This window comes from Ostrea edulis, chromosome 6 (assembly GCF_947568905.1).
Source record: "Ostrea edulis chromosome 6, xbOstEdul1.1, whole genome shotgun sequence".
Classification (NCBI taxonomy): Eukaryota; Metazoa; Mollusca; class Bivalvia; order Ostreida; family Ostreidae; genus Ostrea; species Ostrea edulis.
The window spans coordinates 77,325,223-77,397,311 of NC_079169.1; the positions used below are offsets into that span (position 1 = coordinate 77,325,223).

Genomic DNA, 72,089 nt, shown 5'->3' on the forward strand with positions numbered 1-72,089 from the left:
ATATTTATATTCAACTACCGGTAGATTTAAGTCTAAAATATCATATCGTTGACTCATCTGTTACTTTAAATGGAACAGCCAATGTACTCTTTGACCTTGGTTGGTTGTATATTCTCTCACGTCCCGCTCGAGAATCTTTCACTCATGTGGAGACATCACCATTACCGGTGAAGGGCTGCAAAATTTAGGCCTATGCTCGGCGCTTATGGCCTTCTAGCAGGGAGGGAGCTTTATCGTGCCACACCTGCTGTGACACGGGACCTTGGTTTTTGCGGTCTCATCCGAAGGACCGCGCCATGTAGTCGCCTCTTACGACAAGCAAGAGGTACTGAGGACCTATTCTAACCCGTATTCCCACGGGACCCTTTGACCTTTACGACGCTCCATATTTGGTAATGATTACGCGGAAAACCGGACTAAACTAGTTTGGAACAAACATGCATTCATTGTCGCAGATGAAATGAAAGCAATGCCGGTGAAGGGCTGCAAAATTTAGGCCTATGCTCGGCGCTTACGACCTTTGAGCAGGGAGGGATATTTATCGTGCCACACCATCTGTGACACGGGGTCTCGGTTTTTGCGATCTCATCGAAGGACCCCCCCCCCCCCCCCCCCCCCCCATTTAGTCGCTTCTCACGACAAGCAAGGGATACCGAGGACCTATTCTAACCCGTATCCTCACGGGATTTGTGTGATGATTAACTTCTTGCTTACTTTACAATTCTGAAATAGTCAACACAGGAACCAAAGAGTTGGTTTAATCTATTATGGTGGCATGGTCAGTGTAGAATATGCTGGTTATTTTCAAATGAAATCTAATTCTTTAGGCTTTTTCCCTCTGGATCGCCTATATGAGACTCAATACCTACATTCCCATAATGTTCAGTTCGACTACTGTTTTTCATTGTAAACCCCTGTTCAAATATTGATTCACAATGTTTTTTGGGGCAAATAGCATTATTTGTTTCTCTGACGGTTTTTATCAGATTCATTTTATTAGAAGATATACTTTCTTTTCTTTATGTCGGGTGTAAATTTTGGCGAATTAAAGAGTAAAGGTATGTCATTATTAAGACGGATTTCTTATTTCCTTCATAAATTTATCTTACAAATTTCTTTCTGCTTTTATAGCCAATGATTTCAATTATAATTCATGAGTCTTGAATATTAAAAAAAGGTTTCTGACAGGGAGACTTATTGGTGAAAATACACGCCTCATTTATAATGCCCTTTCTATTACTTCAGAGAAGAAAATCCCAGGTATTATTTTATTGATTTTTAAAAAGCCTTTGATTCAATATGAAGGAAATTTATGCATCAAACCTTAAAATGTTTGGTCAAGACGTCATAAAATGGATTTCTGTTCTTTACAAAAATGCAAAATTGTGTGTTTTACAAAAATGGTATTGACTTTAAATGTGGGTGAGGTTGTATACAAGGAGATCCTGTCTCACCTAACATTTTCAAAATGATGGGTAATATAATTAGAATAAAAGGGCATCAAAATGGTGCGTTTCCTACAGTATGCTGATTACACAACTGTGTTCTCTGATGGAACAATCTCGAGAGAGTGCATTAGATGTTCTTTTTCAATTTTCCAAATTTTCAGGGTTGAAACCAAATATTTATAAAACTAAGGCGGCAAGGATTGGTTAAAAAACTTAAAGTATTAACAAGATTTGTTGTGATATTGGACTGCAGTGAATCTCTGAACCATTGTCAGGTATTCATTATACAGTTTGGTGTGGTATTGGACTGCATTGAATCTCTGAACCATTGTTAGGTATTCATTATACAGTTTGTTGTGATATTGGACTGCATTGAATCTCTGAACCATTGTCAGGTATTCATTATACAGTTTGTTGTGGCATTGGACTGCAATGAATCTCTGAATCATTGTCAGGTATTCATTATACAGTTTGTTGTGGTATTGGACAGCATTGGACCTCTGAACCATTGTCAGGCATTCATTATACAGTTTGTTGTGGTATTGGACTGCATTGAATCTCTGAACCATTGCTAGGTATTCATTATACAGTTTGTTGTGGTTTTGGACAGCATTGGACCTCTGAACCATTGTCAGGTATTCATTATACAGTTTGTTGTGGTATTGGACAGCATTGGACCTCTGAACCATTGTCAGGTATTCATTATACAGTTTGTTGTGGTATTGGACAGCATTGAATCTGTGAACTATTGTCAGCTATTCATTATACAGTTTGTTGTGGTATTGGACAGCAATGAATCTCTGAACGATTGTTAGGTATTCATTATGCAGTTTGCTGTGGTATTGGACTGCAATGAATCTCTGAATCATTGTCAGGTATTCATTATACAGTTTGTTGTGGTATTGGACAGCATTGGACCTCTGAACCATTGTCAGGTATTCATTATACAGTTTGTTGTGGTATTGGACAGCATTGAATCTGTGAACTATTGTCAGCTATTCATTATACAGTTTGTTGTGGTATTGGACAGCAATGAATCTCTGAACGATTGTTAGGTATTCATTATGCAGTTTGCTGTGGTATTGGACTGCAATGAATCTCTGAATCATTGTCAGGTATTCATTATACAGTTTGTTGTGGTATTGGACTGCTATGAATCTCTGAACCATTGTCAGGTATTCATTATACAGTTTGTTGTGGTTCTGGACTGCAATGAATCTCTGAACCATTGATAGGTATTCATTATACAGTTTGTTGTGGTATTGGACAGCATTGGACCTCTGAAGCATTGTCAGGTATTCATTATACAGTTTGGTGTGGTATTGGACTGCATTGAATCTCTGAACCATTGTTAGGTATTCATTATACAGTTTGTTGTGGTATTGGACTGCATTGAATCTCTGAACCATTGTCAGGTATTCATTATGCAGTTTGTTGTGGCATTGGACTGCAATGAATCTCTGAATCATTGTCAGGTATTCATTATACAGTTTGTTGTGGTATTGGACAGCATTGGACCTCTGAACCATTGTCAGGCATTCATTATACAGTTTGTTGTGGTATTGGACTGCATTGAATCTCTGAACCATTGTCAGGTATTCATTATACAGTTTGTTGTGGTATTGGACAGCATTGGACCTCTGAACCATTGTCAGGTATTCATTATACAGTTTGTTGTGGTATTGGACAGCATTGAATCTGTGAACTATTGTCAGCTATTCATTATACAGTTTGTTGTGGTATTGGACAGCAATGAATCTCTGAACGATTGTTAGGTATTCATTATGCAGTTTGCTGTGGTATTGGACTGCAATGAATCTCTGAATCATTGTCAGGTATTCATTATACAGTTTGTTGTGGTATTGGACTGCTATGAATCTCTGAACCATTGTCAGGTATTCATTATACAGTTTGTTGTGGTTCTGGACTGCAATGAATCTCTGAACCATTGATAGGTATTCATTATACAGTTTGTTGTGGTATTGGACAGCATTGGACCTCTGAACCATTGTCAGGTATTCATTACACAGTTTGGTGTGGTATTGGACAGCATTGAATCTGTGAACTATTGTCAGCTATTCATTATACAGTTTGTTGTGGTATTGGACAGCAATGAATCTCTGAACGATTGTTAGGTATTCATTATGCAGTTTGCTGTGGTATTGGACTGCAATGAATCTCTGAATCATTGTCAGGTATTCATTATACAGTTTGTTGTGGTATTGGACTGCTATGAATCTCTGAACCATTGTTAGGTATTCATTATACAGTTTGTTGTGGTTTTGGACTGCAATGAATCTCTGAACCATTGATAGGTATTCATTATACAGTTTGTTGTGGTATTGGACAGCATTGGACCTCTGAACCATTGTCAGGCATTCATTATACAGTTTGTTGTGGTATTGGACAGCATTGAATCTCTGAACCATTGCTAGGTATTCATTATACAGTTTGTTGTGGTATTGGACAGCAATGAATCTCTGAACCATTGTCAGGATTCATTATACAGTTTGTTGTGGTATTGGACTGCAATGAATCTTTGAACCATTGTCATGTATTCATTATACAGTTTGTTGTGGTATTGGACAGCAATGAATCTCTGAACCATTGTCAGGTATTCATTATACAGTTTGTTGTGGTATTGGACAGCAATGAATCTCTGAACCATTGTCAGGTATTCATTATACAGTTTGGTGTGGTATTGGACAGCATTGGACCTCTGAACCATTGTCAGGTATTCATTATACAGTTTGGTGTGGTATTGGACAGCATTGGACCTCTGAACCATTGTCAGGCATTCATTATACAGTTTGTTGTGGTATTGGACTGCTATGAATCTCTGAACCATTGTCAGGATTCATTATAAAGTTTGTTGTGGTATTGGACTGCATTGAATCTCTGAACCATTGTCAAGTATTCATTATACAGTTTGTTGTGGTATTGGACAGCATTGAATCTCTGAACCATTGCTAGGTATTCATTATACAGTTTGTTGTGGTATTGGACAGCAATGAATCTCTGAACCATTGTCAGGATTCATTATACAGTTTGTTGTGGTATTGGACTGCAATGAATCTTTGAACCATTGTCATGTATTCATTATACAGTTTGTTGTGGTATTGGACAGCAATGAATCTCTGAACCATTGTCAGGTATTCATTATACAGTTTGTTGTGGTATTGGACAGCAATGAATCTCTGAACCATTGTCAGGTATTCATTATACAGTTTGGTGTGGTATTGGACAGCATTGGACCTCTGAACCATTGTCAGGTATTCATTATACAGTTTGGTGTGGTATTGGACAGCATTGGACCTCTGAACCATTGTCAGGCATTCATTATACAGTTTGTTGTGGTATTGGACTGCTATGAATCTCTGAACCATTGTCAGGATTCATTATAAAGTTTGTTGTGGTATTGGACTGCATTGAATCTCTGAACCATTGTCAAGTATTCATTATACAGCAAACTAACATGACACGGAATCTCTTTTATAACAAGCTTCTTGACATAGAAAAGGAAAGAGCACATTCGACCAAAAGAAATATTACACAACTTGGAAAAACAAGTTATTGAATGTTTATTGTTGTCTGAAATTTCATACACATTTACAGCTTTACCAAAACCAAATGAAAAATGGTTAAAACAGCTGGGAAAAAACTTTAAATCTAATTGTTTTTTTGAATAATGATACTAACAGAATATCAGAAAACACTATTTATATTATAAAAATGGTGGACGAAGATACCACACGTGGATACTATCATTGAATCACTAAAGTTAGCATGGATAGATTATTTCAAACAAATTCTATTTGATCATTAGTCCGAAAAAACCGAGATCCCGTGTCACAGCAGGTGTGCCACGATAAAGATCCCTCCCTGCTCAATGGCCATAAGCGCCGAGCATATAAGCCTAAATTTTGCAGCCCTTCACCGGCATTTGTGACGTCTCCATATGAATGAAATATTCTCGAGAGGGACGTTTAACAACATTCAATCAATCAATCTATCTAATTTAGGAAGATTTGGTTGTTACTATTTTACGCAGTTTAGTGGAAAAACTAACACGTTTTGGAAAGAGGTTTTATCTGTTTATTGTAATTTTATAAATAAATTAGAATGTAATAGGACATAGCGCAAGAACCAATACAACCTATCATTGGGTCAAATGCTGTCTGACATGTTTCATGCCGATTGTTAGGCCGTTCTTGTCACACTGATTTTGACTACGGATAACTCCGTTTACCTGATCAAGATATAGGGCTCACGGCAGGTGTGACCGGTCGACAGGGGATGCTTCCTCCTCCTAGACACCTGATCCCACCTCTGGTGTATCCTGGGGTCCGTGTTGCCCAACTCTCTATTTTTATTGCTTATAGGAGTTATAACATTGATCACTGTTCGTTATCTTCACATTTCATGTGTATCAATTTTCTCATAATCAATTATTACATATAAAAGTATATCGCAGAATATTGACCGGCGACATTCCTTTGATATTTGCAATAACCGTGGTAGAACAACAATTAAATTTCAGAACAAGTATATTGTATACAAGGCAAGGTGTTATAAAAGTCTTCATACAGTGTCAGATTTGTTTTTTGTGATACAAGTCAATTTTATGAACATTTACAAGAATTGTACACGATAATTATTCCTTTTACTTCACATAAAGGCTTGAAACTCATATAAGAGGAGTCTCAAATGCGGAAGTATAGAGACCAAATGTCATTATACTTTTATTTCAAAATTGTTCTGGTTCTAAGATAATGTAGGACTCGTTTGTTTGAAATATAAAGCCTAAATTCTATGTGAAGCGAAGTGGGCTGTAGCATTGGAGCTGGACTGGAAAAAGATACACAAGAATTTAAAATGTATAACAAAGGGAAAAAAAACCTTTTATGCTTGTTACAGGATATTGCACAGAATCATATTTACCAACAAATTGTTATTTGTTATTGGAGCAAGTCTATTTTCTTTATTATGCAATTCAGCAGAAACTATTTTTTAGCTTTCTTAAATGTTTTTGGTCGGTGGTCAAACATATTTTGCTATGAGTTGAAGATTGGATCTAACAATTTTTAATATCTATTCAGAAAGAGATAGGATAAATGGGAAATACTTTTTGACTAATCTTAATTTTACTTGGAAACTTGATAAACTTTTTGATAGCTTGCTATATTCTGTAACTGAGTCTTGATAAAATTTTAATTACCTCCCTATATCGCATTGCTGGATGTATACAATTGATGTGCATATAAATGTATGTTTTTCTTGTTTCCTCATGGTGATGATGTAAAAGTGGTGTGAATGTATTAATAAAACCCTGCTTTCTGTTCACTTCAATTTTGACTTTTCATGTATTGCGAAAAAGAAAAAAAATGGCGGTTGTAAATTTACTGATTTATCAATATCTACTACATAAATACACAGGCACCTGGAGTATGGATACTACTTTTAAGTAGTATCCATACTTCAGGCACTGTGCATAAATATACACGAATTCAAATTAGGTGATTATTACTTAGGTAATTTGAAATCTGTCGCCAAATAAGAAAAACTTAGCACTCCGACAAACTCCCAATACGGAATTAGCAGTGTTTCTCTCTCCCCCCCCCCCCCCCCCTCTTTTTTTTGGACTCATTAGTTTGAGTATTTCATTCCATTTCCGGAATTAGCAGCCTCTTTCACTCATTAGTTTAAGCATTTCAGGAAAATCAAAACAACCCAATCCTGATTTTTAAAACCTTCATTTTTGATTTTAGATATCACAGTGCTATGAAATCACAGTAATCTCGTAAACAGATACATTCCTGAGCGCTAAAATGTAGCGAGAAGCATATCTCAACAGAAGTCGTTTCTTTTCTTAAGAGTTTGAAACCTCTTTCTAGTTGTTTAGACACCACTAGTACACTACATGTATACATTTAGACATCACTAGTGTACGTTTAGACATCACTTCATCACAAGCATCTGTCATTGAGAGGTATATTCATTAACATTTTGGAGTAAATAATAACTTAGATGGAAAAAAAAATATAGATAAATGATTTTTTTGTTATACTGAAGAATACGTAGACTTCATCTTCAGTGATAGTATATGATAAACAATATAACATTTTGCGAAATCAATATTACCTGGCAACTGGTACATGTGTACACCTAAAGTTTGCATGGAGTACAACCTTTAATGATTGGGAAAATATGCATATTTTGAAGAAATTTAAAATAATTTTTTTTTTACCAGAAATAAGAAGAATTATTCAAATATACATTGATAAAATAATTCCTTTCTCTAATGCATGTTCAAAGACAAAATGTAGGGATATAAGAGTATTTGACAATTGAGCATGTATATCGATAGAATGAGAGATGAAATTAACGATTATTTAAAACTGGCCTCAGGACGCACATTGTAGGCGACTGGGTAACCTTGTGTGTGGTTTATGAGTGATGCATGCTGATAATGGTCCAGGAGATGAAATTTCATGTAATCGATTTCTTTATCAGGAAGAGCAACGCTGAAATTGCTTGGGATTTCATCTTTCAATCGGCTTTTAACACACTGTTGAAAAGAGCAGTTTCTAATCCAGTTCCTAGAATTATACCTGCAAAAAAATTACAATACGGGTATAAGAATATACATCAGTGACAATAACGTCATGTTTTGCATACATTTTGTAGGCTGTAGGATCTCATATTCATATTGCATTTTCAAACAGATTAGTAACATTGATCCAAGTCACCTGGTAAAAAAAAATTATATATATATATATCAACAAATAAAGACAGCCCAAAAAGGTGACTACTGGAATCACCAGTCTTCTTTTCTTTTGGAGGGTCATAGAAATGTTACAGTATCTTATGATAAGTTATTGAAATATTTGATGGATATATTTAAAATGCATAGCTGTGCTGCCTCCAATGCAGGACAGCTAACCATAAATATTGTCACTCCATAAATCAACATGTATGTGTAAATGGACGTTTATTTTGGCAATATGATTCCAAGATGACATTACACTATGATGATGAAGTGAGTGATGTGAATTGGTAAAAAGCTGAAAATAAAGTAGACAAGTTCTTGATTACAATGAATAATCTCAAAAATACTCAAATATATACACAGATAATGATTAAGGTGAATAAATCTTCAAAATAGAATTTGGTATCTCTAATTTGTACACAAGATTTACCAATAAACCACATCAACATAAAAAAGTGATAATATTGTGATGACACTAATTGCTTTCCATACAAAAATTTTTCCCGCATGATGTCAGGAATCAAATGCATCCATAAACAGTTAAATATGCACCGACTGTGAAATCATTCATAAAATGAATCATGAAATAGATAAAACACTTACACTGTGGGCGGACAGAGTAAACACAAAAAATACAACAGCTAAATTGTAGCGTGTTTACTCGTGGAAGTAATAAAAGGTAAGTAACCCAGGAACCTATCTAAACAAATTCGGATAAAGCTGAGGTATTTGAACATTAGCAATAGAGTAAAACAGCTTCGACTGAATCAAGTCTTTAATATTTTTCATGAAAAATGTCCAGATTATTTGAAAAATAATTTTAGAAGAAATTGTTCATCGAGATCAACTAGATCAATTAAGCTTAATTTCTTTTTACCAAGGGTTGAGAAGTGGAATCAGAAACTTTTTATTTTAACGGCATCAAGGACTGAAATTCTCTCCCTGATCAAATAAAGTGTATAAACAATAAATTTTCATTCAAATCTGCAGTTAAAAAAACATTTACTCAATGAAATGAAGAAAATGGCAGATAGTGACTTCTTGTATTATTGATCCACATTGTGTTGTTCATACATAGTTATTACAGTTGTTATTTATTCCAACAATTTTCAATACTCAGCACTGTTGAAATGCAAGATATTTAATAGTATTCTTATATGTTTCAAATTAAAGTCTTTCAATATCTTTCTTGTTCGCATTATTTTGTTATTTTAATAATAATATATTGTGTATGTCATATTATAAGACCAGAAGGACCCCATTGGAATTAAGCCATATGGCTTTCATGGGTTATCCTTGGCATAGACATATACATTAATTTATTCACTGTGCTCTTAAAGTCAAATAGCTGTTAAAGTTTACCCTTTTATCTTATGTATTTAACAACGACTTTTGTTTTAACTATGTGCTCCTCTGTGATGTTGTCTTGTATTTATATTATGTGCCTATTCCTAAATAAATATATAAATAACACAATTCCGGAAAGACTGATAACAGATGACAAGACGGCACAATAACTAAAGCTTTGGATGGTTGTGTGTGTGTGTGTGTATATATATATATATATATATATATATGCAAGGTGAAGATAACGAACAGTGATCAATCTCATAACTCCCACAAGCAATACAAAATAGATAGTTGGGCAAACACGGACCCCCGGACACACCAGAGGTGGGATCAGGTGCCTAGGAGGAGTAAGCATCCCCTGTTGACCGGTCACACCCGCCGTGAGCCCTATATCCTGATCAGGTAAACGGAGTTATCCGCAGTCAAAATCAGTGTGCCAAGAACGGCTTAACAATCGGTATGAAACACGTCAGACAGCATTTGACCCAATGCGAGGTTGTATTGACGAACTAGATCGTTATAACGACCATAGAATTTGCGAAATGCTGACTTCAATCGAGACTGTTGAAATCCCTGTACCATCAACTTGTTTGTCAGTAGCTTACCTCGATTTAAAAACTGACTATACCCAGAACAAGCTATATATATGTATGTGTGTGTGTGTATGTATTGTATGTGTTTCAGATACTAGAAAACAATAAGTGTATTTACATTTCGTTTCACATGTGGTTATTTTCTGGATAACGCCATGCATTTTGTAATGACACACGGTATAGGGACCACATGTGACATTAATCTAAAGCTGAGTAAAATACCGGTTGAAAAAAATATGCAAATATATAATGAAGAAATAGATCACAGAAACACTTCATGACTTCTATTGTACTTCTAATGAACTCCATCACGATTCCATCACGTGACAGCTACAGAATATAATTTATTTTCTATTCATAAAGATAGGTAACTCTAATAAACAGGGGATTTCGCTTTAGCACGACTCTTTCTGTTTATATGTATAAAGATTTAGATCACTTTTTGTATGCCTTGCATGTACTCTTCAATTCAAGTCATCAAATGTTAATGTAAACTGCATTTTAAAATGACTGGAATTCCGCATACATTAATATAAACTTGTACAATTAACCATGTCTCAAGTCTTATTTCCATTATCCATAGAACTACTTATTGATGAAAACAAGAGTTACATATCTTTGTAAAGATCAGATAACGATTTGATAAAAATGATATTTTTTTTTTTTACCTCCAGTGATGAAGAGTGAGGTGATGTTTATACAGAATTCCCTGTCCTCCTCTGGGTACTTCTCTTCATGTAGGAGTAGATAAAAGATGTTGACGTAAGATGCCCCGCCCAACAAGCCCACATATATCATCAACGCGGGTAAAAGATACACGGGTATGAATTTATACTGGAAAAGAGAATACATCCGATATTCTTATTTTGAAGAATTTAGTGTAGTTTCAAATAGATATATCTTCTGTATTTAGAAAAAGCTTTATACATGTACTTACATGGACATCAAATACCCATAAAATCATATTCAGAAGTTGTAGAAATGAAAGTACTTCCACTCTTTTAATTTGGAATAATTGCACTGATGATCTCGACACAAATACCCCAGCCTGAAAACAAGAGGCATCAAAACAATGTAACACCTGATAACATAGGAACGAACCCCAGCCTGAAAACACAGGAACGAATCCCAGCCTGAAAACAAGAGGCATCAGAACAATTAACAGCTGATAACAGAGGAACGAACCCCAGCCTGAAAACAAGAGGCATCAGAACAATTAACAGCTGATAACAGAGGAACGAACCCCAGCCTGAAAACAAGAGGCATCAAAACAATTAACAGCTGATAACAGAGGAACGAACCCCAGCGTGAAAACAAGAGGCATCAAAACAATTAACAGCTGATAACACAGGAACGAACGTTCCTTAAATAGATATTTGCCAATATATACTACTCAAAATTTGATAAGGATCACTAGGTTATATGTGTGTAATTTACCACTAACATAACAAAAGACATAAATTTGACTCAGAAACGTGTTTACTCAGGTTATGAATGAAAATTCATGAACGGCATGAACTTTTATCAATACGGAATGCTTGAAATATGATAACAACACCAAAAGGCATTTCATTACAAAAAGTTAACAGCAAACCAGAGAAAAAATTACACAGTTTTTGGGGATAGTCCATTATTACACTTAGTCGATGAAGTGTCAATACCGGGTATGACCTCCCCTTGCATCAATGACGGATTGACAACGTCGAGCCATGCTGTCAATAAGCACCCGGATGTTTCCAATGGGAAGGTTGTTCCACTCTTCCACGAGGGCGTTTCCGAGCTCTGCCAAAGTCGTGGGTTGTGCTGTACGGCGTGAAAGGGCAACCTGCAGCATGTTCCATACATGCTCAATCGGGTTCAAGTCCGGTGAGCGCGCTGGCCAGTCCATACGGACAATTGTCTCCTGCTGAAGGTACTACTCCACCACCCTGGCGCGATGAGGAAGGGCGTTATCATCCATCAGGATGAACTCAGGGCCAAAAGCACCAGCGTAGGGTCTGACGTAAACATCGAGGATCTCATCCCGGTACCACACCCCCGTCATTGTTCCTCTCTTCAGGACATGAAGATCTGTTCTTCCATCCCTGCTGATTCCACCCCAGACCATGATGGAACCACCACCATAACGGTCATGTTCAATGATGTTGGCATCATGGAAACGTTCACGTTGTCGTCGTCACACTCGGTGCCTCCTGTCTGTAAAGTCCAAACAATACCTGGACTCATCGGTGAACAGAACTTGAACCCAATCGTTCTGTGTCCAAGTGACATGATCTTCAGCCCAGTCCAATCGCTCCCGCCGGTGTCAAACAGTCAGAGGGACTCGAACACATGCCCTTCTCGAGTTGAGACCTGCACTGTGAAGCCGATTCCGTATCGTCTGAGTGGACACATTCACCCCCGAGGCGTTCAGGAGGTCGTTACGTAGGCTGGTTGCTGTCCAGAAGGGATGGCGTCGTGCCTGAAGAGCCACAACATGGTCTTGGCGTTGGGTTGTCGACCTCTGAACACCACCCCCATGTCGGTGTGCTGCTGTACCAAAAGTTTGCTGTCGGTTCCAGGCCCTGTATACAACGCTCTGGCTGACGTTTAGTGCATTTGCAACGTCACGTTGTGAATAGCCAGCGTCAAGCATTCCAATACATCTGCCCAGTTGTTCTGTCGTCAGGCGACGCCTTACACGTTGAGGGGACATTGTGTTGATAAACGTAGAGTAAACACTCAAGTGAGTTTGAAATTTTAGAAAGAATCAGACACCGATGCCTGAGTGAAAATCGCGCAATGGTAGCAAAAGCATAAACTGTGATGAGAAACGCATTTCCCATGGCATGAAATGCACGTGCAAGTTTGTTGAAGACGTTTTTGATTTCACTTAGACACAATATTGCCAGTTATGTAGTTATCAATTTTTTAAACAGAAAAATATCTATGATCCTTATCAAATTTTGAGTAGTATATATTGTATAGAGCTAAAAATAAGGCATATGATAGACTGATTAAAAATAAATATCTATAGCATACAAGTCTCACTTACTTGATAGCAAAATGACAGGGATGCATACAATTCGGGGCAGCCTTTATTGTATTCAGATTTTGGTCGCACTTTTGCAGCACAGCCTTGTGCAACATACTCAAACATGTAGACCACGCACAGCTGATATAGAAAATATACCACATTAATTGTTATGTCATCGCGTATGCAATTCATTGAAAAGTACCCTGTTGAAATCGATTTACTACAACTGACGCAAAAATACAAACAAGTTTTTGTTAAATAACAAGAGGACCATGGGCCACATCGATCACTTAATTTGATTACAACTACGTTTGTTATTGTTATTGTTTTCATTTCCTTGAAAACAACTTCCTAAAATTATTTTCCTTTTTCCAAGTACAACTTGTTAAAGTCTTTAGTTCCTAGAACACTGCTACACATGCAATCAAAGTCTTCATTTTCTGAATAATACTAGTTAAAGTATTGTAGCAACCAAGTATTCCTATGCAACATACGACGCCTGTGTATTAGTATAAAATTATCCAAAATATACGATGATTCAACTTCATTACAATAAGATTATGACGTTAAAAAATCATGTTCTACATATCTAAGCAAAATTCTAATCACTATAAAAGAAGGTGTGTTTTTAAAATCTATATGACCCTGAAAGCGCCTCTCCTGATGAAAGACTTTATATGATATGACACATGTAACATTAACACGATATGACGAAGTTGGACCTGTTCTAGAGTCAAAACCCCGGGATTGCGAAATTCACATATCAATACACCCCCTTTTTTTTCTTTCTAAATCTGCATTTAGGTTTTATACCGTATCAGCAAACTTAAAGAAGTTTTATTTTCCCAAATCATAAAACAATCACTATAATTATTTTTGCTCCACTTTGAAATCAAACCCTTACCCAGTGGGATCACAAAATTTACAATTTGGTAAAGGACTACCTACTCCTTCTAAATATCTTTTTATTTTCAATTTAGTATCAATAGCATTAAGGAAGATATTATATGAATGTTTTACACATATACACTATATATACCAAGTTTGGTCCCGCCCTGGAGTCAGAAACGTGTGACAGACAAATGGTTACATAGCAAGATGAACAAACAGAAGTGGTCATAATTGTAGGGCACTAACATCTTCAATGCAGGACTCTAACTTGATTGATTGATTGAATATTGTTTAACGTCACTCTTGAGAATATTTCACTCATATGGAGACGTCACCACTGACGGTGAAGGGCTGCAAAATTTCAGCCTATGCTCGGCGCTTATGGCCTTTGAGCAGGGAGGGATCTTTATCGTGCCACACCTGCTGTGACACGGGGCCTCGGTTTTTGCGGTCTCATCCGAAGGACCGCCCCATTTAGTTGCCTTCTATGACAAGCACGGGGTACTGAGGACCTATTCTAACCCGGATCCCCACGGGACTCTAATTTGACAAGATATTGAATTTTCTTATAAAATATTAGGTACCCAGTAAATCAAAACTCACATTAAAAGACATCCACCAAACGAGCCTCCAGCACCTACGTAGCCGTCTTAAGAGGGATTCCTGTGGTACAATCTCGATACTTTCTGCAACACATGTATACAATACAGAACTCACCTATTGTAAAAGACTATCGAGTTTCAAATTAATTTCTTAAAATACGACATATATTACACATTTCAACATATGAACAAAAGGAGTGCTCACAAGGTTCTTATGCCTTCCTGTATCAACCACGAAAAATTCTACAACGGCTCAGAAATATCAGCCCATTGTTTAGATACAGCTACGAATTAGATCACTTCGTGACGCCATGGTAGTTTATGAAACGGACTAGGCCTACACGTTTTGTTTTGTTTTTGACGAAAAATGTGAGACTGAGAGGTATACTAGATCTATTTTGAAAAATAGTTCCAAGCATATAGATTGATGTTGACGGATTATATCAACTGCTTTGAATACAGAATCCCAGAAAACTATACATTCAGATACGTGGAAGAGGATTAACTTGTCTATGCATCGCCATGTTTGGTTATATGTGCAGGGGCGGATCCAGGAATTGCGGTTACGGGGGGCGCCATTTTATGAGGCGGGCCACCTTTAGCACCCCCTCCCCCCCCCCCCCCCCCGCCCCCGGAAGCTCCTGGATTTTACAGACTTTATAGGGCTTGAAACAAGTCTCCTATTTAGTCATTGGTACTATTTTCTATAATTTTTTATAAGGTGAAATTAATAAAATGACGCAAATTTAAGGATTTTTGGAAAAAATAAGTTCTCCCAATAAGGTAATTCAAGAAATCAAAAGATTTTGTCATTTATTTCTCCGGGAGTGGAAGAAATTATTGCTTCTTACATCGTTTAGTACATTTTTCTAAACAAGATACCACGATTTACCTTAAATTTGAAAATTTTAGGAGCGGCTGCTGTCCCCCCCTTAAATCCGCCACTGATGTGTACCGATCTCGGAATACAGACAATTGATCAATATTCTTCAGTCATTTATGAATTAGTTTTGAAACATATATTGATTAATTTTTATGATTAAAAACTTGAATCATAAGTTATCGACTTTATTGTTGTATTAGGAAAATAAGAAGTGCAAGTGAAATGTGTATCAATTTTCCTCATAATCAGTTATTATGTATGAAGTTAAATCGCAGAATAATGACCGCGGCATTCTTTTGATCTTTGCAATTTCTAACAGAAAACATCTTGTTCAGTAAAACTAATTCAGAATGGAGGTACATGTGTGGAGAATGTGTAACAAGAGGCCCATGGGCCACATCGCTCACCTGAGTCACATTGGTCCATATCAGAAGACTTTCCATATATATTTGCATGTAAAACCGTAGTCCCTATTATGGCCCCAACCTACCCCTGGAGGCCATGGTTTTTGCAAACTTGAATCTACACTATGTCAGAAAGCTCTCATGTAAATGTGAACTTCTTTGGCCCAATGGTTCTTGAGAAGAAGATATTTAAAGATTTTCCCTATATATTTGTATGTAAAACTTTGACCCCCCCCTTGTGGCCCCATCATACCCCCAGGGGCCATGATTTGAACAAAATTGAATCTGCACTATGTCAGAAAGCTTTCATGTAAATATCAGCTTTTCTGGCTCAGTGGTTCTTGAGAAGATTTTTAAAGATTTTCCCTATATATTTGTATGTAAAACTTTGATCCCCTATTGTGGCTCCATCCGACCCCCGGGGGCCATGATTTGAACAAACTTAACTCTGCACTATGTTAGGAAGCTTTCATGTAAATATCAGCTTTTCTGGCTCAGTGGTTCTTGAGAAGAAGATTTTTAAAGATTGTCCCTATATATTTGTATGTAAAACTTTGATCCCCTATTGTGGCCCCATCCAACCCCCGGAGGCCAGGATTTTAACAAACTTGAATTTGCATTATGTCAGAAAGCTTTCATGTAAATATCAGCTTTTCTGGCTTAGTGGTTCTTGAGAAGAAGATTTTTAAAGATTTTCCCTATATATTTGTATGTAAAACTTTGATCCCCCTTGTGGCCCCATCCGACCCCCGGGGACCATGATTTTAACAAACCTGAATCTGCACTATATCAAAAGCTTTCATATAAATCTCAGCTTTTCTGGCTCAGTGGTTCTTGAGAAGAAGATTTTTAAAGATTTTCCCTATATATTTGTATGTAAAACTTTGATCCCCCTTGTGGCCCCATCCGACCCCCGGGGACCATGATTTTAACAAACCTGAATCTGCACTATATCAAAAAGCTTTCATATAAATCTCAGCTTTTCTGGCTCAGTGGTTCTTGAGAAGATGATTTTTAAAGATGTTTCCTATATATTTGTATGTAAAACTTTGATCCCCTATTGTGGCCACATCCGACCCCCGGGGGCCATGGTTTTTAGAATTTAGAATCTGCACTATATCAGGAAGCTTTCATATAAATCTCAGCTTTTCTGGCTCTGTGGTTCTTGAGAAAAAGATTTTTTAATGACCCTACTCTATTTTTACCTTTTTTTGATTATCTCCCCTTGGAAGGTGGCCTGGCCCTTAATTTTAATAATTTAGAATTCCCTTTACCTAAGAATGCTTTGTGCCAACTTTGGTTGAAATTGGCCCAGTGGTTTTTGAGAAGAAGTCAAAAATGTTAAAATTTTACAGACGGATGGACGCCGGACTACGGGTGATCAGAAAAGCTCACTTGAGCTTTTAGCTCAGGTGAGCTAAAAATATCTACAGACACGTACCAATTAAACTATTTGCCCTACCTTCATCAGCGTCACACAGGAGTGGCTTTTCCGCCTCAGACCGGGATTTCTGAACTGATGTATCTTTTTGACGGGAAGTATCGTCTTGTTGGGGAACTTTGATGACAACGAAATACGCAATAAGGTACACTGCTACTGCCGGTAACGTCAGGAGAAATGCGTATCTATCAGTAATATTGGTAAATATAATTATGATACGCGATAAGGTACTGCTGCCGGTATCGTCAGCATAAATGCGTATCTATCAGTAATATTGGTAAATATAATTATGATACGCGATAAGGTACTGCTGCCGGTATCGTCAGCAGAAATGCGTATCTATCAGTAATATTGGTAAATATAATTATGATACGCGATAAGGTAGTGCTGCCGGTATTGTCAGCAGAAATGCGTATCTATCAGTAATATTGATAGTAAGTATAATATGCGATAAGGCACACTGCCGGTATCGTCAGCAGAAATGCGTATCTATCAATAATATTGATAGTAAGTATAATACGTGATAAGGTACAATGCTGTTGTTGGTACAGTGCGTGTCTAGTCAGTAATATTGATAGTAAGTCTAATACGTGATAAGGTACAATGCTGTTGTCGGTACAGTGCGTGTCTAGTCAGTAATATTGATAGTAAGTATAATACGTGATAAGGTACGATGCTGTTGTTGGTACAGTGCGTATCTATCAGTAATATTGATAGTAAGTATAATACGTGATAAGGTACAATGCTGTTGTTGGTACAGTGCGTATCTATCAGTAATATTGATAGTAAGTATAATACGTGATAAGGTACAATGCTGTTGTTGGTACAGTGCGTATCTATCAGTAATATTGATAGTAAGTATAATACGTGATAAGGTACAATGCTGTTGTCGGTACAGTGCGTGTCTAGTCAGTAATATTGATAGTAAGTATAATACGTGATAAGGTACGATGCTGTTGTTGGTACAGTGCGTGTCTATCAGTAATACTTGTGGATGTAATCATTTGTGGACTAACATTATTTTGAGAGAAACAACCATGTGACATGATGAATCCGTAGCAACCATTATTTCGCGTAGTCGTAAAAATTAGCACCTGCAGTAGGAATAATTTGTTTTGAATTGGTTCAAAGTGTTGGCGTCTCGATACATATATCACACGAGATTGAAAAGCTACCCCCAAAACCACCATGTTCAATTAGACGATAAAAGTCACTAAAATTAAAATGCCGTAATAACATAAATCGTGGCAACGATTCGATTTGTCCCACAATTATGAATTCATAGTACTCACTTGGTCAATGTTTTCAGTTGTGAGGTATTATTGCTCTCTCCTATAGAACAACCTTAAACAAAAAAAATTCAAAGCTACAGAAACGATTGACCAATTCTATCGTTTACCACTGAGTTATAATTGTTCAACGCCATCTATCCCAAGAACAGATTTTTTTACTTTGACTATTAATCTGCTGTTTTCTAATTATATTTCTTACCAAAAATTATGTATATCGCAGATCCTAAGATCCCTGCCATTCCCGTTCCGCTTGACCAAGCATTGACACTCTTGCTGGGAAATAGACGAAGGTAGCCCAGAGCAACGCTGAAATAGAAAATAGAAGTATCTGACTATTGAAATCGTTGATGAATTCAAGTATCTTGGTATACGGCTCATCTACCAGTAATATAAAATATCAATATGACAAAGAAACTAGAGCAATGTTTGATGTGCTAAAAAATGTAAGCAAAATAACTCATCAATCAAATGTTAACTTGACCTCTTTGACAGAATTATTGTATAGTTGTGAAATTTGGGGTTTTTCGAACACTTCCCTAATCGAAAAGTTACACACTCGATACTGTAAATATATACTTAAATTAAATCAAAATACTCCTCATTATTTTATTTAAGGAGAACTTGGAAGTTATCCTTTGTCTATTAATATCAAAACATACAAATAAAATCAATCGAACTTTGCATGTAGAAATATGAGATTTGTATGTAAAAATAACGGGAAAAGTAAATTGTAAAAAGGGGAGAGATCAGGGCACCTGCCCACCCCAACCTCTAATTCAACATGCCTGGTATAACATTTACAAACAAGAGGCCCAGGGGCCTTATAGGTCACCTGAGTATCATGTAACAACCTTCCAATGTTTGAATTAGGTTTGTGTTTAAATATAAGAATTTTACTTTTGGATGGAAGAAACATTGAATAGCTATGTGGTCATGAAGTACATGTGTCATTTTTATGTTCAATCAATAATCCTTTTTAAAAAACCTAGGTCTGAGACATCATAAAGAAAACGGTTATTTACTCCTTAGATAAAACCAATATACATAATAATTTCATGTCTGTCAAGCAAAGGGTTCTTAAAGTATTGAGTAGTTGTATATATTCCTATTATTCAGTTTACCCTTGTCTTTGTGATTTTATTAGCTACAATGGTCATCTTCTCCGAAAGGAACCAGTTTTTTTAAAATTACACTCATTTTGATGGTTTTTGCCCCACCCCTCAGGCCCCAGGGGGGCAGGGACCACGAATTTCACAATTTTTGTTCCCCTCCACCCACAGATGCTATATGCCAAAATTGGTTGAAATTGGTTCAGGGGTTTCAGAGAAGAAGCTGAAAATGTTCAAATGTTAACGCACGACGAACGATGACAGACAAAAACAGAAGATTTTCAAAGAAATATTGCATTTTCACTATATAATCAATCAGCCCCGCCTTTGCACCAGAACCCCTGACCCAGGGGCCATGAATTTCAGTTTTGAAAGAAGCATCCTTGATCATCATTATCATACTATTAGTTTGTCTACTTAATACCCAGCAGCAGAGGAGAAGATTTTCAAAGAAATAAAATGCATTTTCACTATATGATCAATAGGGCCCCACCCTAATACCAGAACCCCTGACCCAGGGGCCATGAATTTCACAATCTTGAAAGAGGCATCCTTGCTCATCATAACCATGCTATTGGTTTGTCTACTTAATACCCAAGGACAGAGAAGAAGATTTTCAAAGAAATAATGCATTTTCACTATATGACTTATAGAGCCCCACCCTAGCACCAGAACCCCTGATCCAGGGGCCATGAATTTCACAATTTTGAAAGAGGCATCCTTGCTCATCATTACCATGCTATTAGTTTGTCTACTTAATACCCAGAGACAGAGAAGAAGATTTTCAAAGAATTTCTACATTTTCACTATATGACCAATAGAGCCCCACCCTAACACACCAGAACCCCTGATCCAGGGGCCATGAATTTCACAATTTTTAAAGAGGCATCCTTGCTCATCATTACCATGCTATTAGTTTGTCTACTTAATACCTAGAGACAGAGAAGAAGATTTTCAAAGAATTTCTACATTTTCACTATATGACCAATAGAGCCCCACCCTAACACAAGAACCCCTGCCCCAGGGGCCATGAATTTCACAATTTTGGTAGAGGGCTCAACACTCATTATAATTATACCCACAGTTTGGCTTCTTGATGTCCAGGAGTAAAGAAGAAGATTTTTTAAAATTACACCCATTTTGATGGTTTTTGCCCCACCCCTCAGGCCCCAGGGGGGCAGGGACCACGAATTTCACAATTTTTGTTCCCCTCCACCCACAGATGCTATATGCCAAAATTGGTTGAAATTGGTTCAGGGGTTTCAGAGAAGAAGCTGAAAATGTTCAAATGTTGACGCACGACGAACGACAACGGACAAAAACAGATAGCAATAGGTCACCTGAATGATTCAGGTGACCTAAAAAAGAAGAAGATTTCTTCAGTAGAATACAAGTACATAAGAACTAGAATTTAATTTTAGTTGTTTCCTTTTTGTAAATGTAATTAATAAATATCGAAAACACAGCAAATTTCATATTGAATTCCTAGAAAATCAGATAGCAAAATAACGGGAAAATCTGTATTTTGCCTTCTTTTCAACTTTTCGTTATTACGAGGCGAAAATAGTGTCCACGAATGTGAAATTAACATGGGTGCAAATAAAACAATAACGAGAGGCCCATGGGCCACATCGCTGACCTGAGTCATCTTGACCCTTATTTAAAGATTTTCCCTACATATTTGCAATGTAAAACTTTGATTCCTATTGGGGCCCCAACCTACCCCCAGGGGGCATGATTTTTACAAACTTGAATCTGCACTATGTCAGGAAAATTTCATGTAAATGTAAACTCTTCTGATCCAGTGGTTCTTGAGAAGAAGATTCTTAAAGATTTCCCCTATATGTTTGTATGTAAAACTTTGATCCACAATTGTGGCCCCATCCTACCCCTGGGGGCCGTGATGTTAACAAACTTAAATCTGCACTATGTCAGGAAGTTTTCATTTAAATGTAAAGTTTTCTGGCCCAATGGTTCTTAAGAAGATTTTTAAAGATTTTCCCTATATATTTGTATGTAAAACTTTGATCTCCTATTGTGGCCCCAACCTAACCCTGGGGGCAATGATTTTCTGCACTATGTCAGGAAGTTTTTATGTAAATATTAACTTTCTGACTCAGTGGTTCTTCAGAGGAAGATTTTTAAAGATTTTCCCTATATATTCTCATGTAAATTTGATCCCCTATTGTGGCCCCATCCTACCCCCGGGGGTCATGATGTTTACAAACTTGAATCTGCACTATGTCAGGAAGATGTCATGTAAATTTGTACTTTCCTGGCCCAGTGCTTCTTGAGAGAATTTTCAAAGATTTTTCCTATATATTCGCATGCAAGTCTTTTATCCCCTATTGTGGCCCCACCATACCCCTGTGGGTCATGGTTTTTAACAAACTTGAATCTGCAATATATCAGGAAGCTTTCATATGAATTTCAGCTCTTCTGGTCTTGTGGTTCTTGAGAAGATTTTTAAATGACCCCATCCTATTTTGCATTTTTGTGATTATCTCCCCTTTGAAGAGGGCATGGCACTTCATTTGAATAATCTTAAAAGCCCTTCAACTAAGAATGCTTTTTGCCAAGTTTGTTCGAAATTGGACTTGTGGTTCTGGAGAAGAAGTCAAAAATGTGAAAAGTTTACAGACAGACAGATGGACAACAGGTGATCTGAACAGAAAAGCTCACTTGAGCTTTCAGCTCAGGTGAGCTAAAAAAGAATACCAAAATGGTGGTTTTCTTTTTTTTTGAATCAGTCACGAAGAGAATTACGTTTTTAAGGGTATGATAGTGTAAGGTGGTCCTTAGAATGAATTAAGATGCTAATTACTAAAATACATGTACTAATATACACTAACGATGAAGATGCTAATTACTAAAATATATGTACTAATATACACTAACGATGAAGATGCTAATTACTAAAATACATGTACTAATATACACTAACGATGTTCTAGAATGAATTAAGATGCTAATTACTAAAATACATGTACTAATATACACTAACGATGAAGATGCTAATTACTAAAATACATGTACTAATATACACTAACGATGAAGATGCTAATTACTAAAATACATGTACTAATATACACTAACGATGAAGATGCTAATTACTAAAATACATGTACTAATATACACTAACGATGTTCTAGAATGAATTAAGATGCTAATTACTAAAATACATGTACTAATATACACTAACAATGAAGATGCTAATTACTAAAATACATGTACTAATATACACTAACGATGTTCTTGAGATGCAAAAAAAATTACACATTGACTAATTAGAGATATTGTATAGAACACTGCATTCATTGAAGATTACAATGACCAAGGTGACAATAAAATGACATTAAATATTGATGATTTATAGAACATGTAAATCTGTATAGAAGCATGAAGAAAAAGGGTTCAGAAAACAGTTAATGATCGAAAATTGTCAAAGTCTAAGGACAATAATTTTAGTGAAAGTAGGTCAATCAGCATGAAATTCGAACTTGATCTGCAAGTCATCAATATAAAGAGACATCAAAATTCAGCTCATTGTCTATAAGCATGTAGCAAAATAATTCCGAAAAACAGTGAATAGTACTGAAAAACCAGCTCATTATCTACGTTCTGGAGTATCTACGTCAATATTCTTTTCCGTCCCATTTGAAGTTTTCACTTGTGTAAAGATGTCACCAGCTTTATGTGAAGTGCCACAAATTTTGACCTAATGGCCTTAGCAATGAGGATTTTTAATGTGCCAAAGTCTACCAAGACACATACCTCCGTTTTTAAGATGATATCTGAAAAACCCATGACTTTCACTTCTGTTGCAGAGGAACAGCTGCTAACTGTGTTACATGTAGAATTTGACGTGGTGCGGGGATAGAGGAGAATTGAACCGAAACCAAGTTACCAAGAAATTGCTCTAACCACTAGACTACTGCAACCTGTGTTTAGTTTATTGTAATTCACGTTCTCTCTCTCTCTGTATATGTGTGTGTTGAGAAAATATTTAATGTATGTAAATGTTTTTGTTGTGCATGTCCTTAAAAAGGAAGTAAAAGTCTGGACTTTCATTTTTATCTTATCAAACTTTATCTGTTTAACTAAAATAATATTTACTATTGCACAAAACTTGGTTATCAAGAAATAATATCACCAATTAGATAAAGATAAAAAACAAATATTTAATTATGCAACAATCATTGCTGTCTCACTTACTTTTCGCCAAATGCTGCTGAAGAACCCACAATCACCTGAATAGAAAAATGTTTTTCATTTTTAATATTACTTAATATCAAAATATTCTGAGAGTTCTTTGAAGAATTTTCCTTTCAAAAATATTAAAGGGGAAAGAAAACAACAGAGAGGAAGGAACAGGAAGGGAGGAGGAAAAGGGTAGGGCAGAGGGAGGGAAGAGGAAGGGAGGAGGGAGGGAAGAGGAATGGAGGAGGAAAAGGGTAAGGCAGAGGGAGGGAAGAGGAAGGGAGGAGGAAGGGAAGAGGAATGGAGGAGGAAGGGGCAAAAAGGAAGGAAAGATGAAGGGAAGGAAGAGGGAGGGGAGAAGGGGTGGGGCGTAGACTACATGTGAATTGATACTGTAAAAGAAAAATTTTAAATTCTTTTTATTCAAAACATTTTTTCCAACACCTAGTTATATTCAGATACTTACAATGCAGACAATTGCAAACCAGAAGTCGAATGCAAAGGCAACACCTATCAAGCCTGAAAATTAAAATGATACAATGAAACCCAAATCTCTTACATCATTAGGAAGTTTTATTAATACTCAGATTGAGATGTCATTGAAGGACATTTATATATGAAAAGCTGCCATTTTTTCATAATAAATACTGTTTTGTAGACATTAAAGTACGTGTAATAAATGATTATTCAGCTTTGATTTCTAGTTTTAAAATTGTTTCCCTCCACTTTATCAACATGTACATATACTGTTGCCCAACACTGGTATTATATCATAGAAACAGGACACAATTGCTTTTACAAAACAAATTCTTTGGTTGTATACTAATAAAACAATCAAATAATTTGAATTTTATCACAATTGAAGGAAATGCAAAACTGACAAGGAAAAATTGTAAAGTAACATTTCATACTCATAATCAATCAGAAACAGAACATGCCCTACATCGCTGATATCTAATCTGACATCACAGTAACATGTACAGTGCACTGATATCTAATCTGACATCACAGTAACATGTACAGTGTACTGATATCTAATTTTACATCACATTGCTATGTACAGTGCTCTGATATCTAATCTGACATCACAGTAACATGTACAGTGTACTGATATCTAATCTGACATCACAGTAACATGTACAGTGTACTGATATCTAATCTGACATCACAGTAACATGTACAGTGTACTGATATCTAATTTGACATCACAGTAACATGTACCATGCACTGATATCTAATTTGACATCACAGTAACATGTACAATAAACTGATATCTAACCTGACATCACAGTAACATGTACAATGTACTGATATCTAATCTGACATCACAGTAACATGTACAGTGTACTGATATCTAATTTTACATCACATTGCTATGTACAGTGCTCTGATATCTAATCTGACATCACAGTAACATGTACAGTGTACTGATATCTAATCTGACATCACAGTAACATGTACAGTGTACTGATATCTAATCTGACATCACAGTAACATGTACAGTGTACTGATATCTAATCTGACATCACAGTAACATGTACAGTGTACTGATATCTAATTTGACATCACAGTAACATGTACCATGCACTGATATCTAATTTGACATCACAGTAACATGTACAATAAACTGATATCTAACCTGACATCACAGTAACATGTACAGTGTACTGATATCTAATCTGACATCACAGTAACATGTACAGTGCACTGATATCTAATCTGACATCACAGTAACATGTACAGTACACTGATATCTAATTTGACATCACAGTAACATGAACAGTACACTGATATCTAATCTGACATCACAGTAACATGTACCATGCACTGATATCTAATTTGACATCACAGTAACATGTACAATAAACTGATATCTAATCTGACATCACAGTAACATGTACAGTGTACTGATATCTAATTTTACATCACATTGATATATACAGTACACTGATATCTAATCTGACATCACAGTAACATGTACAGTGCACTGATATCTAATCTGACATCACAGTAACATGAACAGTACACTGATATCTAATTTTACATCACATTGATATGTACAGTGTACTGATATCTAATCTGACATCACAGTAACATGTACAGTACACTGACATCTAATTTGACATCACAGTAACATGTACAATAAACTGATATCTAATCTGACATCACAGTAACATGTACAGTGCACTGATATCTAATCTGACATCACAGTAACATGTACAGTGTACTGATATCTAATCTGACATCACAGTAACATGTACAGTGCACTGATATCTAATTTGACATCACAGTAACATGTACAGTGTACTGATATCTAATTTTACATCACAGTAACATGTACAGTGCACTGATATCTAATTTGACATCACAGTAACATGTACAGTGTACTGATATCTAATTTGACATCACAGTAACATGTACAGTACACTGATATCTACTCTGACATCACAGTAACATGTACAGTGTACTGATAACTAATCTGACATCACAGTAACATGTACAGTGCACTGATATCTAATCTGACATCACAGTAACATGTACAGTGTACTGATATCTAATTTTACATCACAGTAACATGTACAGTGTACTGATATCTAATTTTACATCACAGTAACATGTACAGTGCACTGATATCTAATTTGACATCACAGTAACATGTACAGTGTACTGATATCTAATCTGACATCACAGTAACATGTATACAGTGGACTGATATCTAATCTGATATCACAGTAACATGTACAGTGTACTGATATATAATCTGACATCACAGTAACATGTACAGTGTACTGATATCTAATTTGACATCACATTGATATATACAGTGTACTGATATCTAATCTGACATCACAGTAACATGTACAGTGTACTGATATCTAATTTTACATCACAGTAACATATACAGTACACTGATATCTACTCTGACATCACAGTAACATGTACAGTGTACTGATAACTAATCTGACATCACAGTAACATGTACAGTGCACTGATATCTAATCTGACATCACAGTAACATGTACAGTGTACTGATATCTAATTTGACATCACAGTAACATGTACAGTGTACTGATATCTAATTTTACATCACAGTAACATGTACAGTGCACTGATATCTAATTTGACATCACAGTAACATGTACAGTGTACTGATATCTAATCTGACATCACAGTAACATGTATACAGTGGACTGATATCTAATCTGATATCACAGTAACATGTACAGTGGACTGATATATAATCTGACATCACAGTAACATGTACAGTGTACTGATATCTAATTTGACATCACATTGATATATACAGTGTACTGATATCTAATCTGACATCACAGTAACATGTACAGTGCACTGATATCTAATCTGACATCACAGTAACATGTACAGTGTACTGATATCTAATCTGACATCACAGTAACATGTACAGTGTACTGATATCTAATCTGACATCACAGTAACATGTACAGTGTACTGATATCTAATCTGACATCACAGTAACATGTACAGTACACTGATATCTAATCTGATATCACAGTAACATGTACAGTGTACTGATATCTAATCTGACATCACAGTAACATGTATACAGTGGACTGATATCTAATCTGATATCACAGTAACATGTACAGTGCACTGATATCTAATCTAACATCACAGTAACATGTACAGTACACTGATATCTAATTTGACATCACATTGATATATACAGTCTACTGATATCTAATCTGACATCACAGTAACATGTACAGTACACTGATATCTAATTTTACATCACATTGATATGTACAGTGCTCTGATATCTAATCTGACATCACAGTAACATGTACATATGTACACTAGACAACATTCTATCACTCACCTATGATCATCAGCACAGCATTCACCACATATCTGATCCGGTATGACACTTTCAGTAAAAACAAGCCATTGATTGCTAGATTGAAGAATGTAGATTGTTTGAAATTACATGAAGAATTCAAAACAAGAGTGTCCTACAAACAGTACAGTCTATCATAGACGACAGGGGTATCATTAGTTATACAAGGGCATACTGGAATCAGGTCTGTTTCCTATAACCTTAATTCACACTCAGTAACATGCTCTCTCTCTCTCTCTCTCTCTCTCTCTCTCTCTCTCTCTCTCTCTCTCTCTCTCCATCTCTCTCTCTCTCTCGCTCTGTGTGTGTGTGTGAATGCATGTGTGGTAAAATGAAATGTCCAAAATAACATACTGATAATGAAAATTATGAGTTAAATTCTGTTTTCAAGTACGCTATTTGATTTTATAGTGCTTAACACTTTTCAAAGGGGGCAGCATCCCCCACCCCTTGGTTAGAGGTATCCCAGTCCTGTTAGAACAGCTTTAGTTGCATAACTTACAAATATATATGCAATATATAATATGCATTTCATATACTTTAAATGTTAGCTTATTTTCATTTTGTTAAGTGCTAAGCTAAGCTTTAGTGCCATTACACTTAATGGCATCAGATGTTTTAGAAACTATTCACAAGTGTGTCTCGTCAAACTCTGTCTGGCGTAAATTGTGTCTCTAAAGTAAATCATTTTCAGAAAAATTGTAGGTGACCTTCTAATTATGGGGTTTTAGGCCGGGGCACATTTTAGCAGTGTATGAAAAACACACAATTTCTTGTATTCATTTCTTCTTTTTATCAAATATTGTGATGGAATGCACATTTAGCACTGCTGGTTGTATAACACCCTGCCAATGTAGAGCCATATTTCACATTAGTGTACAAATTTACACCAGACAGTTCCTCTACACAAAATATATCAATTCTAAATATTCCTAAAATATTCATATCACTTTTACCTTTGACTATCACAGACAGAGCTACATTGGCCCCAAAAACTACCCCTACATCATTCCGTTTGTTAAAACTACAACAGATAATAGTAAAAATAAATCATGGTACAAGAGCAATACTAATCTCAACTACAAAGTCACCGAAATATTAATATATGATACATGTATGATAATGTGCATTCCTTTATCTGTTAACCACGTTGTTTTGCATCATTTTCATCAGAATGGAGTGAGGTTATAACGTATACATTACAGACCTGTCTGCAATTGTTTTAGCTGCAGAGGTGACAATGACATAAGGTAGATTGTTGATCGAACCGAGAAGGAAAAGTCCAATCTGAAAATTAGAAAATCATCATAGCATTATTATAATGATCAGTATCTCATATTTATTCTGAGGCAGAGAGCAAGTTCACAAAGTCAGATTAATGAATTAAGATATTGAAAAGACTGTTTAAAGTTCTATGTCCATTTAACAGTTTACCCTGGAGTTAATGTGATGGTTAAACAATATATAGATGTAATTGTTTAAAGGGACTGGTTCACGATTTTTGATGAAAATATTTTTCATTTTTGATGGTAAACATAAAAAGATATAACTCATTTAATGTTGACAGCCAAAATTTTGAGTTTCTGAATGCAAGAATAAAAGCAAAATTTTAGCCTTAAATCTGTGTTATGTAAACAAAGACTGTCTTTTTATGTATACAAACAAACAAGAGAAATATTGATTTTGTAATACAAAGCATCTTAATTTTGCATTGTCGCAAATTTTACCCCAAAAATGCTTGAAATGCGAAAGATATAATAAACTTAGATTGATATCCATTTCTTTAAAAAATTTCGCAAACAATAACATAATGCAATCTTTGTTTACAAAACAAATAATAAACTCTCTAAAATGAGCTTCTGTGATAATGTATAACCTTAATTTTTATGTGAACTCTTTTAAACACATTAAACAATAGATTCTGATCATTAAAAGTGAAAAAGAAAATTTTGGGGAAAATTGTCAATCAGTCCCTTTAATATCAAAACCATTTCTTTTATAGTTCAAAAGACATAGACAAGGATATTTTTTATAAAGGAAGGATAATTTTTATATAGGCCCTGATACATTCTTATGTCAATTTCAAAGTCACATTTGAAACAAGTATTTGATATTGTAACATATGTGAAATATGAACACCTTCCCCTCATTAAAAAAAGTTCTCCAAATTAGAATTTGAATTATAAATTCAATTACTTCAACCCTGCTGTCTATGAATGCCAATGACATGTACTTGAAAAACAAGTATATATATCAGTAATTGAATGTTGCTCTCTGAACATTTGTCCCAGCAAGCTAAAGATTCAAAATGACTGAACATATGGACAAGTAGAGGGAATGATATACAGGGAGATAGTCTGACTGAGCAATTACTTTGACACCAAAAAGAGTCATTAACATGCAAGAAGACTGCCTTTTCACAATTTGTAGTAACTAACCCAGTTTCTCAGAGAAAATTCCATGGCTGTGGGAGTTTTCTTAACCAGTCTCTGTTCTCTTCACAAACATTCTTTTAATTTAAAAACAAGGAGATCATTAGATAAGGTAAGATTTTTCAAAATTCTATACAGAAAGCATATTTCCTTCTGACAGATTATCAATGAATCAATGACACTTTCCTATATATAACAGTATATATTAATATCTGCCAACAGTACCGTCAATTATACAAAACATGAATTTATCATATATTAAAAATGTAACCTGTCAATCTCTAAAATAAAGTAATATAATTCCAATGTTATTTATTATATACAATTGTTCTGATTGGACAAAAATAAAGCTGTACAAGAGTTTATACATCAATAAATCCGAAAACGCGATGTATTCATACACGCCTGAAAACAAATAACATAGTGCGGGGAAACTATTCAATTTTTTGCAATTGTTAATAAAGTGAATGAATTGGAATTATAAGAATCAAACATTCTTTTTGAAGAATTTATCGATGTGTAAACTCCGGACATTTTACTCACAAACTTAAGATAAAAGTATGGAATCCGGATAGGGCCATTTAGTTCACTATCGCACCATCGCACCATCGAGGTTTGGGTCGATGGTGCGATGGCGCGATAATGTGATGACGATGGCGCGATGATGCGATGACGATGACTCGATGGTGCGATAGCGCGATAACGATGGTAAGATGGCGCGATAATGTGATAACGATAGTGCGATGGAGCGATACTACGATGACGCTATGGTACGATGGCGATGATGTGATAACGCGATACCGATGGCATAATGGTATCGCGTTATCGCATCATCGCCATCGTACCATCGCGTCATCGTAGTATTGCTCCATCGCACTATCGCACCATCGTTATCGCATTATCGCGCCATCTTACCATCGTTATCGCGCTATCGCACCATCACGTCATCGTCATCGCATCATCGCGCCATCGTCATCGCATTATCGCGCCATCGCACCATCGACCCAAACCTCGATGGTGCGATAGTGAACTATGTGGCCCTATCCGGATTCCATACTTTTATCTTAAGTTTGTGAGTAAAATGTCCGGAGTTTACACATCGATAAATTCTTCAAAAAGAATGTTTAATCCTATAATAAATAAAATAGAATCATTATATATATATATATATATATATATATATATATATATTAAAAGAAATAGAATAAACAGTTCACAAAGTTAAAATTTTAACTTTGTGTACTGTTTATTCTATTTCTTTTAATATCTTATACCTGACACTGTGATTTAAAAAAACAATTTGGATATATATATATGTATATATATATATATATATAGATAGATAGATAGATATATATAATAGGTCCCTTCATTCATTTTACAGTGAAACATGAAAAATATCCCAAATAATATATACATTACATGTACACGCACATACATGAACGATGATGTAGACATTGAATATTCATGAACAATATTAATTCTTTTGAAAAACAATTCAAAGTTTGATAAATTAAATTAAATAAACCTTAAATTAAACTACAATTAAAAAAAAAAATCATGTACATAAATTCAAAGAACTGTTGAATTAAAGTTGGAACATATCATTATACAATGATTAATATTATATATTAATTAATATTATTATATATCATTATAATGTAATAGGCTGTGTAATGCGGTTACACTGACCTGCCTGATAACATTATGCAAAACTAGTTGAAAAAATTAATATATATCATTGATGTTTCCTGTATGAAATAAAAAATAACATGATACACATGCAAATTGACACAATGCAGCTGACAACTTACCTCTTTATTCCGCAAGGCAGATTGTTTACCTTTGTATTCAATCAGTCACATGATCAAACTATCTCAAATCGAAAGTTGAACTTCGGATACCAAACCCGATGAGAATGTGACACAAACAATTATTTGAGTTATTATATTTCTTTTGAATTTCTCAACCCCCCTCTCTCTCTCCCTCCCCCCCCCCCTCTCTCTCTCTCTCTCTCTCTCTCTCTCTCTCTCTCTCTCTCTCTCTCTGACTATCCCTTTTCAGTTTTGATAATTAGATATAATTTCAAGAATGAAAAAAAAATATAGATAACAAATGAAGATAACGAACTGTAAATATCACTTTTGCTTGATTGCTTTTTAATCTGATTGAGTTAAATTGCATAATTTGCAGAAAGTGTATAACTTATATAGCTTGGTATGAAATACATGCTTTTTGAATACGGCAAATATAGCTTCAAGTAAAGGAACTTTGCATATAAAACATGTAATTTGCAATGGGAATGAAGAGGGATCACATATTCAATGGTACATAGAAAACTGGAATAAATGCAAACATGAAACAAAAGATACTGTGAGCAATGCTCACTAAGAATACCCCCCCCCCCCCCCCCTCCCTTACACCAATCACTCAAAGGGTGTTGTTAATAGGTATAAATTACCTCTTTCCTAAGTGTAAAAAAAGAAAGGGCATGACAAAACCTTGAGTAGTCTCTTCTCTAGGAGTGTTCTTAACCTTTGACCTTTTGACCCCAAAATCGATAGGGAACATCTTCGTCCCATGGGTAGTTCATATATGTATGATATGGTGACTCTAGGTGGAAAGGATAACGCTTTACAGCCCGGAAATCATTATTGTTATTTCGATGTCCAGTGCGCTTGATCTTTGACATTTTGACCCCAAATTCGATAGGGAACATCTTCGTCCATGGGTAGTCTATATGTGTGATCAAGCTCCGGTCAGCTCAGTATGTTCCGTTACGCTACAATTCCATTATTCGTAGGGGAAAGTAGTCCCGAAGAATTTGACGCTGTACGGAGTTTGGTGTGTGATATGATGCCTACAGGTGGAATGGATACCGCTTTAGAGCCCGGAGACCATTGCCTCTACAGACGGACGGACAAGCCGATTCCAGAATATCCCACATATTTTTGCGGGGGTGTAAAAACAACATTAAATCATAGCAAAAGCAATACCTAGCATAACTATACATAACTCTATATGTCAACTCTTCTGGTCCATGAAAATATTATCAAGTAATCTAAAGAATCACAAAGACTGGGGTATATACCAAGCACTTGGAATCAATGTGAGTGATTTCAACTTTATAACATTTTGTGCTTTAGTATTCAATGACGAGAGAGTTACCTATATAACATTTTGAGCTGGTTCACCGGTAATTTGCACAAAAAACACTGGTCCCTTGTTCGTATTTTGATGGGCCAGTATTTGCTTCATTTTATGAAGTTCATCTGAGTCTGAAGAAACCGAGAAATTGGTGTCTGTTAAAGGATCAACATGATTACTGTCACCAAGACAAAGTGGTTTCTAACGATTTCTGGTTGGACTCTGTAATGATGGATGAATATCACCATTGGTTTTTTTTCCAAAATCACTGTGTCCGATGAGCTGACAGATTCACTGCCATCAGATGACATCAGAGGGGAAGGTGCAAATGATCCGTCTGTGTTGCTGTACTTTCCACTCCCTGAGATTGATCAGAAGTGACAACTCGGAAGAAAGAAGGTGGTGTTGGTTTACGAACATACGAGATCTTAGTGCGATCCACATGAATGGGGGAAAAGAGTACTTTCCCAGTGGCTTCATCTCTCAGGGTAACCATGTGTGGGAAATCCACACTATCCACAACATACACTCCAACGTACATATTTTGTAGTTTTTTATGCAGAAACACATAATCACCCACTGTTATATTCAAAGGTCATAATGTGTTCGTTTGCATGTCACAATATTTGTGTTTCGTACCGTTCGGTATTAGTCCGCACATACTCTCTAATCACATTCAGACGGGTATGCAAATTACTATCATAAGTATGCATATATTTTGGAAGGAAATAGGCATATGTATAGAAAGCGGGATTGCAGGCCTGTCAGCAAACACAATTTCAAATGCTGAATATCCTGTAGACTTCACAGAAATGTTTATAGAAAGGTGAAGATAACGAAAAGTGATCAATCTCATAACATCTATAAGCAAAATAGAGAGTTGCAATTGGGCAAACACGAACCCTGGATATACCAGAGGTGGGATCGGGTGCCTAGGAGGAGTAAATAGCAAATGTAATTGAGGACACAACTTTATTCCAGTTCCGCTTGGAAATCAAAAAGGGGTGAGTTTAGCAGCGATGGTAGCATGCACCTAGACAGTGGTGCACAAAACTGGGTGTGAATTCCTGTTTGGTTTGAAACAAATTACAAAATGTCTGTATCATGTTTGCTGTAAATTCTGTTCCTCTGTCTGAGATAAGTGTATCACAAGTTCAAAATGTAGTAAACAATAAGAAAAGGCCATCCCCGAAACGATGCAGGTATCATTCGCAGCCATGGGCATTGTGGAAAGAAATTTGCTGAACATATCAACCGCAGTCAGAATGTATGTGTGTCCAAAAACAGCGAGAGGTAGTGGTCCATGGAATGAGAGTATCAAAGCCCCGGACGCAGTTCACCAATCTCTACCCAGAGTTGTCGTTCCTTGCTCTCACTTCCACCTCTGTCGACGTCTCAGGGGTTTTACAACATTTTTGTAAAATGGCACGTATGCTCAAATAACGTATGGTTTTGACTACAGTTACAAACATATACGTAAATAAATAAATATTGAGGAGATGTCAAGTCTTTTTGTGACATACATGTAAGAAGCATTGATTTGGGTTGAAACGTGGATATTGGGTAGTTCTATTGCACCAGGCCTATACATAGGTACATGAAGAATATATAGTAATGGGAAAAAAAATCTACAAATAGTTGCTTGTCCTACATTTTCCCGCTATTTTATGAAATAGTTCTTAGTTTTATTAGCCGTAAAAAAAGTGGATTTACATGTGGAATAACATTGCTTATTTTACCCCAAGATTGAGCGAAGATATAAATGTCTAGGTGTAGCGTGATTGGCAAATAATAAAAGTCAAAATTATTTAGAATTGAAAGAATTATTAAAGAAGTTTATTGATTGTCGGGATGAAAAATTATCCCGCAAAATCGAGAAAAGACTTGAGGAAATTACCATGGTAGGGATGTGTCTGTGACAGCAGTGATCGAAATTACCATGGTAGGGATGTGTCTGTGACAGCAGTGAGCACTCAGGACTAACAGTTCTAACTTTGTTGAGCATGTCAAGAGCACAACGCAGCTCCTTTGTATTTGTTGGAATGGAAAGGTTGTTAATACTGTCAACACGATCTGAGTGAGGGCCGTCCTTGGATATTTCATGTCCAAGAAATATTGCTTTGTCGGTTGCAAAGGCACACTTCTTAGGATTAAGTTTCAGACCCGATGATTCAAATCTCCTCACGACTTCTTTTAAATGTTGTTCAAAACTATTGGACATAATATCAACATAATCCATTCTATATACCAGGTAACACAATAAAGATCTAAAAGTCAAATCTTTCAAAACTTTGTTCATTAGTAATAGGAAGGTATTCAGAACTGTCTTGAGACTCATAGGCATTCAATTAAATCTATAAGAACAAAAACAGGTGTTAAATGCTGTTAAATTTGCAGATTCTTTTGAGATAACCATTTGATAAAAAAAATCTGATCTCATGGTTGAAATGAAATTGAGCGTGGTTTGACGAAAAGACTTTATGAGCTCCCGTACATCAGATATATTGTAAGCAAAATCTAGTGTTTGAGAGTTCAGATATCTAAAGTCACAACAAAACCTGTATGAAGTAAGGTGAGCATCTTTACCCTGAGAAACAAGAAATCCATTGGTTTTACGCTTAGCACCTAAAAGAATGGGGCTAGTAATGGGCAAAATGTCAATTTCACAAACAGGGGCAATAATCCCTTGGGAAAGGAGTTCATCTAACTGTGTGCGCAAAACCTCTTTCATATCAGGGGTAGACGGAAAGGGATCTGATACTTAGGAACAAAATTCTGCTTTAAATGTATTTCATGGTGTACATTGTTTGTAAAACCAAACAGTGGATTTTCATTACTCACAAAAACATCATTGTGTGCATATAAACACCAAGTTTCTCAATCTGTTTGTCTGCAAGTACACGTGTATCATAAAAATTTGCACAAAAAGCAGCAAAACATGTGATTGCTGACAATCTGTTTCACGTGGACTGACATTTGTAACATTATTACACGCTGGAAATGACAAAATCTTTTAAAAGGAATCCAACACAGCAAAATCAGGCAACACCATATATTTACGTCTAAACACAGGGTCATTTCCAGCATTCATGATTTTGAAAATATAGTTTTATTTGTAGGAATGATATCAACTCATGATCTAGCCAGTACCAGACCTTTTCTCAGAACATTTACATGAGCACATAGTAAACTCTGTATACCATATAGTGACTTTTTTTTTTTAATACAACAAGTTCTTTGTTAGGTTCTCTAGCAACATGCTTAATAGATCTAACTTTCACTTTGGGTTGCATATATCCATTCAACAAATTATTGCATGCACTGAGATCTATAACAGTACCTTTTTCTATCATGTAATCTGTTCCAATGATAAAAGGGTGTGAGGTACATACAAAGAATATACACATGTACACTGTAAACCAATGTGTACCATAAGGTCTTTGACCTTTATAACACTCCAAAACTTAACACTCTTATTGTCAGCAACTAATACTGCAATATCACATGCATGAAGAGGTTTCTTAACAGAAACAGGTAGCATATCACACAATGACATAACAGATATACATGAACCAGAATCTAATAATGAGCGATTATAAATTTCACTGGCATGTACATGAATCTAGTAGTTATACAATTACAAATGTCTGGAAAATCAGACGAACTCATAGCGTCACTGAGAGTAGGCACATCTGTCGCTATATTTCTATAGTCACGCACATGAAAACTGTCACTACTCACAGACGCAGTTGTGGCTACACGCGAGTCAAACGACAGAATATTGTCACTAGAATCCGCGTTATTCTGTGTTGCACATCTCTGTTTGTTTCTCTCGAGTACGGGAAGGGCTGTGTCTTCCCGACGGAACATCCTGTTTATCTCTCCTCGGGGCTTTAGAGTTTCCCTGTTCCGTGAACATGCATGACATAGCGGTGTGAACAAACTGGGAACAAACTGGACACTGTGAGGTAGGGTCCGCTACACCACCATCCTTCATAGCACAGGCACGCTGCACGTGACCACCATCCTTCATAGCACAGGCACGCTGCACGTGACCACCATCCTTCATAGCACAGGCACGCTGCACGTGACCACCATCCTTCATAGCACAGGCACGCTGCACGTGACCACCATCCTTCATAAGCACAGGCACGCTGCACGTGACCACCATCCTTCATAAGCACAGGCACGCTGCACGTGACCAGCACGTTTGCATCAGAAACAACACTTGGAATGCAGTGACTGTTGGGGTGCAGTCTGAATGCTGTACAGCCAGAGTCGCCAACTGCCGAATCGCTGATGATAGACGAGATGACTCTTTTAATGAAGTCCATGTCAACATTACCAGATGTAGGCTGTGTGCAATACATCCGGTAATGTGGACATGAACTTTATTAAAAGAGTATACTGCAGATACAATATAAATTAGTACGAACAAATCATGAAATATTGTTGCATTGTGTGGGTCCCCCATGATTCCGATCATCAATGGATATTGGAAATGGTTTAAAGATTTGTTGCTCGTTATGAATACCGTAATTACAGACAGCAGATGTAACACAGATGTGGGTACACATGTAATACAAGGTGCCGTCTTAAATATTTCATAAAGTCATTCATATTTTAATAGCAATATATCTCAATTTCCTTATCCCCACTTATACCAGAACTAGAGACCACTCTCCAACACAGATTTTAAACCTGTAAAGAAAGTTTTCAATTTATCTTTAAACTATATATCATTCATTTGAATCTCCTATTACAAAATATACTTCCATTACATACAGTCGAACATTTCAGGAAACATCTTACTCAAGATGTTCTATACCCACTCGTGTAAGATGCAGTCATTTCACTTTTAATCACAGTTTCCACCTTATCTATAGTTAAACACATTTCATATTGTTTCTAATTTTATCCACACACGCACACCAGTAAATAATCTTCATTGAAACATTACAGATTTGTTGTATATGATATGAATGAGGACATACTTATCAAGTTTACCCAGCTTGCAGTAGTGGTGTAGATATCTAATATCAAAATGTACCAAATATCACATGTTCACATGGATTTCAAGGAATGGATTTTATTTCAGCCGATTCAAATTGCTGGATAATTTGAAGCAATGTACAGGCAAAGATTTGCCATGTTGTGCTATAGTCGCAGGGTAGTTAAAAGACTTTTAAATATGTCTCAACACAACGTGACTGTGGCGGTAATTCATGCTTGTTTTACTGTGTTCCTCAACATCGATCAATGACGTAATACACCAAGCCTCAAGACCACAAACTGAGAATATTCTTAAGTCTTAAATTTCAAATTCAGCTAACTTTTGAAATAATTTTCAGAAACAAATTAAATTTGCAGTATATGTTTGCATCTGAATTTTTGATAAACCTGCACTTTTTTAAAACATCTGTGCTAAATAAATCTTCAGATATAACTCATCCAAATTTTGACTTAAGTCTATTCTCAGTTTATGGTCTTGGGGCCAGATATGAAGTACTTAAGGGGTCGCTATAAAACGTACAAATGATGCACATGTGACATATTTCGGTATGTTTTGGACTGCCAATATGACCCTTTCTAGTATGTATGCCATTCGCATGATTCGTGCATATTTGGAAAAGAAGACCGCAATACAGCAAAGAGGCTGTAGTGCTTTAGATACGAGAAAATATGAGTTGGAAATAGAGTTATCCCATCAACATTAAGCGGTTTTCTACATTTTGTTTAAATAAAACGGGACTTGTTTAATGCATACCAAAACGTAAGACATATCAGAGTATATGGCATTTAATATATCAAACATCGAAACATCAAATCATGCATGGGAATGTAAACACACATCACCTCGCAATTCCAAATGTAGATATATTTTACATTTGTACTTTCAGTGTATTATGTACAGTTTATGCGTTAACATGAAGAAAAAATCCTAGAGAAAGTTTCTTGTTTTTCATAATCTATTACCTTGCTAGAAATGAAGAATCTTTTTTCGCCAGTTTAGTACCAAGCACCCAGTCCCATAGCGTCCAATGAATTAGGTCATTAGATGCTAAACAATCAATATTTTGAATTACTAGATAGAGTAAATTAAAGATTGAGGTGAATGAGGCGCCTCACTAAAGTCAGTTTTCGAAAATATTTCCACACTTGGGGACAGATAATACGGTTCGTAACCAAATAAAACGCTCCTATTTAAGTGAAGAAATATTTCAATAAAACACGGGAAAACTCACTATACAGGGATACCCATTATCCAGGGATACCCAGTGGCGGATTTAGGGGGGGGGGGGCGCAGCCGGCGCGCGCCCCCACCTAAAATTTTCAAACTTAAGGTAAATCGTGGCATCTTGTTTGGAAAAATGTACTAAACAATGTAAGAAGCAATAATTTCTTCCACTCCCGAAGAAATAAATGACAAAATCTATTGATTTCTTGAATTACTTTATTGGGAGAACTTAATTTTTTCCAAAAACCCTTAAAATTTGCGTCATTTTATTAATTTCACCTCATAAAAAATGATAGAAAATAGTACAAAAGACTAAATAGGAGATATATTTCAAGCCCTATAAAATCTGTAAAATTCAGGAGCTTCCGGGAGCTTCGCTCCCACGGCCCCCACAAGGGCTTCGCCTCCAGACCCCCTGTCTCATAAAGTGGTGCCCCCCGTAACCGCAATTCCTGGATCCGCCCCTGATACCCACTATATAGGGATACCCACGTCAACTATATATGATGAGAACTTGGGGAAGGGACTCTGATCTGGTTTCCTCCATCAAATCGGAAAGAGGATCTACTGTCCGAGAAAGAGGATCTACTGTCCGAGAAAGTTGGTATGGTGGAAAAGTTGCATTTAATGCGCAAAGTTCCGGATTGATTGATTGTTCAAAGATGCAATATATTTCGAAAAGAAATGTTGAATTAACGAAATGAAAGCAACAAACAGCGTAGCGAAAGACAACACGGAAATATACCCACCCAACTCCTTTGAAGATTGAACATACCGATAATCGGTGGTTTTCACACTGTTCAGTCGGGGTGGAAGAACCCCCGTGAGTATCGTTTTCTTTGGTTAATTGCTTGTTGATTTTTCGTAGAAAATGTTTCCAAACATGAAAAGTATCAAATATCATTTGAACTTGTGGAAATGCCTGTCGCAATTTTTTTTTCCGGAGATGCGCATCTATCATAAGAAGAGGGGAGATCGAAGATGGCATGATATTGTAAGTTTTCTTTGCAAGGAGTTTAAGAAGTGTAAGTATTTATTGTATATACGTACATGTACCTATGCATAAAAATTCATCATAGTAATTAGTATATTAATATTTGTATTTAAGGTGAGATCCCCGTAAGTAGGGAGAACTTGTGTTCAAATCTTTTGTATAATACACTCTTATACAATCGTATGTTCAAATCAATCAATCATATGTATAAAATGGTGTATTCTATATTGTATATATGTACCTATGTATAGAATAGTATTTTATGACTTGAGGTTATTACTTATTACTTTACAAAAGTTATCGTTATAATAGTAGATGAGTTAAACTGATTACTGCCCAGTGAAATTTGAATATATTCGCCTATATCCAATGGTATTTTGTTTAAATCACCTACTTCAAAGATGATTGATTCGCATGTTTTCTTAGTATTAAAAAAAAAACTTTAAAAAATACTGGCAATTTGAAAGTAGTGATTACATGTACATTGTAAACAAATTCGTCCAGAATATCCGTTGTCCATAGCGGAATAAATATTCGATTTTTTTTTTTCTTAATCAGAATTATTTTTGGATTTTATTTCGCTTTCTGTGTAATTTTAAAAGCAAATTCCAAGAAAACTGTTATCAGTCTTTTCTGATAAAGTTTCATTCTTTAAGATGGACGACTTGAACGGGAGAAAGGGGACATTTCATGTAGACAGTATGAAAGATTTCGTCGATTTAAATGACGTGACAAGAACAATAAGTAAGTATTTAATACAATGAAATTATTTTCTTTGAAATTTTGAAAGACCAAAATGTCCTTGTGATTCACATGCTCTGGCGAAATGATTTCGAAGATGTTCATTGGGATTTTTTTTATGAGGTCGAATGTGTTTGAATAAAAATTGGGACAAGTATTTAAAAGTGCATAACATAATTTCGTAATCAATGAATAAAACCTTCAACACGAGGAACAACCTATCTAGTACACTACCATGTTTCATGGACATAACATTGACATTAACATTTAGATCCCTCCTCTGGACTGTCGAGAACTATGAATGAACAACACGATAGTAAAGCTCTTTCTGACGTGAATGACGTCACCTCCCATGTGCGATGGACACCAGAAGGTATCGTCAACCATTTAACATTAAGTCCATACTTCCCGTTAAGTATCATTTGATTATGCATGCAGAACTTCAAACAAAATGTGTCATAGGCATATGGACAAGGAATTGACATTTATGTTATCTGTTAAAGACATGAAAGGCATAATATATATGTCTATAAGAAGACCACACAAAAACTATAACTGCATTTGTTATTTGAATGTGTACACGCAGAATATATGTTTTATTGAGGTATATTGACATTAATCTACGACAATGTTTTGACATTTATTTAGATAAACGTTGAAGATAATCGTTTCATTTAGAACACCTGCAAATTGTACATTTCCTTTTTTTTTTTTCTTTTTTTTTAAAGACTGTTTCGTATACGGTGAATTTTAAAAGTACATCAAGATGTGTTTTGTACTTTTCTGTAACAAAACAAACAAGAATTGAGGTTATCTTTCAGAAAATTTTAAAGAAATCGACATATTTGAAATTCAGCAATACGAGGACTTAAACTTGAACGTACAATTTAGCAACAACGATGAAGTTATTGTGGAGATGAATGGTATTGTGTACCCTCTTGACACACGAGTGGAATTTGAGAACACTCCCGAGAAAACATATGTGAACGATACAACACGTTTAGGTATAATGTATTGCTATGATATTGCTATAAGATGTATCCTTTTTTTTTTAAACTACACACACAGTTATATGAAAATTGAGATACACCGTATCAAAATTCCATACTATCGTGTCAAAGTCATGTGTAAGATGAATGTAATTTTTTTTTTTAAAAGTCCAGAAATCCATGATAAATTGTGCTTTTTTTTTCCACAACGGTTACTGGTAGGAATAAGCATTATACAGTTTCAGAAGAACCCTAGAATAGCAATCTTACCACGATAATATAATCTGGATCGGTATTCAATCAAACCATCTGAGCGATATATTCCTGATAAAAAACTCAAATTCAATGCCAAAGTCTTCTGCCGGGCTAAAATCAGAGACAGAGGTCATTTTACAAAGTCTTCTGCCGGGCTAAAATCACAGATAGAGGTCATTTTACTAAGTCTTTACACGAAGTTCTACTTTCATATAATGAAAACGCTACTGTAAAGTGATGAATGCGTATTTTGAAAATTTTAATCCTGTTTCTATAATCTGATATCAATTTAGATGACACAAGCAGTCGGCGAAAAAAGAAGAAATGCACATTACATCAAGGTACTCTACTTTCTTCAATCACAATAAAGTCTTTTATGTGCTCAGACATTGTTCCGAATGTTCATCATTATTCTAGATACCGTACCTATCTGTTGCTTACAATGTATATGTTAAGATATAAGATCTCCATGCACGTGATCATGGAATGATGAAAAATAGATGTGAATCAATGCATAGTAATTCTGTGTTTGATTTTACATTTGTAATTAAAAGCCCGAGTTTCATTAACAGAACAACCAACTTGTCGACTTTGGGAATTCTTACGAGATCTTCTTTGTGATCCACGATACAACCCGGATATAATCACGTGGTCGGATAAGCAAAAGGGCGAGTTTCGGTTGGTCAAATCCAAAGAAATTGCTAAATTGTGGGGGAGAATTAAAAAAAACAAAGGCATGACCTATGAAAAACTCAGTAGAGCTTTAAGGTATGTAACTCTTACAGGATATATCAAAGTAAACTTTCAATAGAGTTATCGACCATTACACCTTGTCTATTTTTCAGATATTACTACAAGACACAGATTTTATTACCTGTCATAGGTAAACGCCTTATGTACCAATTTGGCCCATCGTCGTATGGCTGGAAATAGACTGGTTTTGTCCAATTGCGATCTTCTTTTAAGTTTATAGAACTGTCAGTTGTTAAGTGATATTTTAAGGTTGATCAATCCTCATGAGATCTCATGGGTTTTTGCAAAAATCTTTATTAAATTAAACTTTGCACATGATAGAAATAGATCTTTAAGCGGAATTTTATTCACTGCAAAAAAAAGTAAACTATTGATACTGAAAAAGTTTATATTTTCCATAGATGATCAATAACTGTATTTATAATTTTTAAAAAAAGCTGTCAAAGGCAATAACTCCTATGCTGGAAATTTCTACTGCATCTCTATTTTACAACGATTTCCTTAATATTGTCTGATGTTAACATATACTTCTGTTTTTGTGTGTCTGACATCTTAAAAAATTGGCTACATACACATTTTATTTGGTTATTAATTAAATTTAACTAAAAAAAACTAATATTTTTTAACAGTGATATAAAACTATGAAATTATCCAATGTACAGTGTCTCATATGCCTTTTAAGTCATGGTGCTTATATTTTAATTTGTAATTATGATTGTGTAATATGTAACATGACACGTTACACTTAAATAAAATATTACCTGCTTACTTACTGTCATGACGTATATACATATATATATTTTTTTTATATTTGTGATACAATTTCAATAAAGGGAAGTAAATTAAACATTTGTATTCTTTTTAATAGCAACTTAGAAAAATATTTCATGTCAAGTATGTGTCGATTCTTTTTTCTACATATGGAACAATATATGATGCAATGTCGCAGGAAAGCACTAAAATGACCAACAACACGAACAACAAATACTGTTATGTTGTGCAATATTGAAACTCCTAATGATACTGATAAAAGCAGCCGAATTTTCGTTGGCGTTGTGCCTTTCTATCTATCTAATATCTATCTGACTGTATCTCTATAGAGAAACAGAAAAAAAACTTATTCTTTTAAGGAATTTAATACGTGACATTTATTACAGGAGCTACTTTTTAAAACATCCACGCAAATCAAGACATTGGTTTTGGGATCCCTTAAGGTCACCAAGGAGTTCAGGCCAAAGCCCTAATGGGGGTTCAAGGGGACGAATCCCCAAACACCTGGAAAATTTTCAGTATTTCTAGAATACTCAGTAGCAGTTCTTGAAGCCAAATTTAAGTTTCTAGAATACTCAGTAGCAAACTGCATCTGAATTTTATTCTAAATATCTGTTTTCATCTTAGATCCCATATCTGGTATAGACAGAGGTCCGTGTTTACCCAAATTTCCAATTTGTATTGCTTATAGGAGTTATAAGATTGATCACTGTTCGTTATCTTCACTTTTATAGGAGTCATTAGCTTGATCACTGCTCGTTATCTTCACCTTTCATTATAGGAGTTATTAGATTGATCACTGTTCGTTATCTTCACCTTTATAGGAGTTATTAGATTGATCACTGCTCGTTATCTTCACCTTTCATTATAGGAGTTATGAGATTGATCACTGTTCGTTATCTTCACCTTTATAGGAGTCATTAGATTGATCACTGCTCGTTATCTTCACCTTTCATTATATGAGTTATTAGATTGATCACTGTTCGTTATCTTCACCTTTATAGGAGTTATTAGATTGATCACTGCTCGTTATCTTCACCTTTCATTATAGGAGTTATGAGATTGATCACTGTTCGTTATCTTCACCTTTATAGGAGTCATGAGATTGATCACTGCTCGTTATCTTCACCTTTCATTATAGGAGTTATGAGATTGATCACTGTTCGTTATCTTCACCTTTATAGGAGTCATTAGATTGATCACTGCTCGTTATCTTCACCATTCATTATAGGAGTTATTAGATTGATCACTGTTCGTTATCTTCACCTTTATAGGAGTTATTAGATTGATCACTGCTCGTTATCTTCACCTTTCATTATAGGAGTTATGAGATTGATCACTGTTCGTTATCTTCACCTTTATAGGAGTCATGAGATTGATCACTGCTCGTTATCTTCACCTTTCATTATAGGAGTTATGAGATTGATCACTGTTCGTTATCTTCACCTTTATAGGAGTCATTAGATTGATCACTGCTCGTTATCTTCACCATTCATTATAGGAGTTATTAGATTGATCACTGTTCGTTATCTTCACCTTTCATTATAGGAGTTATGAGATTGATCACTGTTCGTTATCTTCACCTTTCATCCCTTGGATGTTGCACATCAACAGGTGCATGCGAAATTTAAGATGAATATTAGAATAAATCATAACCAACAATCATGTGAAATTTTTAAACAAAGCACAGAAACAGCATGAATCCATGTTCATCTTTAATTGTAATACCAGAAACATTAATATTTTTTGACTTGTTAATCACTTAACTACATTGCGAAATAATTAAAATTCCCTATATTCCAGGATGCGTTACTATATAGCACTGCTGCTTCCTGTTTCCTCGACTATCACCATGACATTAAGTATTTCAAGTGTTCGTTAACACATTAGCTTGTTATTGGAGAAGTGAGTGAAAAGGGAGGGGATGACCAGACGAACACATCTTTTAAGGGATTTACTAAATCCGACAAACCAAAGATCACGACTATTTCAGAGGTGTTTATAGTATTAAATTTTTCTTCCTACCATTTTTTAAAATATGCACATTACATAATGATGTTAGATTGTGTACGGTAATTGCAAACAATTTATTTGATTTGTTATACACAAAATTTGATCAGAAAAGACATCTGCAGAATTTTACATTTTGACTGGCATTAAGAGACAGCTCTACATTTCGTTGATATGGATGGAATCAGTAAATACATGTATACGGCTCGATCGGTATTTTTTGGTAAGCGTGCATTTTCATAAATGGCCGTTCTTGACCATAATAGTTCACTGTAAATATAATGTGCAGGACATGTATATGCCTGTAAAATATAACAAAATTGGTATATGTGAAGTGTCTTTGATACCGTTGTAATCATCGAGTGCCCTTGCATATCTATGAATAGTTTATGGTCACCCTGGTTGAGTTCGAAATTCTAATACGGGATATCGGAACTAGAAAAGTTTGGAACTCTTCAGAAAAAGAAGTTGTGAAAATTAAGTATCACTTGGGCAACTCTTGTATGCAATATAGTGATGGCTAAAGACGACTCATTTTTCAGCATCATACGTAGATGTGTATATAAACATGCCCGCTGTAATTCATCACATAATCTGACAATTGCATATGTAAATATAGTAGAAGTTTGTTTTTGAAAAATAATTAAGGAATAATAATTTCGTGCATTTGAGTGACAAATAGGAATGCAACGCTCCACTGGATCATGATAATACGGATTCAGTTTCATAGATAAAACCCCATTGGATCATGATAATATTGGTTCAATTTCATAGATAACGCCCCACTGGATCATGATAACACGGATTCAGTTTCATAGAAATAGCCCCACTGGACCATGACAATACGGATTCAATTTCATAGATAAAGCCCCAATGGATCCTGATAATACGGATTCAATTTCATAGATAACGCCCCACTGGATGATAATACGGATTCAATTTCATAAATAAAACCCCACTGGATCATGATAATACGGATTCAATTTCATAGATAAAACCCCACTGGATCATGATAATACGGATTCAATTTCATAGATAACGCTCCATTGGATCATGATAATACGGATTCAATTTCATAAAAATAGCCCCACTGGACCATGATAATATGGATTCAATTTCATAGATAAAGCCCCACTGGATCCTGATAATACGGATTCAATTTCATAGATAAAACCCCACTGGATCATGATAATACGGATTCAATTTCATAGATAACGCTCCATTGGATCATGATAATACGGATTCAATTTCATAAAAATAGCCCCACTGGACCATGATAATATGGATTCAATTTCATAGATAAAGCCCCACTGGATCCTGATAATACGGATTCAATTTCATAGATAAAGCCCCACTGGATCCTGATAATACGGATTCAATTTCATAGATAACGCCCCACTGGATCATGATAATACGGATTCAATTTCGTAGATAAAGCCCCACTGGATCATGATAATACGGATTCAATTTCGTAGATAAAGCCCCACTGGATCATGATAATACGGATTCAATTTCATAGATAACGCTCCATTGGATCATGATAAAACGGATTCAATTTCATAAAAATAGCCCCACTGGACCATGATAATATGGATTCAATTTCATAGATAAAGCCCCACTGGATCCTGATAATACGGATTCAATTTCATAGATAAAGCCCCACTGGATCCTGATAATACGGATTCAATTTCATAGATAACGCCCCACTGGATCATGATAATACGGATTCAATTTCATAGATAACGCCCCACTGGATCATAATACGGATTCAATTTCATAGATAACGCCCCACTGGATGATAATACGGATTCAATTTCATAGATAACGCCATATTCCAAGGGTTGATATAACACCTACATTATGTTGTATTTTGATAATGGTTAAATAATCAAAACCCTGTCTGATGTACTGGTAAATCATTTAAATGTGCTACATCATAACACCCATTAAATGCATGTTTAATGTAAAACGTCAGCTATAGCTAATCTGTAACCTTTGTGCATGATCAATGCTTTTAAAATTTAAGCACTTACCGGTAAAGATTACTTTGTATGTCTGCTGTGCTGATCATACACTTGAAGATGTGCAGACAAAATAGACTAGAACTGTCTTACCACCCCCACAGGGCGCGTTGGATGTTGGGAAATACGGATTTGTATTCGTGGTTTTTAAGGTATACTCTGGACAGTAACAGCGTAACCCATACACCTCCTCAAAATGGAAAAATATTAATAACTTCCTTGAATGTTAAAAAATCTCAATCAAAAGAGAAGGTGCACAACTTCATTATTCTTATAATATATACACAAAGTTTTAATCAAATCGTTAATGATAAACTCTGAACAAATTATGTCTACGGACGGACGGACGAGATTCCAGTATACCCTCCCTAAATTTCGTTTGCGGTGGTATAATCCATGTTAGTATCTCTTGACATTTGTTGCACATCAATATGTATCATCAGGACAACAGAACATCATTGATAGCGGCGTCAGATTGTAATGTTTGAATTTTATTGAGTGGGAGTAAATACAAACAATATATTGTAATTTTTGTATGAACACCCATCTGGTAAATTATGACAGTGTGATTTTATATTTAGCCTTTGTGGCTTGATTCTGAAACCTGTTCAGCAGAACAGGTGCCCGAGAAAATTCCCATTATAATCCTTTGGTGCTGGAGGCGAGCAGTCGCGAGCGCCCGCTCTGCTAAATGGGCTTTAGAATTTCTTTTTCATGAAGATGTATAACACTGATTATCATTAAATACATATTTATTTAAACTCAAAGATAAAAAAAAAATTAACGCCTATATTCATATGGGATTTTGCGTGCATTCGATATCCGTAGTCCACGTGATGACATCACAACATCGCGATTCATCATACAAAATTTGTTTCGCTGCATAGGAATATTGATTTCAAAATGAAAAGTATTGGTGGTGTCTTATGCACCGTGAAGCTTATAAATCCTTATTTCCAATACCGTTCTATTATAATTGATTTATCATCATCATACCGTTCTTTTAAACTTCATGTTACACCGTTCGGTAAAAATGTACCACGTGATTGGTGTAACTGAACGCATGATCAACTGCCAGAAACAATACATAGAAATTATGCATTGCAATGATTAAAAAATAAAAAAGACAATTGTATATTGTCCTCAATGACACCTCATTTCACCAACACACCACACCTATCGTTTTTCTGAATAATTTGACTGGAAAAAAATTTATTTTGAAGTTTTTGTGAATAAATTGATTTATTATATAATACAGAAAGACAAACATTTTCGAATAGTCAGTATTTTTTCCTGACACTTCAATCATATATATATATATATATATATATATATATATATATATATATATATATATATATATATATCTCGCATCTAACTCGTGGAATTTCTCAAAAAATCTGAACGTGGACAGTAACAAATTATGAAAATAAGCATGTGTCAGTAGAGGCCTTCACTTCAAATAGAAATCACGACCAGAGGCGCCAGAACGTATTACACAACTAGGGAGAAGTCAATGCCCCGCCGCTTTCTATCTAGTCTAACTATGCAAACGTTGTCTCTAATTGTTTGAAGCACAGTGGTAATTTAGAAAGAAAAAAACTGCTTAAGGCTATTATGACGAATAGAAGCTATTTTCAAATGTACATGTATCTACGGTAACTATTATGATATAAAGAAGATGCATGTGTCGATGTAAGCTGGCTCGTACTGCCAGCTCCTATGACGAAAGCGCGAAGAAGTACGTGCTGGAGCTGCACATTCGTCTAGAATTTTTTTGGTCACCTATTCCAGAAGTCATCGAAAATGGCGGAGATCTCACAAAGTCGCATCCCTTGATCAATCGGATCACGCGCTCGTCCTTTTCCGTAGCCGGTAAGCCGAGTAGTTACGATTGATCCCTCGATCTCAAATTACGAACTTATTTAGATTATCATTGATGGAAGTTTTTGGGTCCCCTAGCTCGAAAATACAGTGCGCAACATTAGGCATTACTGATGAAAGTCAGGGTAAGACGCAGTCGTAACTATGCGTGACTCTACCAATGGGATTAAGATTTGTGATTTAGAAGAAAGCATTCGCTTAATGGTAAAAAAAATAATATACATGTTAGATTTGCTTTTTTCGTTGTCGTAATGATACAATGATATCCATTCATCGAGAGTGAGTCAAGATTATCACGATAAATTTGATTACAAATGTTTACATAGACATAATTACAATGACGGATTTCGTGGATTTTCATGGACATGTGGGTACATGCTAAATCAACCCTTCAGCATCAAGTTATAAGACGTATTATGACGTCAAAACATCGACCGTGGCGTCACTCATCTATCGTCTTGCCACGGATATAATCATAACATTGCATTTCCAATAAAGTAGCATAACTGCAAGAAGGGTCGAAATGGATGGAAATTGCAACATGATCTAGCGCAGCCTATAAAACTGCACAGCAAGTTTCAGCTTGACATATGACAGAAAAGTAAAAATAGAAACAGAATACCCCAAAATGGACGGACGGCGTAGAAAAACACTCCAAAAACAACCCACCACATCTTCGCTAGCCAAGGGTTTTCGGTCCACTCCGCTCCCCGAGCTAGCGAAGATGATGTGGAAAGAAAGTATGCATTCGAAAGTTTTTCATCTCAACGCATCCATTATAAATATGAGAAAATTCCACCCTTAAAAGCTATTACTACGTTACCTATGTTTTTGAGGGGTGTTGACCAGTTTCATTGCTGATACGACACAACACTGTTTTCTATACCTTCTGCTTTGTGGAACTTTATACATTTTCAGTGCTGCCACAAACTTCAAAAAATTTCAATATAAATTGTGTTTCATCTACACGGGTACCCAGTTCTATATGGATAGGGCCTACATGTGATCAACCAATTTGTTCCCAACTTTTCCTTTGTATTGTACAGGGGTACTTCATTCAGTGGATCATATTCCAAATTACGTGACCCGGCGCACTTTTATGATATAGTGTCACAGCTCCTCAAACTATTCTCCATTGCAAACCAATTGTGACGTAGAGATACCCCTGATAGGTACGCTCAACAATTCATTTTATCACCAAACATCTACTCAGTTTACCTGATCAATATATTGGGCTCATGGCGGGTGTGACCGCTCGACAGGGGATGCTTACTCCTCCTAGTCACCTCATCCCACCTCTGGTGTGTTCAGGGGTCCATGTTTGCCCTAACCTTAAGTTTGTTTTATTTATAGGAATTATGAGATTAATAACAACTCTTTTTCACTTACAAGAGACATTTCTAAACAAAATGTATATAGCACATTACTATGGCGATGCATAGGGCTGAATCCAAGGACGACAAGTTTGCTGTCAGTTTCACTGACATTGTTAATGAGCATTTGCTGTCCATCACCTCCAATACGGTTTTCTGCTGTAGAAAAACCCCACGTCATCTGCATGACTTTTATATTCCTCCTGCTTTCATATATTCCCTGGTCTTAAATATAAAATATAACATTACAGCATAGTAGTCCGCAATTCCCAGGTGTCATTTTCTTCAAACAAACTACACATACCATAAAAACTTCTATAACAGAGAAAATGACATAAAATTTTCATAACTTATGGAACATTTATAGAATGTCAAAAGAGCTTTTTTCGTAGAATGTAAAATAAAGAGTGCTCATTTTATTACATTGGGTTTCAAACTGTCCTGCATGGTAAAACTGCACAAGGAATGCATGGCACTGCATATATAATCAATTGTTAACAATTTATCAGATAACTGGATTTAATCTAAATAATGTTTTTGTACATCGATAAATAAACATTAATGTAAAATATGGGACATGTACATGTAGCTTCAACGGTGCTTTTAGGATTGCACTGCTGTTAGAATCTTTTATCGCCTCCGTATGTATGCCTTTCAATAGTAAGCTTTATAATAATAATGATATGAATTTTATATCTATATGTACATGTATCCCGGCAGCAATATCGATGATGGTTATCTAAGAAAGGGATTATTTTCTATTCTTATCACATTCAGTGTAACCACATGTTCAAGTGATTCGGTAACGCAGCCGCTGACGGCCACATAAATGGCTATTACGCACGCCCTCCTTCTTTGACGTACATGGTCTATAACAAAGCCACAAGTTACGGCATTACAGTGCCTAGATTAAATAGGCACTGCCATAATGTGTTGGCCAAATGTCTGGCAGTATAACGTGTTACGAAAAGGAACGGGCCACATGGAACCATGTGTGAAACTCTGTCACCTAACAACGATGTCTACACAGCTACCAGTCATATATCTTGTTACCGTTTCTCTTAAATGCTTTAGAGTGACAAGTCCGTGTAAGCGGTCTCATAACCAGGAGAAATTTACAAGAGAATTATACAGGTGAAACATCGATGATATACATCACGTAGGAGGCTTTTTTATGTGACGTCTTATTATAATTTTTGTGATTTTAATTGTTAATGTCATCATGTAAATCAAAGCAAAATAAGTTATCAGGCGGATTAATGTGTAATTTTACGATGTGTAGACTAACTATTAATCAAAGAACGTAATATATTTTCTAAATCCAAAAATAGAGCTAGATAATATATTACAATTTTTTTTTAAAAAAGAGCCGTTACTGACACTCCAACATAATCTGTTATATAAGAAAACCAAACTCCATTTTTGCAATATACAAAGACTGGCATATTATTTCAAATGACAGAGATCATGAATGAATTGAAACCCTCCCATTGTTTTATTGATTTATAGCTTGCATAATCCTATGCATTGCTTGTGTGACTGATACTGAGACAAACGATCAATCAAATCATACAATCTTCTTAGAATCTTGATTAGAATACATATCTTTTAAAATTAAAATAAATATCTTTTAGAATAGGTGGTATATACAGTAAGCCTTAATCATTTTCTATTTCCCACCAAAATAAACTTATTTCGAAGAAAAACATGTTTGCTTCTCGAACAGAGGTCGGGCTGGTTGAAGATCTTAACGAATTTACAGTAGATAGCAATTCAAGATAAAGTTGTAATTAACAAAAATGAATAATAAAAACATTGATCTTGATTTCAGAGGCAATTAATTACTACTGAAAAGTTACAAGTGTACTTTTTTCTGATACGGTAATCAAGAAATATTCTGTTTTTAATAAGGGGTCTACTTAATTAAAATTTACTGGAGAAAACAATCAATGATCAATCTCATAAATCCTATAGAAATTACAAGACTGAGAGTAGGGCAGATACGGACCCCTGTAAGAACCAGAGGAAGATAAAGTGCCTAAGAGGAATAAGCATCTCCTGTTGACCGGTCACATTCGCCATGAGCCTTTATCTTAATAAGGAAAACAGAGTTATCCATAGTCAAAATCAGTATGTAAAGAACGGCCTAACAATTGGTATGATGAAACATTAGACAACATTCGACCTAATGACAGGTTGTATTTCCAAACATGATCATAATAACGAGCATAGACTGTAACATCAACTTATTTGCCAGTAGCCTGACTCGGTTTAAGAATTGATCATACGCAGAACATACTCTATCGTATAGAATCAATGGAAAGACATAAAACACTATATGCAGATGATAATGAAATATTGCTACATAAATATGGGGAGTCGAGAAGCTGTTTCAAGTCATCTCGGTTGTCATAAAGTTGGGGTTTTAGCTTGCATTTAACGTCTATGTTCAGTAAAACATCCAAATACAAAGCAGATGTGGACGACTCTGTGGTGTCTTCAATTTCAGGTTCACTGGGATATGTGAGTGAAAGTGAGTATTATTAATAGATAAATGTTAATTGATACAAAAGATTGAGGGACTACACAAGTCATTTAGGGACACAATACCAACATGTTAAAGTAATCTGTGAAGTGGACAATACGTTCCATTAGTTCAGTAATATCCTACCTTGGATTGGTAGTCTGTTCCTTCGGAATTTCAATCCTTGCCGTCGGATTGGCAATTCGCGTACTTGTTCTTACAGCTATGTGTTCTCATGAATTCCTTATCTGTTCCTTCCCATTTGTAGTAAGCTCTCCGTTACAAATTAGGTAATCGGTTCCCTTGCTTGATCCTTTCTCTTAGCCCTCGCATTGATAATTCTTTACTAAAGATTGGCAATCTGTTCATTTGTCAATCCGTCCGGTTTTATTCCGTTCTCTGGAACGTTCAATTAGTCTTCAAATTCAAACGATGGACTATAACTAGTCATGAAGAGACTCATACATTTAAAAAAGAGTGAAATAGTGATCCGGTACTTAAATGTGGACAATTCGTTTTCTTGGATTAGCTATCCATTTCCTCGACTGTACGTTCCTTCGGTTTAGTTACCCGTGCCCACGAATAGGTAATGCGTTCCTACAAACTAGCAATTTATTCTCACGAATTGCTGTTGGTAATCCGAACTGGAAATACATTAACAAGTGGTAATTTATTTGAAATAATAAATTATGACAAGTGAATCAACCTTTCTATGTGACTATTTATATCTATACCCGTGTCCTTGGATGGGGAAAGAATGTCAAAAAGTCTAGTCTTTAATTTATCGTGAGGAATGGTCGTGTAAAGTGTTGAAAAGTCATACGTTTTAATGTTGTTGATTTGAGAAAGGTTTTGCCATTTCAAATTTACTAAAATTTCTTTAGAATTTTTTTTTAGAACCCGCATTTGATTTACACCACTTCTGGCATGTTGTGGCACAGTACGTTTAAGTTTCTCCTTCACAGCCGTTAATATTTTCTTGAGGAGCAAAGATAGGGGCTTGGTAGAATATTTACTCAATCCAGCAATGTATCTTTCTTTGTAAGGGCTTTTGTGAAGTTTAGGAATCCAGTATAGGTACGGTAATTCATATTCATCTATCCCACTGACTGGGATATTAAAAGTGTCTAAAACTGAAATATGATTTTGAAGAATTCCATCTTTTGAAAGGGCAGTTGGAGTATAAGTACGATTACCAAATGTGGAATTAATGTCAAGTTCGTTTAAAATACAGTTGTAATAATGAGCTTTACAAACAAAGACAATGTTGTTACAAGCTTTATCAGCTGGAACCAAAACATATTCCTCAAGTCACCTATTTGATTCTTTGATCACTTCTGGTTTATTAAACACAGAAGAATAGATGGTACATATTTTGGTTTTGATGTATCTAATATTCTTCTATAGGCGCCTGGGTCAAGGATATTACATTTAACCTATATGCAAACAATGGAGGATATCCGAACCACGAATGAACATTTCTCTCAGTAGGATGAGACTGTGGTTCTGTGGTAATGACACATGTTGGTAAGCTTCCTGAAACATAAAAAAAATGTAAAAAGAGACACCATAGATCGGAGAAAAATATTTATTCATGGTTCGAATTTCCTCCATTGTTTACATATAGTTTATAGTACAATATCCTTGACCCAGGCGCCTATGTATTCCTCTTACACTTTTAATCCATTCTAACAATATATCAAATTCTCTTTTCCCTATTTAGCAGATCGTCTGGCATAAACGTCAACAGAATTCATAATAGAGATGAAGTTCTGTCCCCAATAGAAAGAATGAGGTTCTCTGGAACCATCGTGGTGACCGAGAGGTTAGAGCGTTCGCTCCGGATGCTGAAGCTCGGGGTTCAAATCCCGGCCGCGACAGACCTAAGTCGTTAAAACAAGTAGTGACAGTTCCATCGCCAAACGCTCGGCATCTGGTGTGAATGTCACGGGTCCTCGGAGATGACCTTAAAAACGGTTGACCCATGTCACAGAAGGTGTGTGGCACGCTAAAGAACCCTCACTGCTCAATGACCCTTCACCGGTCTTGGTGACGTCTCCATATGAGTAAAAAATTCTCGAGCGAGACGTTAAGCAAGATACAATCAATCAATCTGAAATGAGGTTCTCTGGATTTAGGACCTTTAAAATGAGTGATTTGAGGTCCTCGTTTTCAACTATATCGACATCACCAGCAATGACATATCCAGCTCGATTATAGTTGAAAGAATACGAAGAACAAGTTCACGTAGGTGAATTAAGTATAAGATGGTCTATATCTAGACACTGCAAAGTTTGTAATTAAAATGTTTGGATGCAATAGTAGAAGTATATTTGTAGGAAATACAGGGTGTAGACTTGAACTTGAAGTACATTTGTATGTTGGAATACAAGACTGAACTTTTTTGTGACGAAGAATGTTGCTGGCATCTATATCTTTGTTGGTTATTTTGAGTTTAAGGAACTAGCGGCAGGATTCGGAAGGAATATCATCGATAACCTGTGGTGGTTTAAAGAGCCTGTGATGGACACCATCCATACTTATAGAGCTCAGTCTATAATCTGGTGTTGAAAAATCCAATTATGGAAGACTGAATATGATGTGGAGCTAATTGTCTGTTGACGTAAGGTAAAAGTGAATCAAGCGTGCCATCGTGTATACTTGGTCTTATTAATGAACGATGTCTATGACTGCGTTCACTTCTTCGTTTGAATGTGGAAAAAGTCCCTTCACATTCACTTTATTTCCTTGTGGACTAGTCAAATTTCCTACATTGTATGAAAGGTGAAGATAACGAACATTGATCAATCTCATAATTCATATAAGCAATACAAAATAGATAGTTGGACAAACACGGACCCTGGGCACACCAGAGGTGGGATCAGACAAACACGGACCCTGGGCACACCAGAGGTGGGATACATTATCGTTGCATCCGTATGGAACAGTAGTGCCTAGAGTCCTGATCTTCTCGTTGTCTACGAAAAGTGGTACTTAAGGTTGGATTGTTTCTTAAGGTAAATGTTTTCTATAATCCTAACCCAATACCGTGGGGATACTGGTTAGAATGCAAGGTGAAGATAACGAACAGTGATCAATCTCATAACTCCTACAAGCAATACAAAATAGATAGTTGGGCAAACACGGACCCCTGGACACACCAGAGGTGGGATCAGGTGCCTAGGAGGAGTAAGCATCCCCTGTTGACCGGTCACACCCGCCGTGAGCCCCATATCCTGATCAGGTAAACGGACGCCCTCAATATTCCTTGCTTGTCGTAAGAGGCGACTAAATGGAGCGGTCCTTTGGATAAGACCGGTCCCGTGGGGGTCCGGGTTAGAATAGGTCCTCAGTACCCCTTGCTTGTCGTAAAAGGCGACTTCGGATGAGACCGCAAAAACCGAGGTCCTGTGTCCCTGCAGGTAAAGATCACTCCCTGCTCATAAGCGCCGAGCATAGGTCTAGATTTTACAGCCCTTCACCGGCACTGGTGAATGGTGAAGTCTCCATATGAGTGAAAAATTCTCAAACGGGACGATAAACAATACACAATTAATCAATAGAATCCTGACCCTCATAGACAAGATTTATACCTTTAAATATGATTTTAAAAACTTCATTTCAATAGTTATTGATTGTTGTGCGAGTCATTGCTCATTGGTTAGATGCAATTCGTGGAGCATCCATCAGTTTAACTGATATTATTGTGTTTGGCACTCACTGGTAAACTTTAATGATAATTAATTTGATTTATGAAAAAGTCCACCTTCAAGAGGTTAGGACGTTCGCTTGGCTATAGAAAGACCCTGGCTCGATTCTCGATCCTACATGTAGCACCGCGTCAAACCTAAACATGTAACATTTATAGACTCTAGTGACTGTTCTTTCACCAGGCGCCCGAACTGGTCGTGGTATGTCAGTGGTAGAGCGTTCGCTTGAGGAAGGTAGTGAGTTCGAGCCCCGTTCATGCCATGGCCGCGTCAAACCTAAGACATAAACATTGGTAGTGATTGCTCCTTAGCCAAACGCTCGGCATTTAGAAGCGAGAATCACGGGTCTTTCGGATATGACATTAAAAAACGGAGGTTCCGAGTCACGGCAGGCGTTGGCACATCACATAACCCACACTGCTACGGCCCTGAGCGCTAAGCACTGATCTAAAGTGGTACTGGTGACGTCTCAATATGAGTGACGTAAAACAATCAATCAATCTATCCTTAATAGTTCAGGAGATATTCATTAAGGTCATCAAGGTCACAAGACGAAACACGATTGTATCACAATGTTTTATCATAAAGAATCTATATGAAAGGTGGAGATAACGAAGAGTGATCAATCTCATAAATCCCATAAGCAATACAAAATAGAGAGTTGGGTGAACACGGACCCCTGGATACACCAGAGGTGGGAACAGGTGATGGATGTCCTACCTTGAATAGTTCCTAAGATACTTCACAGGTTAAGTTTGTTTTACATGTAGGTGAAACTATAAAGTTAAAAGGTCATAGGTTGAAATGAAAGGTCTTGCCATAAGAAAACTATATACAAAATATGAGATTTACCTTCAATAGTTCAAAAAATGTTGAATAGATCAGTTTTTTTTAAAAAGGTGTCATACTCCAAGGTCAAAAGGTGTCACAAGGTCTTGCCATAAAGAATCTTTCTACAAAATATGAAAGTCCGGCCTTAAATAGCTCCAGATATAATTAATAAGTTGTTTTCTTTAAAAGTATGTCAAACTTCAAGTACAAGGCCAAAAAAGACAAAAGCCATGATATGAAAAGAAAAGGTGTTGCTTTATGAAGTAAATATGAAAGTATTACGGGATATGTTGATAGGTTAAATTTTCAATAAAAGTAGGTCAAACATCAGGTCAAGGTCACAAGATCACACAGCACTGCATCACATGAAAGGACTTGTTGTAAAGAATGTACATGTATATGGAAAATATGAAATCCCTACCTTAAATAGTTCAAGAGATGTTTTAAAGATCTTTCCTATGTATCAATAAATAACACGTCGATCCCCTGTTGTGACCCCAAACTACCTCCAGGAATCATGATTTACACGAACTTATATTTACTCTGTATCTGCAAGTTTTCATGTAAATTTCAGCTTTTCTGGCCCAGTGATTTTTGTGAAGATTTTTCAACTTTTCTGGCCCAGTAGTTCTTGAGTAAATTTTTAAAGATTGCCCCTATAATATATATTGTTCCGTGTATGATAAGATTTTAAATCGAGGCAGGCTACTGGCAAACAAGTTGGTGGTGCAGGGGTTTCAACATATATCGTTTAAAGTCAGTATTTCGCAAATATCATGATCGTTATTATATAATAACGATCTATCTTGCCAATACAACCTATCGATCATTGGGTCAAATGCTGTCTGATGTGTTTCATACCGATTGTTAGGTCGCTCTTGGCACACTGACTTTGACTACGGATAACCCTGTTTACATGATCAAGATATAGGGCTCACGGCGGGTGTGACCGGTCGACAGGGGGTGCTTACTCCTAGGCACCTGATCCCACCTCTCGTGTATCCAGAGGTCCGTGTTTGCCCAACTCTCTATTTGTATTGCTTATAGGGGTTATGAGACTGACCACTGTTCGTTATCTTCACCTTTCATGTAAAACTTTGATCCCCTATTTATGCCCCAACATACTCCCAAGGCATGATTTTAATAAACTTTAATCTGCACTATGCCAGGAAGCTCAATTTCAACTTTTCTGGTTTAGTGTTTCCGTGGGGATCCGGGTTAGAATAGGTCCTCGGTATTTCTTGCTTGTCCTAAGAGGCGACTAAATAGGGCGGTCCCTCGGATGAGACTGCAAAAACTGAGGCCCCGAGTCACAAGATGTGGTACGATAAAGATCCCTACCTGCTCAAACGCCGTGGGCGTCGAGCATAGGTCTAGATTTTGCAGCCCTTCACCGGCAATGGTGACGTCTCCGTATAAGTGATAAATTCTCGAGTAGGACGTTAACCAATAATCATACAATCAATCTGGTTTAGTTGTTCTTCAGAAGACTTTAAAATGATCCCACCCTTTTGTGACTATCTCTCCTTTGAAGGGGGTCATGACCCTTCATTTCAACAAACTTGGTCTTCCTTTATCCAAGGATGATTTATACTAAGTTTGATTGAAAATGGCCCAGTAGTTTTGGAGAAGAATATGAAAATTTGCGGGCAGACGAAACGACAGACAAAAGATGATCAGAAAAACTCACTTAAAAAGAGAGCTGAAAACAAAAACCACTGCTTTGGAATGAATTTTCAACTTGTGATTATTCACATTATGCATTATACGTACTGATATTCCTGTAATTTGTGACATTGTGTTGAGAGAACCCAAACGTATTCCCGGTAGTCCGTCGTTTCCAAATTATCTGTACATTGACAACACTTCAATTGAATGCTGCATATTCAGGTACATAGGTGAATTGGTCCATATTGATAGAAATATTTATACATATGTAGATATCTGATGGAAAGTGTGGTCTCTGACATAATGCTTACTTGTTTGTTTGACGTTCCGCCGAGAATTCTACTTTCATATCGAGACGTCACCAGCTGTGTACTGTTTAAGAACGAGAATGGTCATTTATCATGACAAGTAAACACACACTTACATAACATTGTGCAAGTTTACATACATCAATGTCATTAGAATACAAAACACTGAAAGATATCAACACATTACTGGGATCACGTACACCAGCATCGGAGAACATTTGTAACAAAGGGCGAACAATGAATTACTGATTTTCCTATTATCAATAAAATCAATTTAAAAGTAGAAATTCTTCTCTTGATTCGTTAAGAATATATACGGGACTACTGTTGCCACAATATATAAACACACGTTTTACCAAATGTGAAACCATTGTGAGGGGAAAAAAGAACACTATTATTCACCAAAAAAGTGACTGTGTTAAAATAGTTGAATGTTTCATACAATGTAGTCCCATGACACATTACAATGACTATGCAATAATATCCATGTTTATTGCAGTTCTTGTGAAAATAAGAATTAGTCACAAGGGTGAACAAAATAGTGTGTTTACTTACATCTACAGTTAAAGGATTGGCCTGTTTTGTTTTGAACATACTTTATTGATATTAAAATCAAAAGGATTGCTCTGTAATTAGTGTGTCCGATTGTTCAATTCATATTTCACTATTATTTATGTTTATGAAGCATATCTTATTGATACATCATCACAATGATCCCAAACAAGTTATTACAACATATCCGTTCCTCTCCTTGAATATAACAAATACTTTTTTTATTGGCCGTATCCCAATTTGCCCGTCTACACCGACAAATCCCGTTTTAAATCCACCCCGTTAGTCCTGTTCTAAATTGGCCCTAATGATTTCCGTTTAAATTTGACACTGTCTTTCTTCCTTCAATCCTCTATCACATCACAGAACATTGAACTTAATTGGTATGTCTTCAACTTTCAGTGGTGAATTTTGGCATGTGTTGGGTGTAGAAATTTTCCAACTTGTAATGTTTAATAATTTTTGTATTATTATAGTTTTAACATATTTCAGTTATTTTATATTTAAGACATTCATTTACTCGTCAATTTTAGAAACTGGGGGTATCATTAACATTGATATTAATGCATGCAATATCACATTTTCAACATTCACTTAAAGGCATACATCAATACCAGTGATATGTTTCAATTCTTTTTAATAACGATTATCTTCACCTTCATTAGCTGGTTTTTAACTGTTAATCATGATCAAAATATGCTATTGATATTTTAAAACAGCTAAAATATCAAAACTGGCTATCAGGGCTTTCCAAACGACATCTGATCTTACGGCTAGCGTACTGTTAGGTCATCTATATGCTGATCCTATTATTTCACAAATAACAGGGATCGTTTGCGGTAGCTCAGTTGTAGAGCGTTCGATTCGTAACCGGTAGGTCGTAAGTTCGAACCCCACTCGTGTCATGGTCGCGTCAAACATAGGCTGTAATTGCTCCTTCGCCAAACGCTCGGCATTTAATAGCGAGAACCGGTCTCGCAGCAGGCGTTGGCACGTTAAAGAACTGTCATTGCTACGGTCCTGAGCATTAAGTATAAGTGTAAATTTGTGGTACGTCACCTAAAGCTGGTAACGTCTCAATATGAGTAAAACAGTTCTCGCAAGCAAAATATTACCAATAATGGCCCATATTTAAAATCACACGTACTCAAAAGTTGATATTTGCTGGAATTCCTCGTTGACAATATCTACGTAGTCTGGAAATGTCTGTTGGAATTCCCATGGGCACAAATTGTGCTTCTTTATTAGCTTACTTGTTTTTTGTATTCTTGTAAGGCAAAATTTATTCGAAAACTTCTACATGAGAAGAAATAAATATATTGTTGTTGCTTTCAAATCAGTATTTAGATACATCGACGACGTTTTGTCAGTTAACAATATTCATTTTATTGATATGTCGATTAGATATATCCAAATGAACTCGGAATTAAAGCCACAGTCTTCCACATTTACTTTACATTTGGATATTTTGCTGAACATAGACGTTAATGGCAAATTAACAACTCAACTTTATGACAAACGGATGACTACAGTATCGTCGTCGTCAACTTTCCATATTTTTAGCCATAATTCATTATTACCACCTGCATATGGTGTTTATGTCTCTCAGCTGATTCGATACATAAGAGCATGTTCTCTGTATAATCAAGTTTTAAACCAAGGCGGGTTAGGCTATTGAAAATAAGTTGATGTTACAGAGGTTTCAAAATGATGTAATTTACAAATATAACCTATCATTTGGTCGAATGCTGTCTGACGTGTTTCATACCAATTGTTATAGTCCGTTCTTTATATTCTGATTTTCACTATGCGTTTACTAATCAGGATATAGGGCTCATGGTGGGTGTGACCGGTCAACAGAGGATGCTTACTTCTCCTAGGTACTTGATCCAACTTTTGGTGTTTCCAGGGGCCTGTACTTTCCCTACTCTCCATTTTGTATTCTTTATAGGATTAATGAGATTAATCACTTTTCTACATGTATGTCTTCACTTTTTTATTACCAACAAATTACATTGGCCATATCATTAAGCTTATCAATTATCCTCTTTTTAGGTCCGCTTTGTTCCATTTTTCCAACTTAAATCTTAAAAGGTTACACAAGGATTGCAAATCTTTCAGACTTGTGCAGTAGACATAATATTCTATGATAAAGAGTTTTCATAAATATTATACAGTGTTGTTGGTTGTAGCAAAAATACGCATAATTTTCGGGTTCTAAAATGACTGCCAATCTGTTGGTTATATCGCAAAACAGACACATATAATTAATTCAATAATTCACCATATATCATAAACAGAAGAAAAAAGCGAACAGCAAGACAGATTTTTGTGTGTGTGCATACTTTAATAGTTTGAATCACTTCATGACTGAAGGTGTCTGTATAAATCGATTGATGAAAAATATTAAAATAATTGACACTGAAATTCAATTATTTAATGAAAAACTAATGCAAAGTGGTTTAACATGCTTTGCATAAAACAGTGTTTTACAAAAATGTCATATCCGCACAAAAGATGAATCAGGGGCTGTTTAAAGTAACAGTGAAAAATGGGTTGTCTCCTGTGCAGACAGATTGCAGTCTGTTTAAAATTAAACATATTAATATAATATAAAAATGCTAATTTACATAATAAATTCTGAGCATTTTTACATACATTGAAATAGTAACCGAGTCATCTTGATAAATTTAGTACAAAAACAAATAAACAGCATTGGAATATTTGAATTAGATCGAACATATCTCGAAATCGGAGGAGTCTCCATATTCTGAAAATCTGTCACGACAGTTTAAATGCCCGTCAACTAGCGGGTACGAAGGGGTTATTACACTCGATCTATTTTCTTTTGATGTTTTCACGCTGCCTGGTTCACATGTTGTCATTACAAAGGAGTTTCACAATGTTAAACTAAATAGATTTTCTTAAGCATTTGAATTGCAAACGATCGAAAAAGTATTTCCTGTCTAAAAAATAAAAAAAAAATTTTTTAATTAGAACGTAAATTATTTATTTGTTTTAGGTGTCACTTTAAAGCATTAGAGTAAGCATCAACAAAACAATTTACCATATGTGCGGTCAGGTATATTTTAGAATAAGTCACGATTTAAAAAAAACAAAACTATCGACGTGCCGTTGTACTTTAAGAGATATTCTGAAAATGCCTCTAAGTGATTCAAAAGTTTAAAACATAATGTCTATATATGGCGGCGTTCACATAGCACGCATTTTGTTATACCGGCTACCTGTACTAGAGAGCTGTGTGACAACTCGACCCCATTAACCTATAACAATAGTTTACCTGAGAACAATACCAAGTCTGAGAACTGGGTCGAGTAAATCAATAAATTCTGGGCACCGGTGTTTTGATTGGCTGTCTACGGAGCCAATCGCAGAGCCCGGCCTTGGTATTTTCAGGGGGGTCGTAAGGAGTAATTTGATTTTCAAAGTATTCAAAAGTTAAACTTTATGATATTTTCTCCCTTTTTATGATTAGAAATGTTAGATATAATTATTTCATCATTGTAATTCTGTTATACTCAAAACAATGCATCCTGCAGATTTTTAGCAGAATTATCCTGTCAGTACCTAACGAATTTTTTTTTACCTTGTTGACAAGTTTGCATGTCAACTCTGCATAGTACAGGTATGCAGTTTGAAAAGAGTATTGTAATTGACGAGTCACCGAGGGCGTTCATTCATATTTACATTTTTACTCGCCATTAAATGTGATTTGAAGGTCACAGCTCACATACCCTGGGCAACTTAGGGGAATTTGGAAGACATTGATTACTTTTTTATTGCATACCGACAATAAATCGACTGTACAGATTTGATGTGATACTAAAATTACTCCCAGGTGAAATAGATCTATTTTTAGCTGTTTAAAAACCTGAATACATGTACTTGAATTGTGATTCAATGATTATGATGTTTGTTTTAGATAACCTTATCGATTTTTTTTTTTCAGATGAAAAAGATTTATAGATGATCATGCAGATGGTGTACTTAGGTAAAGCATTTTTTTCCTATGTGGAATAGATTATGTTTCTCTTAAAAGTTATATAGTAATTTAAGTTTCAACCTTTTTTATCTTCTTTCTTAAATATTTTAGCATTGAATAATGGGGGGGGGGGGGGACTTACTAGGAGTATTTTGAACTTAAAATAGCTACAGAAATATCTATATATTGACAGAATACATGAACAGAGAGAGAGAGAGAGAGAGAGAGAGAGAGAGAGAGAGAGCATAAATGTAACTTGCTTGGCAAAAGTTAATGTGGTAAGAGCAAAACTTGTTTGTAATTTATTTTATATGTGGAAGATTTGTTTTTAATATCTATGTGTATCCGGTGTATATAGTTACAAAAATACAAATAAAAATTTCTAAAACGAGTTATGGTTGACTCCTTAGTAACAACAGACAATGCTTGCTGATGCGATAGAACCACTATCTGTTATTCCTCTCTAGACATTCTAGAACGAGTTATGTATCTTTGATTTTGTCCTTTATCAATTGAATCTGTAAATACACGAAATACATGTATTGAGAACTTCAAGTCCTCACGGTCCTTATAAAACTGCAAAATGAAATAAGACGAAAATAAAATACCAGTATAATTAATCTATAAATATAAAAATACATATACATGTACATAATAAACATACAATAAAAGTACCGCCGTCGACTCTTTAGTTTACTGGAATCGGGTGTTGAGAGTTTCTTCTTGTTTTTCTTTACATATAGGCATGCTTGCATGTTGTAACTCTCATCAACCAATGTAAAAATTTGATCACTGTGACGTCATAGATACCCTTTGAGTGCTTCTTTGAACCGATGACATTATATATATGTTATGAAATCATTGTTATCCTATACACGATACGTTATCTATATACATTGTTTATCATGCTGTAATTATACATGTAGGTGTGTTTATTTATGTACATCATTTGTATAGAGATATCACTATAACCTTTGAAAATGTAGGGGTTTTACAAAATATTTGTTTTAAACTATCTATGTTCTTGAATGTAATAAATGTATTATTAACTATATTTGATAAATGCATGCAATATAGTAGTTTACTGCATATTTGAGAACCTTGTTTCTTTGGGACAGTTGCACACCATTGATGAAAAGAAACATCTCATATTAAAACTTCAACAGTAGAAAGTTGATCTGTATGGTGACAAAAATAAATTATTTCTATAATTCATAATATATAATCAGACAAACGTCTTTATCTCGACTCCTCTTGATCACAGTCTCCATTGTGTAATAAAATCGTCCCACCATATGAACAATAATAATTTTAATAAAAAGACTAAAGTATAATCAATGCTTCATTATCCTCAGCTCAATACATATGGTAATATTATTCCCACAATGTCCTAACGTCGGTTGAAATCATTAGTTTTAGGACGTTAATGTTTGTTGTGTCAGCTGGTCTGCATAATCAGCATTTAATTTACCTAATTCAACATACATTCATATAATTTTTTTTCTTTCATATAATAGAGGTGTTCTCTATACTACAGGCAAACCCTTTTGATGTGAAACGTGCGATTGTGAACAAGCTTGTACATGAACAGGCGTATACACAGTTCTCGTCTAATCGCCAACTTTAATTGTTGCACGCTCTAAGTACACTATATAGTTTTAAACTCTCTCTTCCCTTTGTCTTTTGTTTGATGTTCTTAATTTGGTCAGACAGTTTGGGTAATAAAAAGGCGTCTACTCGTTCAAAAGTAAAAACTTCATATACATACAACTTTACTAAATAGTGTTCTTTTCTTGTTGCTTTGTCTGAAGATCATTCTACTGTCAACATCTTACAAGATCTGTATCGTACACTGCTTCTGTCATAGTTGCGGTCCCACATTATCATAAATGTATACATATTTACTGCAGTTGTATAGATGTAAATCACATAAAATCCAGGAAAACGTAATTTCATTCTTAAAACTTAAGAGCAGATTATCATTAAACAAAATTCAAAAGAACTTGTCATCGTTTAGCAATGAAAATATTCAAGAATGACGGATGATATAGAAATGTTACGCTTGTAATTGTCAACTTGCCAACACATTGCTATTTATTTAGAAACCTTTTTCGTAATTATAATTGTGATTTCTTCAAGCCTATTAATAGCTATATCATACTAACATAAAACAAGTCATCTCCGGCGGAGTATATTGTCATCAGACTGCATTCCACGAAAAAATTCAGGTTCCGCTCATAGGTCGACATGCATCCATGTTCTAGATGAATTTTCATCGTCCTTCGAGTTGCATAAAATGTCCGCGTGATCAACTAGTCAGATTTTGTTGAGTTGCATATGTAATTGATTTTTCACTTTCCTCTCTTCGAAGTGGGGTATATCCATAACCAGAAAAGGACTCAAATTAAACTTGCCCTAAAATTACGATTTCATCATACACCAAAAATATATGATGTACATAGTTAATGAATTTGTCTGTATTTAAGGCTTTGATTAAGTAACGGATGCAACATTGTAATAAATCTAGATCTTCTCCTAAGAAACACAAAGGTGACAGCGAACTAGTCAGAATTTTTACTGCCATATTCTTTAATTAATGGAAACAGGGTCTCCTTTGGTGTTACAGAAACTGCAATATCATCTAAGTGTTGCTGCAGCCCAGTGTTCATCGAGCAATCAAAAGACACAAGTCAAAGGGAAGCCATGTGTCCTTGAAGAATTGTCGCATCTTTAATAATTCTGATGCACAGAAAGATAGCACAATTTGTATGGCCATCAATATTGGCATGCCAAAAGTGTTCTGTAACACCAAAAAGAGAGTAAATTTCTCGAGCTAGAATCATACTTTATGATTAGATAGGAACCGAAAGTCGTACCAATCCCATTTTCTCAACATCTGTAGATTATATGTGGCGAAAATGGGGAAAGTGAACAATGAATGACAATCCAGCTTAAATGAAATAACAGATAAAATGAACAGCCACCGTTGCAAAACGAACGGTCGTCAATGCAAAATAATAAATGGTCATTGATCCAAAACCGACTTTCTCGGCGGATTAAGTCCCAGACAATTCGGACCAATACGTATTCGGACATTTCGACCCATACAACTTGGCCCAAAACTCGCACCTGATTCGGTCCATTGACAATAATTTGGTCCAAGATGGTTTGGTCTATTGACAAAAATGAAATTTGCATGTTCGATCAAGCAAAATGAAACTAGAGACAGGCGCGTAGCTACGTTTACGTCAAAACGCCCGGGCGTACACATAAAAAAAACCAACACCTATTAAATGCTACAAACATAGGTGAAAAATAAGTGTCTGTAGTATCTGCGGTACATTAGTCTCCCTATTAGTACTGATATCTTGTTAGTGTTACACCTTTCCGGGTCTAAACCGTTGTCGTTACGGCATGTTTTTCTCTATTAGACCCCTCGCCGTACAATAGGCGTACACATTAATTAACTCAGGCTACGCCACTGAGAGAGGACAAACACATACATACTATGCCAGCACACTTTATGCATCACACGTTTGACAAACAGTGAGCGTGGGGCATAATGTGGCCCCAATCATCGGTAAAGACAGAATAAGCAAAATAAGTAGTGGAACATAATTATCGTATTGTCTATTGTGAACACCATGACTCCTGAACCCATAGTGAGGGTGGCCTATATATGAACCCTTGTTGTTCTTGCTTAGGTCAGTTGCAGTGCCATACAGTAGAACTGCGGTAAGAAGTCAACAAGTACGTAACAAAAAGAAGGATAATCTAGCTGTGAACGGAAATAAACGGGTTTTTTCCCCCTTCTTTTTCCTCGATTGGTTATGTTCTGCAATGAATATCTAGGACATCAACTAACTGCATGCTTTATTAGGCATTCCTTTAGGCATCAAAGGGGGACGTGCATGAATGACTTGGTGACCCTGAGTAGAAAATATAAAGCGTAAAGTCATTGTTATACTTCTAAATATATGAACCCATGACCTGCCATTAATATTAGAATGATTACAAAACGGAGATCCCGACACTGACGATATAAATACACGTACCTGGAAAGGATTGTAAAGCTTTGCTATTTTAAATATATGATACAATAATTTTTAGACGACAGGGTATGGAAATTTTCTTAAGAATTTGTACATCTAACTTATATAAAGTATGTTGTTCGACCTATGCATTTGGCCAGTATGATCAATATAAATTTATGATAATATGTCATATAGAGGGAGAATCAATATATGATGCATATACATGAATGATAGTTCTTAATTTTCTTCAAAGCCCACATTATTGCGCCAAGGAGTTAATTGGAGATTATATACTTTAACATCATGTGCAACGCCTATATATCGCATGTGCCTTGTAAGCGTTGTAAACATCACTAGTTGTAGATCGCATGTTATCATTTGCAGTCATTATTTCTTAAATAAAAGTTAGTCATATATATTCAAAATCGTATAGCTTATAATATTATATCAATTCTATTCAAACACAATATAATTTAACGTTACGTGTGTGGGTTCGAGTCATCACAACTTTAAAATACACTAAACTTGTAAGATTTCAATACACCGTACTAATGTGAGCAAATGATTATTCTCTATAGATATATAATCCAGAAATATACATAAACATAAGTTAGTAGTATAATAAAAAGACCACAAAGCCGATCGAGTATACTCGACTAAAGTAATAGTGTAATGGAGAAAAATCAGAACGCCGGGAAAAAAAACCTAGCCAAATATTTTTCGACGTACTGATTTTTCTATATAATATATATATATATATATATATATATATATATATATATATATATATATTCAATAACTTCTTTTTTCTTGGTATCGGGGTAGAATAAAGTCAAAAAATAAAATCCAATACTTTATCTATAAGTTTGAGTATTGGATTTTATGTGTGTGTGTGTAAGGCGCGATACAAATAGGGCGGTCCTTCGAACGAGACCGCAAAACCGGAGGCCCCATTTCAAAAGCAGGCGTGGCACGATAAAGATCCCTCCCTGCTCAAATCCCGTGGGGATCCGGGTTAGAATGGATACTCAGTACCCCTTGCTTTTCGTAAGAGGCGACTAAATGGGGCGGTCCTTCGAATGAGACGGCAAAAACCGAGGTCTCGTGTCACAGCAGGTGTGGTACGATAAAGATCCCCTTGCTCAAAGGCCGTAAGCGTCGAGCATAAGCCTATATTTTGCAGCCCTCCACCGGCAACGGTGATGTCTCCCTATGAGTGAAAGATTTTCGGACGGAACGTTTAACATATACAACCACACACACACCACACACACACACACACACACACAGAGAGAGAGAGAGAGAGAGAGAGATACATGTAGATTTTAATGTAAGCTTACGTCTCTTAAGAAAGTTGTGCAAAATTACTATTGCTGTGTATTGCTATGTGTTTTGTGTATGGTCTACTCTCTTTACTGCGCTCAATCCCGTTAGTATTGATCAGTATATGTTCACTAAGACTGCATATTTTTCTCATTCCGTTCCAAGGGTTATGCTTTTTTTCTTTATGCATTTTTTACGATGAGACAAAATGTTTACTTTTGATTATCAACACTGAAGACCTTTAGAAATATTCTTTGAATCAGGATATCCCTTTGATCTATAATTCATTATGTTTATTTTTTAAACATCAGGACAATGCCAAATGTTTAAATACCCGTACATTTGCCACTGGTAGAGCGTAAAGCGATTTGCATAATGTATTTATAGAATTTGTTCTGTCGGGTATGTTAGGGGATTCCCGGGATTTACTTTGACAATAAAAGTCACGACTTTGAATACCCAAATGTGATAGGCCTGTCCATTGAATAGGAAGATGTTAGGTCCATCGGGTATTTTGACTTGATAAGGCACATGTTGGAACCAGCCAGTCATAAGTTTAATATATAGACAACATATATATTTAAGAATGGAAATTTGAGAACGTGTAATATAGTGAATTATATACCACATGAATTTTGGCGCAATGTTGGGCTTTGGATTACTGAAATCCATTGTGTTAAAATTGCATGTTTTAGGTTTTTCCACAGCTAATATCTCGGGAACGGGGTAAGGGGATCATATCAAAATTCCCTATGGGTGCATTAGACAACGCTAAATTTAAAGCTATTTCATGTTATCGCAAGTTATGTCAATAAATCCCAAAAAGAAATATTTATTTATTTTCTACATATAAAAACATTGAAAAATCCGCGGTTGTTCTACACTTAATTTCCATTACGGGTTTGAAAATTAAAAAAAAAATTCATATCCAAGTGAATTTTATTTTGCTGAATCATACACATGTTTTCATAGATAAAAAATGTTGTAAGCAGGTACAGTTCTTGTCGGTAAAATGGTAATGAAATGATAGGAAAGCAAAAATTAGTTGAGGTTACAATCATAACGCTATCTTAGAAGTTACAATCAGAACGTTATCTGAGGTTACAATCAGAACGCTATCTTAGAAGTTACAATCATAACGTTAGTTGAAAGGTTACTGTCAATACGTTAGTTGAAAAGTTACAGTCCTAGCGTTAGTTGAGAGGTCACAGTCCCAAGGTTAGTTGAGATATTATTGTCATAACGCTAGTTGAGAGGTTGATGTCCTAACGTTAGTTGAGGGGTTAGATTGAGTGATACACATGTTTGAGTGAAAGTATCAAACTGGAAAGGAGAGGAACACTATAAAGGAAGGAAGCACATACATATACCTGTATTAACTAGAATCAATGAAGAGAATTATAAACAAATAAAGGCACGTAAATCAAAGAGCAGTTTCATTATACATGTATTTCTAATGAGCTTGATTTGGGAAATGTTTAATTCCTCTTCCTCGATTGTACTGTACGTTTTTCATATTCTTTGTATCATGCTGTGCTATTGAATTCAATTAAACATCATGCGTAAGAACTGCATTATGTCCTCCTGTCCACATTGTGCTTGGAGCAAATATTAATGACAATCGATGGTTTTCATAATGGCAGTTGCACACCA

The 72,089-nt window shown here is 35.7% G+C and overlaps 2 protein-coding genes across 2 annotated transcripts; one reads left to right on the plus strand and one right to left on the minus strand.

Moving 5' to 3' along the window:
• Positions 1-7,185: 7,185 nt before the first annotated feature.
• Positions 7,186-32,219, minus strand: LOC125645969 (battenin-like). Its single transcript, XM_048872024.2, has 15 exons — positions 32,122-32,219; positions 30,314-30,384; positions 29,083-29,162; positions 28,832-28,899; positions 27,858-27,932; positions 24,465-24,517; positions 24,014-24,048; positions 18,889-18,995; positions 18,690-18,741; positions 17,419-17,582; positions 14,671-14,753; positions 13,195-13,314; positions 11,098-11,208; positions 10,829-10,994; positions 7,186-8,059 (listed from the first exon to the last, which is right to left on the minus strand). Exons 2-15 carry the CDS (start codon positions 30,335-30,337, stop codon positions 7,998-8,000), a joined length of 1,200 nt encoding a protein of 399 aa, XP_048727981.2. The 5' UTR covers positions 30,338-30,384; positions 32,122-32,219; the 3' UTR covers positions 7,186-7,997.
• A 5,572-nt stretch (positions 32,220-37,791) lies between these two features.
• LOC125645972 (ETS-related transcription factor Elf-1-like) lies at positions 37,792-44,375 on the plus strand. Its single transcript, XM_048872030.2, has 6 exons — positions 37,792-41,430; positions 41,699-41,800; positions 42,249-42,431; positions 42,965-43,012; positions 43,244-43,439; positions 43,517-44,375. The coding sequence occupies exons 1-6, from the start codon at positions 41,343-41,345 to the stop codon at positions 43,602-43,604; spliced, it is 705 nt and encodes a 234-aa protein (XP_048727987.2). The 5' UTR covers positions 37,792-41,342; the 3' UTR covers positions 43,605-44,375.
• Positions 44,376-72,089: the final 27,714 nt, after the last annotated feature.

What these genes read in the sequence shown, in the direction of transcription:
- LOC125645969 (XM_048872024.2), bottom strand. Translation starts at nt 30,337, where the DNA reads ATGGAATTTTCTCTGAGAAACTGG. An exon ending in CCTGTGTGACGCTGATGAAG is followed by an intron (nt 14,754 to 17,418) that starts GTAGGGCAAATA and finishes CATGTGTTGCAG; the next exon opens with AAAGTATCGAGATTGTACCA. An exon ending in CTCACTCTTCATCACTGGAG is followed by an intron (nt 8,060 to 10,828) that starts GTAAAAAAAAAA and finishes ATTTTTTTGCAG; the next exon opens with GTATAATTCTAGGAACTGGA.
- LOC125645972 (XM_048872030.2), top strand. Translation starts at nt 41,343, where the DNA reads ATGGACGACTTGAACGGGAGAAAGGGGACATTTCATGTAGACAGTATG. An exon ending in GAACGATACAACACGTTTAG is followed by an intron (nt 42,432 to 42,964) that starts GTATAATGTATT and finishes ATATCAATTTAG; the next exon opens with ATGACACAAGCAGTCGGCGA. An exon ending in GAAATGCACATTACATCAAG is followed by an intron (nt 43,013 to 43,243) that starts GTACTCTACTTT and finishes TTTCATTAACAG; the next exon opens with AACAACCAACTTGTCGACTT.